The sequence below is a fragment of the Populus euphratica genome, unplaced genomic scaffold (genome assembly GCF_000495115.2).
Source record: "Populus euphratica unplaced genomic scaffold, PopEup_1.0 scaffold10.1, whole genome shotgun sequence".
In the NCBI taxonomy this organism is placed as follows: domain Eukaryota; kingdom Viridiplantae; phylum Streptophyta; class Magnoliopsida; order Malpighiales; family Salicaceae; genus Populus; species Populus euphratica.
The window spans coordinates 18,668-88,029 of record NW_011499856.1 but is presented as its reverse complement, the minus strand read 5'-3'; the positions used below and the strand labels follow the sequence as shown (position 1 = coordinate 88,029).

At 33.4% G+C, this 69,362-nt stretch overlaps 9 protein-coding genes across 14 annotated transcripts; 8 read left to right on the top strand and 1 right to left on the bottom strand.

Moving 5' to 3' along the window:
• The first annotated feature begins 10,040 nt into the window (after positions 1-10,040).
• LOC105123187 (xyloglucan endotransglucosylase/hydrolase protein 9-like) lies at positions 10,041-12,757 on the top strand. The gene is made up of 4 exons (XM_011022697.1): positions 10,041-10,277; positions 10,562-10,662; positions 11,103-11,296; positions 12,133-12,757. The coding sequence occupies exons 1-4, from the start codon at positions 10,112-10,114 to the stop codon at positions 12,554-12,556; spliced, it is 885 nt and encodes a 294-aa protein (XP_011020999.1). The 5' UTR covers positions 10,041-10,111; the 3' UTR covers positions 12,557-12,757.
• A 15,596-nt stretch (positions 12,758-28,353) lies between these two features.
• FLA21 (FASCICLIN-like arabinogalactan protein 21 precursor) lies at positions 28,354-30,769 on the top strand. Its single transcript, XM_011022696.1, has one exon. It carries the CDS (start codon positions 29,307-29,309, stop codon positions 30,366-30,368), a length of 1,062 nt encoding a protein of 353 aa, XP_011020998.1. The 5' UTR covers positions 28,354-29,306; the 3' UTR covers positions 30,369-30,769.
• A 99-nt stretch (positions 30,770-30,868) lies between these two features.
• On the bottom strand, positions 30,869-33,001 carry LOC105123185 (uncharacterized). Its single transcript, XM_011022695.1, has 3 exons — positions 32,168-33,001; positions 31,399-31,548; positions 30,869-31,223 (listed from the first exon to the last, which is right to left on the bottom strand). Exon 1 carries the CDS (start codon positions 32,870-32,872, stop codon positions 32,177-32,179), a length of 696 nt encoding a protein of 231 aa, XP_011020997.1. The 5' UTR covers positions 32,873-33,001; the 3' UTR covers positions 30,869-31,223; positions 31,399-31,548; positions 32,168-32,176.
• A 630-nt stretch (positions 33,002-33,631) lies between these two features.
• MEF22 (mitochondrial editing factor 22) lies at positions 33,632-37,538 on the top strand. 4 transcript variants are annotated; one of them, XR_841805.1, is made up of 3 exons: positions 33,632-35,978; positions 36,731-36,839; positions 36,933-37,538. XR_841805.1 is itself a non-coding variant. In XM_011022694.1 (2 exons), exon 1 carries the CDS (start codon positions 33,700-33,702, stop codon positions 35,938-35,940), a length of 2,241 nt encoding a protein of 746 aa, XP_011020996.1. In that variant the 5' UTR covers positions 33,632-33,699; the 3' UTR covers positions 35,941-35,978; positions 36,731-37,538. The 4 variants fall into 4 exon arrangements, 1 of the variants encoding a protein (XP_011020996.1); XR_841806.1 differs by having other exon boundaries at positions 36,930-37,538; XR_841807.1 differs by having other exon boundaries at positions 33,632-36,006; positions 36,731-37,538.
• Positions 37,539-40,281: 2,743 nt separating this feature from the next.
• On the top strand, positions 40,282-43,213 carry LOC105123182 (F-box/LRR-repeat protein At3g26922-like). Its single transcript, XM_011022693.1, has 3 exons — positions 40,282-41,297; positions 42,415-42,585; positions 42,702-43,213. The coding sequence occupies exons 1-3, from the start codon at positions 40,350-40,352 to the stop codon at positions 42,978-42,980; spliced, it is 1,398 nt and encodes a 465-aa protein (XP_011020995.1). The 5' UTR covers positions 40,282-40,349; the 3' UTR covers positions 42,981-43,213.
• Positions 43,214-43,520: 307 nt separating this feature from the next.
• Positions 43,521-48,677, top strand: LOC105123181 (cell division control protein 48 homolog C-like). Its single transcript, XM_011022692.1, has 10 exons — positions 43,521-44,552; positions 45,287-45,903; positions 46,099-46,251; positions 46,639-46,755; positions 46,918-47,022; positions 47,375-47,440; positions 47,556-47,620; positions 47,712-47,913; positions 48,058-48,222; positions 48,308-48,677. The coding sequence occupies exons 1-10, from the start codon at positions 43,619-43,621 to the stop codon at positions 48,353-48,355; spliced, it is 2,472 nt and encodes an 823-aa protein (XP_011020994.1). The 5' UTR covers positions 43,521-43,618; the 3' UTR covers positions 48,356-48,677.
• A 1,169-nt stretch (positions 48,678-49,846) lies between these two features.
• On the top strand, positions 49,847-51,337 carry LOC105123180 (fasciclin-like arabinogalactan protein 12). The gene has a single exon (XM_011022691.1). It carries the CDS (start codon positions 50,380-50,382, stop codon positions 51,172-51,174), a length of 795 nt encoding a protein of 264 aa, XP_011020993.1. The 5' UTR covers positions 49,847-50,379; the 3' UTR covers positions 51,175-51,337.
• Positions 51,338-54,591: 3,254 nt separating this feature from the next.
• On the top strand, positions 54,592-55,416 carry LOC105123499 (fasciclin-like arabinogalactan protein 12). Its single transcript, XM_011023133.1, has one exon. It carries the CDS (start codon positions 54,658-54,660, stop codon positions 55,414-55,416), a length of 759 nt encoding a protein of 252 aa, XP_011021435.1. The 5' UTR covers positions 54,592-54,657.
• Positions 55,417-60,964: 5,548 nt separating this feature from the next.
• LOC105123179 (fasciclin-like arabinogalactan protein 12) lies at positions 60,965-65,619 on the top strand. 3 transcript variants are annotated; one of them, XM_011022690.1, is made up of 2 exons: positions 60,965-61,737; positions 65,235-65,619. In XM_011022690.1, the coding sequence occupies exons 1-2, from the start codon at positions 61,132-61,134 to the stop codon at positions 65,436-65,438; spliced, it is 810 nt and encodes a 269-aa protein (XP_011020992.1). In that variant the 5' UTR covers positions 60,965-61,131; the 3' UTR covers positions 65,439-65,619. The 3 variants fall into 3 exon arrangements, with proteins under 3 accessions (XP_011020992.1, XP_011020990.1, XP_011020991.1); XM_011022689.1 differs by having other exon boundaries at positions 61,042-61,151; positions 64,649-65,596; XM_011022688.1 differs by lacking the exon at positions 65,235-65,619 and having other exon boundaries at positions 60,966-62,102.
• Positions 65,620-69,362: the final 3,743 nt, after the last annotated feature.

The window sequence follows — 69,362 nt, the reverse complement described above, 5'->3', positions numbered from 1 at the left end:
TAAAGTCAACCAGTATCTATATTCCCCTGTATTTTTTAAAATGTTAAGTTTAAACCTATACTTTGTAATAATAATAATAAAAAAAAACCCTTACGTTGTAGCATGCATGCTAGCTTATTGTTCAAAAACTTCCTGCTAGAATTTGATATGTTGATTATTTTTCCTTCAAATTCACGATTTGCTGTCTAATGTTGGCTGCTTTGTGTACTATTTTCCCCAAGGAAGGATGCATAAAAAAGAAATCTGGGCTTGACGCACACCTCCGCTGCACAAATTCTTTGCGAAAAATAATCAACCACTAGCAAATCAGTGTTTGGCCTAGCAGTGAAAGGGGCTTGTCTCCTTCCACTGCACCTAAGTTCGAACTCTAACGTGTACGCCTGTCATCCCCACGGTGCCTTACATGCCTACTGGATTTGCAGGGTATTCAGTGAGCCGTGAGAATTAATCGTGATGCGTGCAAGCTGACCCGGACACCCCATGTAAATAAATAAAAAAATATATAGACATCAATCTCTTTATCAATAATATTTATTCTTTTCTTTTTTCATTACTTTACGCCAAGACTTATATACAATATCATTCTTTACATTTCATTTCATAATTAGCTAAGTTAATATAATCAAGGTTTATAAATACTAGATAAATCATTCAAGCCAAATCAAACAATTTAGGTTATTCAAGCTCGTTTAAGAGTTTCACATTAGTTCATTTTACAATCATATACTCCCTGTAATTTTCAATTTAAATGTCTTTCCTAATCATTGTTTTTTTATATATATATATATTTACTAAGTATTTAACATTGAAAGTTCTAATGTTTTGTTAATGATTTTTTTTTCAAGAATAACTAAAACTAAGTAAAAACTCTCATTTAAATTGATTATATTCTAGTCATGAAAAACTCAATTCACTATTTCATCATTTATTTTGATGAAACCAATTTAGTGAATTACTGAAATTTTAAAAAGTTATTAGTTTTTGTTTATGAGTAAATCAAAATTATAAATCTTAGATCAAAATGGATAGTTTGAATTTTATGAATATAACATAAATTATTCAAATCCTAAATGAATTCATCTTACTAGTCAATATTATATATTCAGATACAATTTTTTAAGAAAAAAATTTATTTTATAGTATACAGAACTTCCCATATATTGTTTCAAAATGTATATAAGCTATCTAATTTTATTTTTTTAAGAAGGTAATCATAGGAGCAATGATTAAAATGAACACCTCATGTAACCTATTTGGATTTTCCTCCATGGACGGACAAGACGCTACCATCAGCTAGCTTCAAGCCCATCTCAGTCAAAGACCTTATTCTTGCATTATTATGATTCTTGACGGTACTTTGCATGCATATTCTTGGCCTTGGACTTGCCGGTTATCACCATTTCCAAAACCTTTGCCTAAATAACTTACAAGCACAGTCCTCTTGCTGAAATCATGCCACTTAATAACGTTGTATGTATCATTTCATCAATTTTTTATAGTCTTTTCCCTTGTGTTATGGTTTGGATTAACTGGTGTTTTTTTTTCCGGGTGTTATAACTGAAGCTGATAAAAAATATCGTACCAGAACCCTAGAAGAACTAGTTTTAAAGTACCCAAATGGTGTTGAGAAGATCTTCTGATCCTGTATCTACATTGAACTTAACTGATACAATTCAACGGCTAGGTATTTCCCATCGTTTCACAGAAAAAATCGATGAACAGCTTGATATTAATTAATTACAAAATATCTCAAAATGATATTATTTTAATTTTTCTATATATATATATATAAAACATTTAGAATCAACCCTTCAATACATAACTTGGATTTTGCCTTGGATAGACCCCCGCATCGGGTTTTTGAACTATGCTTCATGCTTGGACTCGGAGGATAACTATTACCAACCAAAAACACATGACCCCTCAAAAAAAAACTCTATGTATACTCGTCTCTTAACAGTATTCAAATCAGCTGAAATTTTTTTTAGCTTTATGGTAGCATGAGTCACTTGCAGAGAAAATCAGCTTGCTAAACAAGTGGGATTTGTGGGTTTGTTTTCGACATGTAAGATTTGTTCATGTTCTTGAGAGAAGTTAACAACATAGCGAATCGGCTTCCTAAACAAGGTGTTTTCAGGAGTGAGGATCTAATTGCATGGCTTTGAAAAGCATAGACCTTTTGATTCAAGAGTATATGCGTATGCTTGCGTTGTTGATCCTGCTGATTATCTTACGGTGCTCTTTTTGGGCTGTGGGTTGCAGGACGATGATCGTCCATTCTGTTCGTGTTTTCATTTACTGTCTATCTTCGTTTCAATTGCTGTCTCTCTCTTTTTTCTTCTACTTGGAACTTTTGCTTCTTTTTGGCCCAGTGGTTTATGTCATAGTTGTGAGAACCAATCCGCGGTTGACACGTATCAAAGCTTCGTTTGTCAGTTGAGTGAGTGGCCCGCGAGTCAACCCGAGCTATTATTTTTTAGTAAAACAAGTAGGATTTAAAAAACATAAAAATAATATCATCTTTTTTATTTTTATTACCGGGTTAATTTTGAACCAAGTTTTATATATATTATTTACATATCCACTTTGATGTTGGTTATTTTAACAACTTATATATATAATCACATTTAATTAATTAAACTATCATTATGCACACGATTTAAAGCTTAGCTGACCAATTTGTTTTCTATAAATTATTAGGAGATAACAGTTTGAGGCCTAAACCCAATTCAAAATAAAGCCCTAAATGAGCCAACTGTCAAGGCTAAGTCCACAGACTCAGCAAGAAAACCAAGGCCCAAAGAGGGACACAATGCTAGAAGTCCGGCCTCCCTGGGTTGCTGGTCTCTGACAACTGAACTGCCAAGAAATCCAAGAATTCTGGGATTGGAACTTTGATGAGTTTCACATTGAACACGTCGATTACAAAGGATCGTAACAACAGACGATAATCAGATAACCACCTTTTATCTCCCTTGAACTGCATTGTTTTGGTCTTTACAGTCATGCTGATTCTGGTTTTAGCTGTTTTTGTTTTCTGGGTTTTCCTTACTTTTGCTGTTTAAGCAAATATTTGAATAATCTAGCATAAAAAACTGCACAGATGGAGCTTGGTGTGATGTTTAAAATGATTGTGGATGATTAAAAGTTTGAGAGTTGGAGCAAATTCACCATGCATGCTTAGTTTAATATGGGCGATCTTGTCATACTGATGTGAAAATTGTTTTCTTTTTTTGATGAATGTGACGAAAATTGAAAGAACCCCACTTTCAATTAAGTGGAATTAGGAGAACTAGACTGTTATCTTGATTTTCTGTGTGGTAGATTTCACTTTTTTAGTACATCCAACTGGGAAGACTATGAATTTTATGTGTACAATGATGGCAGATTGGGGAGCTGGCTGTTGATAAACATGTTCAATACTTTGCATCAGTTGAAAAGGTGAGGGTTCTGAAGATTCAGCACTCCTGTGATTCTTTACTCGATCTTTGTTTACATTATAACCTGACTTTGAGGATATTTTTGACTTGCTATGTTACTAAAGAGAAAGGATAGTTTTGAATCTGTTGTGTAGCAGGGGGTTGGCTACTCTTGATCTTCTAGCAAAGCTAGAAATTGTAGGATTCAAATGAAGTGATTCAGTGGATTATGGAGTGCACATTAAGGATTTTCTTTTTATTTTTAATCTGTGTACAAAACAAAGTCGTTTTTGGTTCTTAAGAAAATAATAAAACGATGTTGTTTTGAGATTCATGAGAAGCCATCGATCCTGCTTATGCTTTGCCTGTTAACGTTGTGCATAGGATTTTCTTTAGCAGATGATAGTTTAGCTATTCGAAGTGAAAAGACTTGTTTATTCCTTCCATAAACCGAAGTCCATAGAAGATCCAAACACTACGGCATCTTTGGACCTTCGATGGAACAAGTTTTTTGAGCAATGTTTTTGCAGACTATATACGTAATAAACATGGTAAGAAATTCCCCGTTTTTTGTCTTTTATCCCTCTGTAGATGGGAGCCATCGTGCTTGTAGCGTGAATTATAAACAAAATCGATTATATGAAGTGGGGGCTGCTGGTTCTTGGAAGTTGGTTTTTGTACGAGTTGCTGTCGTTTGTTCTTGTGTTCCTCAAAACTCTTTCTGGGTTCAATCCACAGTTTTATGATTGCTTGGAGTGAATAAAAACATGCCCATTGGCCATTGGAATCAGCTATTTCTTGTGTTTAGCCATACCTGACAATATTGTCTTCAAGATTTACAAGGACTCATAATTTCAGGATTTCTTAGTACTGTTTTTGTTCTATCTTTCTATTTGAAAAACAAAATTAGAAATATAATAATTGTTTTTCTAAGAAATCCACAGTTGATTTTCAAAACGAAACAAAATGGCTTTCAAAAACTCTGATGATGGTGAACTATTTGTCATGTATATACCTCTCTGTTTCAGAAACAATCATGTTTGATCTTGAGAGGTTAAAATAAAATCATATTTTTAAAAGAAATAAAACACGGAAAAGACAATCATGCTCTACAGTAAAAGGCCACGAGAAATGCCAAATCCATTAATTGCTTCCAGGTTGTATCGATACCCAACAAGAATGAACAGAAAAATACAGTAAAATTTACTTTGTCCTCAAGTAAGTGAGTGACTCTTGTAAGAGAAGGGATGTCGGCTCAAATTCCACAACTTGGAAACTGCAAAATTGCTCACAGATGTCTCCTCCTTGCCGTCACCTAATCCCACCACCATATTTTAAACACCTTTTCTCCGCCCAATCGGCCCACCTTTCCACTCGCTCCGCCCTGCTATGCAGCCAATAGCATGAGCTCAAACACGAGTCCCCAATCAAGGAATGGAAAGTGTCCTCATAATCCTTAAGATGTTGACTCGCATGCTATGGATTTGTTTGTTACGCTACCCTTTGATCGTGAACCAGTGATCGTGGGAGGCCGAAAAAAAAAGATTCTTGTAAATGTAATTTTTTCAAGTACGGATATCCTCTTCAAAACTTGATCAAAAGATTAATTTAATGATATTCTGATAGTTAGAAACCGAAGAAAATTAATTTAATTAAATTTTTATACATTTTAAATATATAAATACAATTGAATTCAAACTTAATATTATAATTAAACTGCATTGGAAGATAGCAGCACCGTAGCAATTCTGTAATGATATGTAGCGGATTAAACTCACCAAAGGGATTTTTTATTTACAGACAAAACAAGTCCCAGGCTTTGAGAGTCGAGGGAGAGAGAGAAGATCGAAGGCCATGTTGGATAAGACATGTATACGTCAACATGCGTGCAGTCCACTGCATGCTGTCCGTGCATCTACAGTCTTGCCTGTGTAAGATTCTGACACGTGACAATAGCTAGGCCTAATCAAGAGTGGTATCATTAATTATTAATTTTTCGGGATTTGCTTAATTTCTCTTGGTATTAGCTGGCTTTTGCCCATGACTGCAAGAACCCTATGCAGCCCTCTACACTATAATTACTATTCTATTATGGCCCTTTTTTTTTAATCACTGTAATCGATGCATTTGGCTTTCTCAGGTCATCATCTCCTTGGATTCCCACGAAATCTTTAGTTATTCGTACTAGATTTTGATGGCACGCCGGATACCCAGACAGAAAATAAATAAATTATGAGATGATTGTGTTTTCTAAAACATTAATGGAGATTTAATAATAAGATTAAGTTCTGTTTGTTTTTTATTTTAAAAGAGTTTTGAAAAAGATTTAAATTTATTTATTATTTTACTTTAAATTAATTTTATTTTAGTTTATTGGATTGTTTTTATACCTAATATTCAAAATAATTTTAAAAATAATAATATTTTAATATATTCTCCAGCTATTTTAATAATATAATATAAAAATAACAAGATAACAATAACAAATAAAAAAATATTTAAATTAAATGTTTATCTTGTATTTGTAAGTCATTTTTTATTTTTTATTTTTCTGTTTTTTAAAATATTTTTTTATCTTTATTATATCTGTACTGAAATTTGAATCTCAAACAATGATACAATGAACAAACATATTTATTAGTCAAGTTTATGATTAATGATTAATTTGGCTGATCACGAGATTTGGTGGAGTGGATATTGAGCAACGGCCGCCAGAATAGTTGGTCGATGCTTGAATTAAAATCCGTGCTCACTTTTTCCGGTGAAAAGAGAACAAGTCCTCAGCGTGAACTCAGAGTAGAAAATAAAAATTCAATGCCCAACCAGTATGTCAGATTCATTGAATATGGAGGAAGACGCTGTTTGTTACTGTGTTTTTGAAAGTATTTTAGAAAGAATTTAAAAAGTTTTATTTTAATTTTTTCATATCATTTTAATATATTAATGTAAAAAATAATTTTTTAAAAATAAAAAATATTTTTTAAATTTAAAATCAAACTATATTTTCTTGTGCTTTTATATTTTTTAAATATATTTTTAAAATTTTATTATTTTTAACATCAAAACTATTAAAGAATATAAAAAAAATAATTTGATGTATTTTAAATCAAAACCATTAAATCAAAAGCAATATTAAATCTCAGCTTGGGAAAAAAAAATTGTGCTTAATCAACAGGTGAGAGAAATTTGGTTTAACTCCCAGCATCAATGGCAAGACCTTGTTATTAAGACAACATAACATCATGAATTATTTAAATTAATCTGGTTTTATGGCATTTGATTTGAGATTCCATCACGTGCTTGGAAAATAACACAGATTATTGAATTATTAAGTTATTCTGTAAATTTTTATATTAACTTAAATAAATTATTTTTATTAAAATGAGATCATTTTACTTGAAAAAAAACCATGTCACTGACCAAGAACCGAGACTGATTAACTCAATTGAATCACTAAAATTCTAATTAAATTAGTAAAGTTTTATTGACCAATAACTTGTTTAATCCAATTAAAAATTTAACCTAGTACATGCTGTGGATCTCAAATTCTTAAAATCTTATCATTAACCAATGCTGGTGATTGGGAGAGGAGCATAGCTGGAAATCACAAGAACAACCCATCCCTAATATTATACTTAACGTACTGAGCTGTCACTGCAATTAGTGGTGTGAAGCTGATCCACTAGCTGGATTAAAGCGGTCCATGATTACAACCACTACTAATTATTATTTTTAGGACACCAATTAATAGTCCGTGCCCCTAGTTCATGGATATATACGAGCTCTCGCTGGGTTTTTTTTATGTGTTTTAAAAATATATATTTTTTAATATATAAAATTAAATTTTTATTTTTTATGTAATGTTAATATACTATTATAAAAATTTTAAAAAATATTTTTTTATAAAAATCATGCGGTAGAATAACATCACATTAAAATATATAGTTCATTCAAAGATGTGATGTGGTGTGATTAATAATACTATTTATTTTAATTATAATTTTAAATGTTTTCACTAATTAATATATATCCATGGCAGAAGTTATAATTTCTTTTCTAAAGAAATTGTAATTTTCATTTTCATTTTTGAAACTCTAATTACAAACTTCACTATAATAACAAATTAAAAATGTTTTTAAAAAACGTAAATTTATTTTTTATAATTTTAAATTATTTTGATGTGTTGTTTTTGAAAATAAATTTTTTAAGATAAAAATATTATTTTAATATATTTTTAAAAAATACTGTTACGCACTTGTAAACACCTTATCCACATGGGAAAATCCCCATCTCGTGTGAGAAAACAATCTCGTAATTTATACAGGAACCAATGGCAATCAAGCACCAAAAAATGCCAGCTGGATGCAATAAAGACTGGCTGGCTGGCTGGCTGGGAAGTTTTCACCCACGAAAATAAATTAAACTGCATACGCAGTCGGGTGTACTCCTCTTAGATATTTCTAAGGCAAAGAAATATCTCTTGCCACCTGGGGAAGTTTCATTGGATTGTCAGAGATTCTGCTAACACAGCAGAGTGAAGTGGACATGAATTTCTGGATATGTGTGAAGCTTTCTTTCTTCATGCACGGTAAAGGTGACAGCAGTTCTGTGATGGCCTCCCTGTCATTTTCTTTAACCATTTTGGAATCAAAGCTGCCCGTTAAAAATACTTTCTTTTTTCATTTAAAAATAATATTTTCAAAAATAACATTGTCAACACATTAAAAAATTCATTTAAAATAAAGAAAAAAATAGATTAAAAACAAGAGAATTATGCATGACATTAAAGTGATTAAGAATGTGAATTAAATAATAACTTGATTCGATAAGAAATTAAGAAATGTAGAAAGGAAGGCAATGGAGAATTATTGCTCCATAATCATTGAAACTAAAGCCAAATCCATCATGCTTTTTAGTGGAATAAAGGAATGGAGTGGAAATAAACTACAATATTATACTCCACGTTGAACCTTATTCCATACCATGAAGCTTCCAAATAATGATGGCAAGTACCATTACACGGAATTTCTCCATCTTAATCTTTGATTTACAGTGACAAAACAATATTATATATATATATATATTAAAGACACGACGATAAGGGAGTTGATCATTGCATTATTTTACCCCCCTTAAATCCTGGACCCTCACTTGCCCATCTCATAATATGAACATATAGTGGTACAACTATAGCATAAAAGAAATTCTCCATAATTTCATGGAATTAAAAAAATAATAATAACTATTAGTATTTTCCTTTGGAATTAAATTCCCACCACAAACTTTAATTAAAACAAGATGTGGCTTTGCATAGTGCCCCAGCTGGCTATGTCATCATCAAAGTAAACACAAAAAACAAAGAAGGTAAAGTGACTCACCCCCCTCACCTCCCCACCTTGTCAACTTCACTCCACTCTCCTCTGCAAGCCAAAAGTGTGTGCCTATATATATATATATATATTAAACAAGTAAGATTACAGAAAAACAATTTTCAAACTACAAAATGCTAAGTTTTAAAATCAAATATAGTTATGACGTGTCACTCCAACAGAGCGAGTGGGGTTAGTAACACAACCATGAGAGTGTTCTCAGTTCTTGTCTGCAAGAGAGACATCAAATGCAATGAGAGTAAAAGAGGGAAACTTTTTTTTTAAAACTCAATTGTGGCAGTGACAACTGGACAGGACAGTGAAACAGCTGTATTGCACCACGTGTCATGTGCTTATTGGCTTATACCTGATACTGATCCTTGCGTGACCAGCTTTACCCAGCTAAGCAAAGCAACACAGTAACGGCTACATTTTTTATTTTTCAGATTTCTTGGAAATTTTTGTCACTTTTTTCTTCCGACGTGGCAAATGACATGGCGTGGGGTGCAAGCTTCCCGTCCCGGGAAAACATAAAAAAACAAAAACCCCGAATTTTACCCCATTCAATAATAGACAACATAAAAAAATTTATTTATTTATTTATTATTATTATTTATTAATTCACAAACCTTGATATTATTAAACACCGCCTAACATTGACCTATTAAACTAAAATATCGTCTGAATAAAGTTTTAAGATTGTATAAAGTCTTTTAAATTAAATTTTATTCAACAATTTTATATTTATAACGGTTTGAAGAATCAACAATTGAATTTCAAATTGAATTAAAATTTTAAAAATAATACAAAAAATAAAATTTAATCCATCTGATTTACTTTAATAAAAAGAAAAAATTAATGTTAAAACTAATCCTTTTAAAATATTTATTTACCTACTTTTTAAAAAAATATTTAAACAAATAAAATGAAAATAATGGGGTAATATATAAAATAAAATGGATTTAATTATGTATTTTAAAAATTTTAAATTAAATTTATTGATTAATTAAATTAAATTTAGATAGTATAATTAAATTTAATTAAGTAAAGAAACTGTCCCAAATAGTGTTTTAATGCTGAATTGAGCGGGAGTCGATGCATAAAAGTTGCTGACGTGGTATAACATTTGCTGAAGTGGCTAATGGTACAGTAAAATTAAATCGTTAATTTTAAAAAATCATTTAAACGGGGTCTTATAGAGGAAGCCAATAGAGCGGAGTTTGGGGGCTATAAAAAGGCTCTCTGTTTTGCTTTTATAGCATTACAGAGTAGATAGAGAGCTTCACTCTTCACACTCTCTCTCGACTTCTTTCTCTCATTTCAATGGCTGTTTCAGCATTTAAAATGTTGGGTTTCTTGGTTGGTTTCTCTTTAATGGTGGGTTTGGTTAATTCAGCCAAGTTTGATGAGCTCTTTCAACCAAGTTGGGCTCAAGATCACTTGGCTTATGAAGGAGAGCTTCTTAGGCTCAAACTTGATAGTTATTCTGGTAAATAAGCTTCGTTTTCCCCGCAAATACTGAAACTTTGAACCAATACAGCTAGCTTCATTGCTGGCTAAGTTTTTGTGCTTCTATAGCCCGTTTCTGTATAAAGAGAATGCTTCTGGCTTTAAATGTTCCACTGCTTCTGTTTGTAAACAGCAGCTTTCTTGCAGTCTTTTCATGTGTCTAGCGAATACATTTTAGCGACAGATGTGTGTTCTTGTGTTTGGTTTCTCTGAGCTTTAGTCTTGTTGGTATTGATAGACTAATGGAATTTTTTTTTTCACCAGGCGCTGGATTTCAATCTAAAAGCAAGTATATGTTTGGGAAAGTCACAGTCCAAATTAAGCTTGTAGAGGGTGACTCTGCCGGGACTGTTACTGCTTTCTATGTAAGTATATTCAATTCAATCAAAGCTAAAAAAAAAAAGAAGTTTCTATCCTTCATCTCAGTCACTTGAAATAGAATTGATTGTTGCTTAGCCGGATTATCCCAGGATCCAGACCGTTGTTTGTCTCCATTCAAGAAAAATGTACTGGGTTGCAGGCACTTTTTAATCTTGAATTCATTAGCTTTGATGAGTAGGCTAGTATTGAATCACTAGTGCTAGTATTTACCCACTAGTTTTATGTCTCCTAATTTCTCGTAAGTCCACATTTATCTTGCATTCATTAGCTTAGTCCCCACACAACAATTATTTATTATCACGTCAGTAAAGTCAAAACCATTAATGTTTTTAGTGTGTGCATCTCTTTATTTAATTATGCTTATGTTGATAGTGACATTTTATTTATGGGTTTTGTCTAAAGTTTTGATCTTTTGATGAAACAGATGTCATCCGAAGGTACAAATCACAATGAGTTTGATTTTGAGTTCCTTGGCAACACCACAGGTGAACCTTACTTGGTTCAAACCAATGTGTATGTTAATGGTGTGGGTAATAGAGAACAAAGATTGAGCCTTTGGTTTGACCCTACCAAGGATTTCCACTCTTACTCCATCTTTTGGAACCAGCGGCATGTTGTGTAAGCCCCGTCACTTTCTCACAAAAAGATGCTTCTCTCTACTCGTGTGCAAATATTGTATATTAGATTCATGTTCGCTACACACACACACACACGCATAACTTGCTAATATCAATATGTGCATTATGCATGCATGACATAGACATGGGGATCTGTGCATGAACTCGGGTGGGTTGCTTTGTAATTTCACATGCATGCGAGGCAAAGCCTGTTGCCATGAAACTGGAAAAGGTATATTTCAGTGCTGTTCAGTTCTGTATGTCTTACTCTTAGGTCATGCTCGTGGTGCATGAAAGTCATGTGTGAGTAGTGTATGTCACTGGTCTCTTTATAGAACAAAATTACAAATTAAAACCAAACCCAAAAAAAAGGGGGACCTGATCTTGGAATATATATGCCAAAGGGGCAAATGGGGTCCCATACGATTAACAAGGTTACAGACAGATTTGCATTACGGTGTTTAAATGGTTCTTGGCGTATAGTTGTTTCCGTACGTAAAATACAATTGGTGCTTGTTGGATTCTTCTACCTACCTAGCTGTATGATGATGCCTGCTATTCTGTCATTTGATTGTTAGCTCCTGTATTGTGTGTTTTCTGATAGTGCTCTTCTTGGCTTTATTGCAACTAAATCTATGTTTGGTTGCTTTAAATAATTCACTATGGTTTTGGAGATTTGGAAAGGCATGCGACAAATTTGGGGAAAGTGGATAAGATTACTTAATTGGAAAGAAATTTGATATACTAGGTTAATCTAGCATTTGATGGATGATATGCTACTACTACATATAGTATAAGCTCTAAGATGTGTTGTTCTACATGTTTCTTTGTGCTCAGGTTTCTAGTGGATGATACCCCAATTAGATTGCACACCAATATGGAAAACAAAGGGATTCCCTTTCCAAGGGACCAAGCTATGGGCGTATACAGCTCAATATGGAACGCAGACGATTGGGCTACACAAGGTGGCCGTGTCAAGACTGATTGGAGCCACGCACCCTTTGTTGCCTCCTACAAAGGATTTGAAATCAATGCATGTGAGTGTCCAGCATCAATAGCAGCAGATGATAACTCTAAGAAATGTAGCAGTAGTGGTGAGAAGAGGTATTGGTGGGATGAGCCAACATTGTCTGCGCTCAATGTGCACCAGAGCCATCAGCTTCTGTGGGTTAGGGCTAACCACATGATATATGACTACTGCAGTGACACTGCCAGGTTCCCAGCCACTCCTCTGGAGTGTCTGCACCATCACCACCAGTAATGTTAACAAGGGTTTATGGGCATGGAGGAAAGCGGAGGGCTTGGGGGGGTACTATTGTAAAAAAGGAATGGGAGAAGAATGGATTCAAAGTCGCATCAGCATGTACTCCATGTTTGATATTTTGTTCATGTAGTCCTCTTTCAGGTTGTAAGATAGTGTGAAAGATAAATATGATTTGTATTTTCTTTGTTTCTGTTGTAACAATGGCCTCACTGAGCAAAATGGGTGATAATGCGTCAAGTTGCCGCCATACCCCATGTAATTCAAATGGGTCTAACTATCCAACAACAGGGTACATTTCCATTGGGGCCATGGACATGAAAATTATGGCTGATGGTGGATGAAGAAAAGATAAGGTTGTGCAAGAAATGGTACGAGAGAGCCATGCATCATAGTTTGGAGAGACACAAAAGAAAAGGTTGGCATTGCGGACCCTCTTCCTTGGGGAAGATGAGAGGTCGAATTCAACTTTAGGGCTGTCTTTTAGTGGCCTGTGAGGATTATATCTGCGTGGCCAGGAAGTGAGAATACTGCCATCACCATGGTTTTAGAAGAAGGGCAAAACCATGGGTGTGATTTGATTTATAGAAAGGGACAGAAGGTGGGGTTACAGGGAGCGTTTAGGCAGACAACTAGTCTGAAGTTTCATTCTCAGAAACAAACGGAACTAGACGAAAACGTCTTATGTAATAAGAAATTATAGAATAGCAAAGAACAGAAAAGGAACACAAGCAACGATGGAAAGCCATGACTGGGCCGGTCGTGGAAGTGGTGAAAATTGTGTTTCAAGCCAAAAAGGATTTTTTTAAAAAAAAAAATCACACTATTTGATAAAAGTTTTGAAAAAATAATATATTAAAAAAGTACTTGGAAAACAATATAGCAACATAAAAATCATAAATGTGCATGGTATATTTAAATTAATTAATATATATAAAAATCAATATTAAAATTCATGAAAATCTAACTATGAAGATATAAGTTTCAAGATTTAATAATAAAAAATAAAATCTAATGGTCTAAAAATAAAAGGATAAATAAGGTGATATAACATAAGAGAATATATTAAAATTTATGAAAATCTAATTATGAAGATACAAGTTTCAAGATTTAATAATAAAAAATAAAATCTAATAGTCAAAAAATAAAAGGAGATATAACATAAGAGAAAAAAAAAGAAGTAAAAAAAAAATACCAAGAATACACTGAGACTTTGTTTTTCACACTCTTAATATTATTAAAACATCATTTTAAGTATATCATTAAAGACTATTAAATACAATTATAATTAGCTAACAATTTTATTTGAGATTAATTATACGTTTAAATAATTTAAAATTTAATTATAATCTCATTAAAATAATAATAAAAATATCAATTTAATTATTTTTATGGAGAAATATTCATTAAAAAATGCATCGTTTAACAAAATCATTGCACCTAAAACGGTACGAAATGCAAAACAAAGAATTAGGTTGATGATTGTACCTTGAAATTTTGGAACCATGCAAACTTTCTTGTTTCATGTTTGATTGTTCATCATACACTATCCTGTAGCCATGAGTGTGATGAGACCTTAGCCGAAAGCAACCAAACAGAACCGTGTATCGTCAAGCTCACATCTCAAGATTAATTCGTCTTGACTTTCTGAATTATAGGTTGTTCTGGCCGACATATTTAGACATTTATCTGATTTCAACTCTTAATTTATAATTTCTTCATCGCCACATGTAAGATTAATTTTCACTAGTTTTACGATAAAAACTATCATCAAGAAATTTTTCTAAAGAAATTTTATTTTAATGCCGCGCATTTTTATTATTTCTGTGTTTTTTTATTTTCTTATATATATATATATAAGAAATTACTTCTTAATTGATATGATAATAAAAAAAAGCTATTGTGAAAATAAAAAATACCTTTTGATATTAGTTTAAAATTTCTTGCTTCTAATAATATTTTGATGAATCTAATGTGATTTTAAAATAAAAAAATATTTTTTTTTAATTTTATAGTAATTATTATGCTATATAAAACAATTTTAATATCTAGAATCGTAACATACTCTAATATTTCTTATTTGTTTTTTAGCTTTTATAAAAAATTTACCCGATTATATTTACTATTTCACTAATAAATTACTTAACTCAATGCATAGAGTGAGGGGCCTCCAACTCAAGCATGAAATTAATATTGATTCAACAATCATCAAGAGCCAAGCCAGATTGAGACCCGTCATATAAGTTGGGGGAAAACATTTATTATTATAATTTTTTTATTCAATCAAATGATAATAAAAATATAGATATAAATTAAATTAATTGAATAAAATAAAAGAAGCAAAATACAATTCAAGGTTTAACATATTAGAAATATTATCTAACAATATTTTTTTTTTATTTTTAAAAACAAGGTTCATCTATACAAAAGAAAAAAAATTAAAGATGAATTAGAAAAACTCTTCAAAATTTAAATGCATAACTAAAAAAATATTTTTTTTATCTAAAAGAAGCTCTTTAAATAAAATGAGAGAGAGAATGAGTATTAATCTACTTATAAACAAATAGTAAAAAAAAAATATTAATTAAAAAAATTAAAAATCAAAGGCCAGGAGTTGTTGGGCCTGGAATGCCAAGACAGTCCTTGCTACTAAGCTTTTATTTTTATTTTTTTTGTATTTAGCGTGGATAATATGTTGTTTGTTTTAATATTTTTTTTTTAATATAGATGAAGCATTGTTTGATTCACCTAGATTTTAATCATTATGGTGGCCAGAAAATCAATGCTTAAAGTTTTTTTACTCAAAATCTTGTTTTCAACCCGTTTTTGACTCAAAACAATTTAAGAATTGTGACAAATCCATCTATAATCTAAAAAAAAAAAAAATCCACCACAAGACTAAAATAAACTTGAAATAAAAAATCTACCTGAGTTCAGATGTTGTTTTCACAAACTTTTAAGGTAATAAAACATTTAATATGAAATTCCATCATCAAATTGAATAATTTAACAAAAATATTGATTATTTTGATGGCTTAAATCAATATCTACAACGTTTCTTTCTCTTTATAGTTGATATCCAGTGACTTCTCTCTTTCTTCTCTTAACTAGGGACTTTTGTATAAAAATAAAAAAAAACTTTCATATCAAAATAGAATTAGAAAAAAATTGAGGAACCAAAATTTAAAAATTTATGCAATTTTTTAAAGTTAAAGGATGAAGGTGTATTTTTCCCGAAACTTTTAACACACAACCCATGGTTGTTGTCTTTTTTATTATAGTCCCTTTTCTTTTAATCTCATCAATGACTAAGAAATCAGGAGTAATTGATCTTCAATTAGGATCAAATTGCATAAAATAAAACATGAAGGAACTAAATGAAATTACAAGAAATACACGTCCATAGTGTTTTATACATACAGTAAAATTACCACGCATTTTAGATATCTAGTTAATTAAGTCAATCACGAGAGACACATGCCACCGCAAAATAATTCTGACTCTGAAAAAATATGTGAAAACTATGTGGTAATCAGTTCATAACATTATTAAAATGATGATGATGGAGATAGAAAACACAATTCATCAACCGTGGACCCATAAACTTGATGAACCATAAAGATTTATGGGGCCATAATTTCCTTTTGAGCTTTGAGTTTCCCTTCCTCAATGGGATGGCCACCTGCTTTAAAATGTGCCTTTCTCAGGTCAGTAATGTCAAAGCACCAAGAGAGAGAGGGAGCTAGGAGGCGACGAATATCAACGACTATAGAATGCATCTGGGCCATCTTAAATTGTGGTTGGCAAAAATAATGCCAGAGAGAGAGAGAGAGAGAGAGAGAGAGAGAGAGGTCACTTTTCAGGATCAATGATTCACTAAGGGGCCCTTTGATCTCCAAAGGAATAAAGAGGGCACAGGAAGTTGAACTGTGAAGTCAATGTAAGAGAGGCGAACACCAACAAGCAACAAGCAACAATAGCTTGTTTCTTGGTATCATTTGCCGGCCCGTCAGTCCAATCTTAGTCTACAGAGATCATGTGTGCTGCATCACATAAAATCATCAAGCATGGTTATGGATGCATCCAAAGGCTTGAGGGACACTCTCACCATTCATCATCTTGACATCATGACTCGGCTCAAGACTTGGGTTTCGAGTCGGCCGAGTCATCTTATAAGTAGATAGATTAATTCAATTTTTTTTTGTGACCAAAAACCAATATTATTTGTTTTTTTATGAAATGATATCACTTTATTTAGTTCAAAGAAACTCGATTGAAGTCAAGTCAGGTTTTGTATTATCATGGAAATTTTATAACCATGCTTAAGATAGTTGAAAGAATCGAAGTATTTATACTCCTCCTACAGTTTTTCAAAAATAATTCACTTACAATGAAAAGATGTCGCAATGACTTCACAAGGAGATTTATAAGAAGAGGAGGAGGTATTGTCAAGCTCAATGACGGTAAATTGATGAAATTAGCATGGTTCAGGTCTTATCTATCGATAATTCATGAGTACACAACAAAAAATTGAATCAACCTTCGTCAATCTAAACATTGGCATGACCTGACACGACGAGTTCTTGACAGCATGCATGGCTGTAAGCGTTTGAGATTATAGGTGTGGAATCTCTTTGCACCGATCCTAGTTTTTAGGTCAAAGGGCTCTCTCAACTACACCATGACTACGACAGGAAAAGAATCAAGACACAATGATACAATTTACAATGGTTTTGTCACAATTTAAACACCTTTAGTCAATCAAAGATTAATGTCCAAATAAAACAAGTGATGCATCAACATCTAGATAAAACATGGATTTTTATGAAATAAAGTTGAGTTATCTTTGAGTAAAGAATCTGGCTAAGATGGATGGAAACAATACGAGGGACATGAACAATTTGGAGCCACCTAGAAGAGGCCGCCTTGAACAGTGAAAGACAAGCAATTCCGTAGTGTGTGTGTGATTGATATATGGCTTTGGCAAAGAAAACAAGGGATGTTCTTGCTTATTAGCATGTTTTTTTTTTTTTAATTATTTTAAAATAAAAAATTAATAAAATAACATAAGGGATACATATCGCGAAAACATACGACATTCATAACTTGCTGCGCATTTAAAAATAATTGTGAAATTGCTGCATAATTGGAGAGAGGAAAGAGAGATAAAAAGAGAGTAAATCTCAATAAAACGAATCAAATGATCATATCAAAAAACCAGCAACGATAATCCTTGTACTGTTCCACATTTTTCGTGCAGTCTTCTGTGCAGCTCATAGTGATCATGTTGAAAGCAAGTTTTTATTGATCGTGATCATGTGGAGGAGACAATAACACAATCATCACGAGAAAACCTTTAAAGGGAAAATCTTTAAAGCATAATTCAAGTCTTTTTAACCAGCTTTTCCTGTATACAAGCTTTCGTCCGTAGCCCGTTGGCATTGGTCTCACTTGCACTAATTAAAGCCATTGTGCAAGTGGTTCTAATCTGCTGAAGGGTGAAGAGCGAAGATCAAAAAAAGAAAAATCTTGAATTTCTTTTGTGTTAGCAATGCCCCATTTTATTTTATTTTTTTAGATGCATAACACCATAATGATAAAATAGTCGAGACTTAGATTTCAAATGTTTAAAGATCTTGAATTTAAATCTTTGGATATCTTGTGATTTTTCTTTTTGTAAAACATTAGATATAATGTGATTTTTTTTAAATGAGTTATTTAAATCAGGCCAGGATTATGACTTAACAGTCCCAAATAATGATATATATATATATATATCAAAAAATATTAACAATAGTTGGGACAGAAAGATATATCCATGTCTTAAACAAAAAATATAAATGATAGTTGAGATATAAAAGATATATCATTTATGTCATTGGAAAAAAAGAATATTCACTCAAGAATATTTATTTGTATGCATTCATCTTTATTTTTTCAATTAAGCACATTTCTATCTCTTTTGTGTTTATCTTTACGTGGAGATCTAAAAAACATACAAATACTTCATTACTTATAAATATAAATAAATAAATAAAGGGATTATTAATGTTCAATCTCAAAAAAATTCCTTGTTTTTTAGGCCCCTCAAATTGAATTTTGTTGATGCCAAAATGATTTTTTTTAGCATTTTTTCTCTAAAAATGAAATTCCAAAAGGAAAGTTATATTCTATGATGTGCATAAATGCAAACTGTATATTTTTCTAACTACAGAAGGGCAGGGGTTGCATGGCTTAAGCAACTTCTTTTACTCTCATTTATTATTATTATTATTATTATAGAAGTCAAGCTAACCCAAAGGCAAAGAACATTCGGTTCCCACACTTGCACATATATATGTATATGTGTATAAATTAGACTGGATTCCTTATCTCTAATCAAGGTGGATCGTTGGTTTTACCAGATTCTGTGTAAAAGCAATCAAACATGCGTTGAATTATTGAATTTTGTGAAGGCCAGCCTAAACAGAGGTTTCTCAAAATTCAAAATAATTTTGATTAAAATTTATTTTTTTTATATTTTTAGATAACTTTTGATAGACTGTTATAAAAAATAAATTTTAAAAAATAAAAAATTATTTTAATATATTTAAAGTTAAAAATACCTCAAAAACAACTATTATCATATTTTCAAGCATTCCGTAAACTATATTTATTTTGTTATTATTGAATTGAATTGATTAATTTTATATTTTTTTATTATATAAAAATAATATTTTTATTTATTTATTTAAATTTATTTTTGATCTAATACATCAAAAAAAATTTAAAATATAAAAGAAATTATTTGTTTTTAAAACCACGTTTTCGGCTGCCTTGACGAACACTTTTCTACAGGGGCCTTCGAGCTACTCTATGCTGGCCTTTCTGCAGGGTGCTAAACCTCAACAGAATACGAATGAAAGCCGAAACAAAAATTAGAACCTGGCATAATTTTCTACACGGTCAGTATGGAAGCCCAATATACTATCTGACAAATTACAAATTGCATTGTATATATATGAAAAACAAAACAAAAAAACTAGGCTGTCTTGGTGATTCGCTGTTCATTCTATTGTATTATGTATATGTAGAGGCAAATGCAGTAAGGGTTCGAAGAGTGACAGTTGATCCCTTCTTCTCATCTTCTGCTACGAGATGCCTGTGTTATTGAGAAAATGGGCTGGGGGTTTATGTGTTATTAGACCTGTTTCATGGCGAGGATGCGGAAAGAGAGGCTCGCCGTCGTTGTGGATATCGCCGGGGCATTCTCCGACTGTTTTCGTTTGGGATTTGATTGTTCTCTCCTATGCGGTATAGCAGTAAACAAAGAGCAAGCAAAAGAAACAAGATTTTCCAATTACCTGGGGACGAGACTCCGATGTACCAATGACCAAACAGCAACACATTACATGGTCTTGTTCTCAAGGATCCTGACAAGAGAGACGACAGTACGGTGAGCAAAATATATCAAGACAACATTCAAAAAATGCAGAGCTTCCAGTTTTTTGCTGTAATATATGATGTTGTTTTGGTCACTACCAGCACCAGCAGCAATACAGAAGGCGCCATCATGTTGTTCTGTAGCTTCCCAGTTCTGATATTGTGCTCTTGCATGCAAGTTGTAACTAACACAGGACAGGGAACTTGAAGCTTTTGTTGCCCACTAAACATTATTGGGGGATTGTGTGCCTAACCAGAAACACCATGCTTAATAGATACAGTCATGCCCTAATTCATGCAAATTCACCTTCACTATTATAATAAAATCACCAAATAGACTTTTATTGTCAAATCCTTATATAATTAATTAAGATTATAATTCATGCCATATTACAATATCTACAATGAAAAACCTAAATCTACAAACTACCTTAATAACTTGTAAGTTAATTCAATAAAACACGGATCTTATAAGCACTAAAACATTCATGTTTCAGATGAGATTTAACAATTATTATATATACTAAGCGAAGGTGATGTGAATTAACTAGATCATGAAGGTAAACTTAATTTTGGAACCTCCACACTAATTGTTAAAAAAAGAAGAAGAAAAACTATAACCAAAACCACCTCAAAAATTTTAAAAAGAGAAGTTTTAACCAAAGCGACGCAATAGGTAATTTAGACTCTTGTTTGTTTTTAAATTTTAAAAATATTTTTAAAAAAATTAAATTTTTTATTTTTTATTTCAAATTAATATTTTTTAATATTTTAAATTATTTTGATGTGCTAAAATTAAAAAATATATATATTTTTTTAATATATTTTTAAATAAAAAATAGTTTTTGATCCACTAACATACTTACAAACCCTCTAATGCTGTTGCTTCCCAGATGCTGGACAGCATGGGATCCAAATTATAAATAATTGACAAAATGATAAGCCTTGCTTAGCTGAGAATTGATTGCCATATCCATGGGCTTCATATATTTGATTATCCTATCCATATGTATATGATATCTTTGTGGCCGTTGGCTTAGGAGCTTCACGTGAAGGTTTGCCTAACATGAACTACTCAAAAGATCTTGACTCAAGGCCAGGAAAAGAAGACGGGGAAGGGAACAAAAAAGGAATGAGAAGTTAAGGAAATGCATAAAATGTTTGATGTTAAAATGAAATGAAGTAGCTTTAGCATATAACAATTAGATTATTTTCTGTGTTATGTTCTTGCTTGTACCAAAAAAAAATTAAATGTAAAAAATTAATAATTTCTTATTTAACTCTTTACTTAATCCATATCTTAAATTAAATAGTATGAGAATTTTTTTCAAATTTTATAGACTTTATATATTTAAATATAAAAATTTAAAGAAAAAAATTTTTAAGTAACCGGTCAAACCCGCAATCTAGATCATAAATTTTATTTTTTTATTATATAATAAAAAATATAAAAACCATACAAAAACCAATTTATAATTACTAAAATACTGAAGAATAAAATTAAAAAATTAAAAAAATACAAAAACCAATTAACAATTAACAAAACTCTCAACCCAATTTTTTTTTTTTTGAAACGATCTTTTATCTAATAATACAAAAAAAAGAGAAACTCTTAAAACCATGGCCATAATTAAAAGATAATTTAAAATAAAAAATGATAAAAGTCACCGTATCTTGTATATGATTGAAGAAAAAAGTCTAGATAAATGTGACAAACTTATATAAAAAGATTTTAAAAAATATAAATTTTATGTTAATTAAACATTAATGAGTTTTTGTTTCATATTAGACACGTATTAATTAAAAATAAATTTAGAATTTCCATAAAGACCTATCATATTATTTCCAAGGAATAACAAAATCAAAAATATGTTTTTTCCTTTTCAATTCAAGTGATTATAGTTTTTATGAATATATTTTTTTAATTATTTTTAACTTTTATTCAATAAACTATGATGCTTATAAAAAAATGAAATTGAATAAGAAAATACAATTTTCACTAAAAAAAAAATATATTTGTTTTTACAAAATTGTATCCATTATGTTTTCAACGAACATCTATTTTAATTATTACATAATTGAATAAAAACAAGTTTTGAAAAGTGTCACGCTACTATAACACGTGGTCTCTATACTAATTTATGCTAAATCCAATGAATTTTATCTTTTGCTTTAAAGAAAAAAACAAAAGAAATTGCCACTGAAAAGGGCTGACTAAATGAGAGGCATGAATTATGAACCTCCCAAGAAGGTCACGCATGTTTGTGAATTGGGCTGCTTTGAACTTTTAGCTCCTTTATTAGAGGGCCACTTTGATGGATGGATTTTATGTGTTTTTAAAATATATTAAAATAATATTTTTTTTATTTTTTATTAATACATTAACAATATTAAAAAATATTAAAAAGATACAGGGAATTCATTTATAAAAAATTAAGCATTAGAGCCTTGATATGGTATCGAAAACTTGATGACCAAACAGTCACGAGTTTGAATCTCATCATCCCTATTTATTTAATAAAAACTAAGTATAATATAAAGTGGACTTTTACAAGTTTCAAGCCCGAAAGACTTTTATTTGTAAGGATATGTTAGAGAATAATTTAAATCATATTCTAAGACCTCACCTAACAGTTTAAGCTTTTAAGTGAGATTATCCTTTGATAAATATAACATTTTTTTTATATCAAATGTATTTTTAAAAAGCATACAAAAATAAAAGTTATAATTAAGCATATGAAAATGAATGGATAACTATATACACCTAATATTTTCTGGCTATCAGGACACCTATGTTAATTATCTAAGTAAGTGGCTTAGTACTAAAAGCTTTAGATTAAAGGGTTTATTTTCTCTATGATCTCAAGTTTGAGCCATATAGTTGCTAATATGATAGATATTAAAGACTTATATGATTATTAATTTTAGAATTTGTAGGTTTAGTCGAGATACATATAAACTAATCTAAACATCCATATTAATGATTAAAAAAAATTCAGCTAGGGAATGCCAATTGTTGGCTATCAAGTTTCAACTATAACTTACTGATATGTTTATAAATCACATGAAATTGAAATAATGAATTATGTTATTTTATTTTAGTATATATTTAATAACAATGAGTAATTTTTGTTAGGATGAATAACAAACTTGCAAATTGATTTTCTTTTATGTATTAATTGGTGTGTGTATATATATTATGTTTTGTAGAAACCATATTGATATAGTAGTCAGTTTTTGTAAACACTAACTGTAGATGACTATGTAATAATTTGATTTTTTTTTAATTTTATTTTTTTCATTGTTATTCAACATTTTTTTATTGAGATTATCTAAAATTATTGAAAAAACTGTAAATTCTAGTAAATTTAAAAATCACTTTCATACAAAATCAACATATATCATAAAATAAAACCAAAGGTAAGCCGATGGAGCTTCACAACTTTTTATCTTATATTAGCTATTTTACTTGTGTTTTGTTTATTTTATAAAAAAAATAAATATATAGTCTTTTGTAATGCATTTTTATATCAATTTTTTTTTTAAAAAAAATTGTGTATACATCTAATAAAATAAGTTCAGAATCATTTGTGTTAATAAATAAATAAGAAATCATTAACAATGAAAATTAAAAAATTAAGAGTTACATATAGACTAAAACATTTTATCTCACAACTTGGATCTTTACATGTTACTTTTAATGATTTTTTCTCACAAAAATTAATTTTTTATTTAATTAAATAAAAATAAAAAATAGACATAAATTAAATTGATTAAAGAAATTAAAAAGGTAAAAACATATCATGCAAGACTATGTATATTAAAAATATTATTTGAAAATAAATATTTTCAATTTTTTAACAATAAGTTTCATTTATATAAAACATAAAAAAAATTATAGATAAATTAGAACAATTTCTCAAAAAATTAAATACATACAAAATAACTAAAAAACATCATTGTTTAAAAGAGGCAGGATAAACAAAACAAAAAAGAGGAATAATATTAATTTAAATATAAATTTAAAAATTACATATAAAAAAAATATTTTTAAAAATAGTTTTTTAAAAAAATTCAAGCTTTGATAGACTTGGCAAGCTAAATGAGTGGGCCTATCTAGTAAGGACCTCGCATGGGCTCTAATTTTTTTTGATGGGGGGATTACACCTTAATTTTATTTTAAAAAATAAATTAGACGATACATTATCTAATTGTCCAGTTTTTTCAACCCAAAAATCTACTTTCATTTTATTTTTTATTCAAAATATTTATAAAATATTTTACGCAAGTTGATAAATTAACTTATGTCCTCCAAAAACCTAAAAAATCATCCTAAAATTCAAATTCAACCCGAAACCAAAAGTTTTATTGAGCTCATATATGTTTTTCGAGGTGATTTCAAGGTAAAAAACTCTTAATATGAACTTTGTTATTAAATAAAATAATTTAACATTAATATTAATTATTTTTGTGATTAGAATTGGAGCACTCAAAACTTTTTTTTTTTAATATTGGATTTTAATGTGTTTCTTTTATTTCTTTCAAATCAGAATAAAAAAATACAAAAATAAAATTTTAAACTAAAATGAACTTTGCTTTTAAATTTTTAAATTAAAGGTACATAATATTTATAATTTTGTTTTTAATTTTTTTTTAAAAAGGAATCCATAGGACGCTGTGAGAAGTTCAATTATCCTCGTGTTTTAGACTTATGACTATTTTTTTCCATAGAAAACGGCAACTAAAGTTTGACCGAATTCAAATGCTTTCCATCTGAAAGCAACTTTTGAAATTGTGACGATGCTATCCTCTGCATCATCAAAATCTGTAGCTGTATCTTGTAGCGGTTGGTGAGCCATGCCCTCATGGCCCCTGCGGAATTTTGCTGGATCCCACCATGGCAGCCACCACAGATTGCCACATGATGGTCCTCGTTACCTGCTATCATGCCTGTAATCCATGACCATATTTATATTTATCACCTCTAAATAAAATATAATTAATGAAAATTAACCCAGTTTTTATTCTTTAATTTAGTCAAAATTATATATGCTTATCAACTTTTAAAAAATTAAACTTTATAATTTTGTTCACTAATTAAATACCACAAAATAATTTAATATTCTCTATAAAAAAAATCACAGATTAGCAATACCAATAAAAATAAAAATTTAAAAATTATCTTATAAAAAGATATTAATAAAAAATTAGAAAATAAATAATAGTTCAAGTATTGTGACTTAACATATAATTTAAATTACAAACTAAATCGAATAAAATATTTGTTTATCTTAAATTTACATCTAATATTATATTAAAAAAAACTAAAAAAAAAACTTAGACATGCTGGTTTATAGAATCACGCTTAAGGGAATAGCCTTGAAGCCTAGACTTACATGCATAAACTTTTTTGTTTTATTGATTTTTTAAATGGAAGGATGATATGCTTTATTTATTATGAAAAAAAACTATTAGACGATACATTGCTTGGAAACCTAGATTTTAGCTATTATTATAGTAGTTGAAAAATCGAGTTAGTAATTTTTTTGTTCCTAAAACCTAATTTTCAAATTATTTTAATTAAAAATATTTTATTAATATTTTAAAACACCCACAAACTAAACCGTTAATTCAAAATATATATAAAAAAGTCTAAAAACATGAAATTAAATTGAGCTAGATTTATCTTCCCTAACTTAGATATATTTTTTCAAGTAATATAATAATAATAGCCTTCAAATCTTTCTTATCTCATGCTATTTATAAACATAGGAAAATAAAGTTTATTTTGGTTGTTGTAAATAACTTGAAATGACTTTTTTTTTAATCACTAAAATTCAATAATTTTTTTTTTCTTTATAAATAGGGTTTGAAATAACAATATAAATAAATTTTTATATCAAAACTTATTTTGTTTAAATTTCAAGAAGCTATATCATATAATTTATATTATTTTTAAAGTTTAAAAACGAAAAGTATTTTTCACCTAATTAGAGGCACACTATCCTTTTTAGAAGTCTTTTTAATTTTGATCTGTTTTTTTCAATTTCACTATTATTTAAAAAATAAAAATTAATTAGTTTTCATTTATAATCAGATCATCGAAAGTAAATTATAAAAAAAATACGGTATCTTCCATATTATTTTGTTAATGTAAACAGTGCTGATTGCATATTACACCGCCAACGCGTTTTAGTTTTTTTTATCTAATATTTTTTAATATAAAACCATGCAGGGTTTGACGCAAATCAAATCCTTTTCATTTGAAAGCGACTTTTGAAATTGTGACCACACTACCTTAATAGTAATGGAATCATAATGTTATTTGTTTTTTTTTAAAAAGAACCACCATGTAAAGATATTCAATTTTAAGTAATATTAAAGTATATTTCCTTAAAAAGTAAAAAACTAAAAGTACAGAAACATAAGACACATATAATTATTTGTTAAAATATTTTTTATTTAAAAATATATTAAAATAATATTATTTTATTTTTTAAAAATTATTTTTGATATCAGTATATTAAAATGATTTTAAAAATATTTAAAAAAATAATTTTTTTTTTAAATACTTTTAAAATATAAAGAAAAACAGTCACCGAGAAAAAAATCCCTCCAGAAGACAGTTGTCTTCCCAGTCATCTTCTAGTTAGCTGCGAAGAATATTTGTTTTTTTTTTAAATCAACTTTAATATTATTATATTAAAATAATTTAAAAACATAAAAAAATTAAAATTTAATGAGGGTACAGCTGCCTCCTCTGCATAAATACTTTCCTAGTTTCAACACGCCACCAACAGAACTTTTCAGGCTATCTCTCCTGCCAAAAAGCTTCACGAGTTGAACCTTCTCAGCTGTTTCAAGCCACACACAACCCTACACGCCCACACGCTTACAGTGCCAAACAAAAATCTCTCCTTATATAAAGCCCACAAATCTCCTTCGCTTCCTCCAAGTGCCCAGAACTCACTCAAACAAGTTCCTGTTCTGATCTTACTTCTCTAGCTATCTAACTGTATCACTTAATTGTTTTTGGTGGTGGAGTATGGCTAGATTTGGTTTCTATTTCTTGTTTTTTCTTGGGATCTTGGTACTTCAAGCGATGGCTGATAAATCTGAAGCTCAACATGAAGGAGTGAAGCCAAAAGGGGTTGAAGCGGAAGAGAAGCCTGCATTGAGTCCTCTGCAGGAAGAGACAGAGTCAAGAGAAGCTGAAGCTCCCGAGATCAGAAGGCTTGGAAAGCATCATTCATATGATAAGTCTGTTGCTGCTGGTGGTATTATCATTGGTGGTCTTGCCACTGCCACTTTTGCTGCTGTTTTTTGCTATATTAAAGTTACTAGAAAAAGACATGGTGATCAAGGTGAAAAGTAATGTAATGGGGTTCAAAATCTGGTGATTCCTGTGGTTTTCTTGAGGCATTTTTTGGTTCTGATTGTTAGAGTGTAGGAAGTAAAAGAGTGCTTGATAGGAAGCGGTGATCTTGATAAAAAAACAACACATCATGTAAGGATTAATATACTCTCTTAGTAGCAATCTATTTACTGTGAATATAGATTAAGTTTTTCTAAACATTTTGGTGTTTCTGGTGTGGATCTTTGGCTTGATTTGCCAATTAAAAAAGCTGATAATTAGTTCTCACAGGACAAATCGAAGGAATTGAGAAATCATGTACACTTTTCTTGGAAGAGAGAAATGCAACTTCATCATCAAAAGAATTCTTTGATCACGCCTTTTGTATTTCTCTGAGAGACGAAGGTGATCCTCTGATATATGGCATCTGGAGGGTAGCTTGGCTTATCAAATTTCTTGGGAAACCTCAAAAAGTCCCTCAACTATTTATATCTGTTGATGATTGATGGGGGTCCTTGATTGAAATTTGGGTTATTGATTGGGGACTAATTTGAGGTTTGCCCATTATTCTTTTCACTCTTGATCACTGATGTTGATCCAATATGCAGATCTAAGCGCAAAGATTCTACTTGAGATTAATGTTCTATAAAAAAAACAGTAGGAATGCAGATTTTGTTATAAGATGCATCAGGTGATCCACTTTTTTAATTTGATTAAAAAGCTACAGGACAGTATGAACGTGTGATGTTCCCATGAGGAGGACTGGTTTGGTACTTTGCCAGTTTGGAAGTATTCCAAATGTGTGGGATCAGAACAAAGCTGTGTGAAAGCAACTAGTCCTATGGAATTGTTGAGATTTGTCTTCAAGGACGGTTCATACTGATGAGCTAGCACTGGCATGTCACTGGAGAATGGGTTTGGTGTACTTGGACTTTAATAAATTTACTTGCTTCTTTTTTTTTTTTTAAGGAGAAAACATGTTTGTTGTTTAATTATTTTATTTGAAAATATATTAAAATAATCTTTTTTTATTTTTAAAAAATTATTTACGTAAGTATCGTCGGACATCTTGCTAAACTGTAATCCCTCTTTCTAGAATGTTAAATCTGGGGTGGCAAAGGCAAAAACTACCCGAATAAATGCCTAAAGGAGTTTAGGTCAAGCTATCAAAGACAGTAGAGGCAGGACCAGTTACTGAAAAGCAAGATCTCAACTACTCTTCCACTCTTAATAAATTATAATTAATTAACTAGGCCCTTAAATATTTGCTGGGCACAGAAGGATCACTTTTGTCATGTGCCCTAAACAAGAAAATTTGTTAATGTCCCCACCAATTATTGATTCTCATTAATACAAATTTCCAGAGATACCATTGACTATAGCTGAATCTGAATCCAATTGCTACACACCAAATTCAAGTTTGGAATTTGGTTATGACAGCACATATCAGGTTGCGAGCCTCTAGTTGGGTTGAATCTTAGGTAGCCAGTGCATACCAAGATCTACCTTTTCATGCTAAAAAACTGATCGCCCTCTAAAGTCAAGATGGAGGAATTGACAGTGACTTGGGAGCATAATCCACCGTTAAACTCAAAGCGTGTTTGTTTTGGTTTGAAAATTAATCGTTTTCCATCCTTTCCCCTTATGATATAGTAATCAAATTTTAACTTACTAAATCTTGATTCAAGCAGGTTGGGTAGATGGATTGATCCTAATTATATCAGGTATTCTGATTCAACCACGATGGATTATGTCGGATGTCCTGTGGGTAGGATCTAATTACCAAACAATGAACTGAAAAGGGAGTGGAATCAAATGCAGCAGGTTTAGTCTCTAAGGGCTTACGGTTCAGGCCACAATGACAGGCCCTAGAAATGAAGCACAAATGATAACAAACGCGTCTTTAACCCATATTTGAAAGCCACCACCTTCTCTCCCAGTCTCTTCTTCAACCAAGAACTTCCCTGCAGATCAATGGCTTCTTGCTCCCATTGGTGGCATGCACCAGTCTACTTCATTGCCTCTGCAGTCTTGGCATTCATAGCAATCTCCACCGCACTGAATTCACCATCCAACAATGCAACGAGACCAACCAGACCAACAAGCAATTACCTCTCATTGAATGCATCAAGAACTCTAAGGGAATCCGGGTTCAATATCATGGCTACCCTTCTCTCGATTTCCCCTGAAATGTTCTTTGTATCTCCTAACACAACCATCTTTGCCATTAAAGACTCTTCCCTCGTTAACACCTCTCTCCCTCCCTGGTTCTTGAAAAATCTCCTTCAATACCACACCTCTCCTTTGAAACTATCCATAGAGGATGTCTTCAAGAAACCTCAAGGCAGTTGCTTCCCAACACTTGTTGATCGAAAGAAACTTGCTGTAACCAAGATTGATGCAAAAGAAAGACTGGCAGAGATCAATCATGTATTAGTATCTCACCCTGACATGGTTCTTGAAAGAAGGATTGCAATTCATGGTGTTCTTGCACCATTTTCATCATTGAGGTCTAAAGATGTTTACTTTGGATGGGAGTCTATTCAAGCTCCAATTTGTGATGCCAATTCCAGTTTAGTTTCAGATGCTAATGCCCCCAGGATCATTTTGGAATGGACCAGGATTATCCATTTGCTTAGCTCCCACAGATTCGTGTCATTTGCAATTGGATTGAATTCTGTTCTTGATAGGATTCTTGCCGATCACAAGAACTTGAGTTCTGTAACAATCTTTGCTCCTCCAGAACTTGAGTTTGTGGCATCTTCATCACCAATGCTTGAGAAGATTGTGAGGTTGCACATACTGCCTCAAAGGGCTACGTACATAGAACTTGCTGCATTGCCAGATAAACAACGGCTGAGGACGCTGCTCCCTGGTGAAGATCTTGAGATTAATAAAGGTGTTGATGTTACACAGGGTTTGGCCATTGACGGAGTAGAGATTGCAACACCAGAAATCTTCTCATCCAAGGAGTTCATAGTTCATGGGATTACTCGAGCTTTCAAGATGGCTAAATTTCCTAATGCATCAAGATAGCGGGTTAGCTTCATGGTACTTGTTGATAAGCCTTCTGTTCATCCATGCTTTTGATGCACAGTCCAGATAGGATAGTTCCATTGTTGCTCCACCCCCTAGGTGTAAGAAATACCTTTATGCAGTTTTTGTTAGCTAAGTCAGCTCTAGTGTGTTGAGCTTTGATATGAACACTTCATTGTATTCGTAGCTGTTAATTCGACCATGTTTAGTCAGGTGCTGACAGGTTTACAAACTTCTGAGGCTTCTTAATATAATGGGTTGGAATAAAGTTATCTGACGCCAAACAAAACTTTCAGCTGGTTGTTTCAACTTAACCCAATTGATTTTCATTTCGGAGATCAATTACTGGTTTGGTGCTAATGAAAAAACCTTGGCTCAGTGAAAGGTTTAAAAGGTGCAAAGCGCTGGCGAATAGAGCAGCGAGGATCGTGAAGATGGAGTTCTAGCAGAACAGAACACAGAAACAAAAATACAGGGTAAAGATGGTAAAGACACAGATAAACACAGCAACTTAGTCTTCGAAATACCGTCATTTCAATAATGAAACTATAAAGAAACACGTTAATCTACAATGAATTACAGGAGACTTGCTTTTTCTGTGCAACCTAATATTGAATCTTGAAGAAAATTGGACATGGAAGCAAAACTAAATGCCTGCCTTGTATGTACTACATGAATATATTCAACGACAAACAATATCAGAACTCTGTACGAAAATCTTACTGCACATTTTAGGAACACTTCGAGTGAGTGCGATGTCATAAATCTGACACTTAAGTGCCCCATACCTCCATACCTCTGAAAAATTAGATGTTTAATGGCTAATTGTGACTTCCTCCACTGTCAAACTCATTTCTTTTTTAAATAATTTTTTATATCAAAATATATATTAATAATTTTTTTTTTATTTTTTTAAAATTACTTTTAACATTAACATATCAAAAGATAATGTATAAATCATATTAAATTTTAATAAAAATAAAAAATAAAATTTTTTAAAAACATAAATTTAACCACGTTTCCCAACAGCCCTAAAACAGGTAAACAGCCGAGCTTCATTCAAAACATATTGCTGATCATCAATGGAAATATTGTGTCCCTGCCAACTCTCAATTTGCTCCTTTTCATGGGCAAACAGTAATTATGCCTCTTGCAGCCTTTCTTTGATTGGCACAGAAAACTACAGAAAAGCAATTTGGACAGGACAAAGTTACTTACCAACTAGTAAACCAACAAAATCATATCAATTCATCTATACAATGTTATGATTATATCTAAATTTAGTCATACTAATTATGCACATCCAATTACAAATGTTAATAATTGTTAGTTTCGTTTTCATATATAAAAAACCAGCACAAAAGATGCAAGATAAAGCAGATGGCATAATAAAATCACAGTGCAGTTACTGAACTAAGAAAAGAACCAGCACTGCAGTCTCCTGATTCTCAACTCTGAGGAACAAGGACACAAATACAATTCATGTATAAAGAAGCCCTCTAGTTAGATTCAGAACTGATACCATTTGAGCCACTGCAAGAGTGTGAAGAAACATGAAACATACAGAAACTAACTTCTCCAATCTTAACGTCTACAAAAGTCATGAACATATTCAGAATTTTTCTTCCCAAATGAATTTTCCACATCCATTGCTATTTGCCAAAGATTATTAAGTTTCAGTTTTGGATAAGTATCAACAAAGACTACTAATTTTCATTATCAGAAGAAAACCACAGTAATTGTCAAAATCATCAAACTGATGCAATCAAATCAAATCAATAAACAAGTAGCATAATTACCAAAGAAAATCATGAAGAAGAATAAATGCCAACTCTCATAATAATCCTGGACATCCTCATCCCAATCAATGTAACATTCTCAGCCCCAACAAACATAGACTTCCTAAACAACCTAGCAATTGCATCCACCTCCTCTCCACCACACTCCTTTACAACAACCACACAAACCCCACCATTCCTCACGGTCCTCTCCATCTCCCCAACAATCCTTAATGGAAACAAAGCCTCTTCTAAATGAGCACTAAAAGCCAAATAAAAAACCCCATCAAAAAAGGGCAAGTTATTGGGGTCAGCCCTTTTAACTAATGGCAAAGAATCCACTATCTCAACACCAGTAACATCACTAACACCCATGTTATTCAATGCCATCACTTCATGTCCAGCACCAGCTGAAACACAGAGTGTTTTGGTTTTATTGTTCAAAAGATTCAAACTTTGAAAGAAAATTGAGAAAGAAGAGACTTGTGAAAGCCAAGATTTTGAGGACCAAAGTTTCAGTCTTTTCTTGGTAGGATCAATGTAAGGGTGGTTTAAAGAAGGGTCACATGTAGAAGAAGGAAATTTGAGGTGGGGTTTTGTGATGGGTGTGTTTGGTGGGATACATGTTTCTGGGGTATGAAGGTAAAGGTAAAGAAGGGTGATTGTGGCTATGGTTATAAAAACCAATGAGACTTTGTTTAAGAAGTTTTCTACGTGTTTCTCCATTTGGGTTTGGTTTTCTTAATGGAAGAGAAAAAATGGTAAGATTTGATTTTGATGCATCGTTGACGATGATAGAGAAGAGGAAAGAGGGATCAAGATAAGAGAGCTTCGGACATGACAGTGGAGTTATTGTTTGCTTTGGTACGATGTCGTTTCATGTGACCAAAGTTACCTTTAAAGAATGTTCGGTAATTGAGTTTTGTTTGTCTAAGGATATTAAAGAGTCCGGTATCGGTTATTTATAAAAATATTTATTTTGTTAAAATATATTAAAATAATATTTTTTTAAAATATATTTTTAATATTAATATAAAAAAATTTAAAAACATAAAAAATACTTAAATTTTAACCAACATATGCTTAAAACTACCTATGCCAACTTCAACTAGGTGAAGATGTTAAATATATAACTTAATTATAAAAGTAGATGGAATAAAATCATTAAATTTAATTATTAAATAATTCAATACGATATAACTGAAAAATAAAGAAATTTTTATAAAAAATAATAAAAAAACCTAAAGTCTAACCAAGTTACAATAATCTTATAAAAAATAATTAAAAAAAAACATGGATACATTCCTAATTAATAGTGTGAAATTAAAATAAAAAAATATTTTTTTAAATAAATGCTAAAGTATCTTATTAAGTAACAAATAAAAAATTAAATGAATATTCTAAGCTCAATATTTTTAAAAAACTGTGTATGAAAACTTTGCTTCATCAATACAAATAATATTTGCCTACTTGGTTTGTCACATGAGAAGTCTTTAGCAGGCACTAACACTTTGCTTTGCTAGTTTCTTGAAGCTAATAACAGAGACAAGCATATGGCTAAGTCTCTGCCATTTCTTACAAGGCCTCCAAACAAAGTCTTCTCTTTTATTGCTCTCTGTCCCCAGCCCTTTAAAATTCGACCGTTGGATCCTCCTCGATTTAGATTTCCCGCCTCCACTCTCAAATTCCTCGAAACCCATTATTCTTCATCTCTCAATTTAACAACACACTTCAACAACAAGAAGGATGACTCCAATGAAAATTCCTTCAAACCTGACAAATTCTACGCGTCATTAATCGATGATTCGATACACAAAACCCACTTGAACCAAATCTATGCTAAGTTATTAGTAACGGGGCTGCAATATGGTGGTTTCTTGATAGCAAAATTGGTTAACAAGGCTTCGAATATAGGAGAAGTTAGCTGTGCACGTAAGTTGTTTGATAAATTTCCTGACCCAGACGTGTTTTTGTGGAATGCGATTGTTAGGTGTTATTCTAGGCATGGTTTCTTTGGTCATGCTATTGAAATGTATGCAAGAATGCAAGTTGCGTGTGTTAGTCCTGATGGGTTCAGTTTTCCTTGTGTTCTCAAAGCTTGCAGTGCCTTGCCGGCGCTTGAAATGGGGAGGAGGGTACATGGGCAGATATTTAGACATGGGTTTGAATCGGATGTGTTTGTGCAGAACGGTCTTGTGGCATTGTATGCAAAATGTGGAGAGATTGTGCGAGCTAATGCTGTTTTTGGTAGGCTAGTTGATAGGACTATTGTTTCTTGGACCTCGATTATTTCTGGGTATGCGCAGAATGGACAGCCTATTGAAGCCTTGCGGATTTTTAGTGAAATGAGGAAAACAAATGTGAGACCAGATTGGATAGCGCTTGTGAGCGTTCTTAGAGCATATACAGATGTAGAGGATTTTGAACATGGGAAATCTATTCATGGTTGCGTGATTAAAATGGGACTTGAATGTGAATTTGATTTGCTCATTTCTCTTACCTCTTTGTATGCAAAATGTGGGCACGTTATGGTTGCTAGATTATTTTTTAACCAGGTGGAGAATCCAAGTTTGATATTTTGGAATGCAATGATTTCTGGTTATATGAAAAATGGGTATGCCGAGGAAGCTATTGAACTGTTCCGTCTAATGAAAAGTAAAAATATAAGACCAGATTCTATTACTGTGACTTCTAGCATTGCAGCTTGTGCACAAATAGGTTCTCTTGAATTAGCAAGATGGATGGATGAGTATATCAGCATGAGTGAGTTTAGAAATGATGTGATTGTCAATACTTCCCTCATTGACATGTATGCAAAATGTGGAAGTGTAGATATGGCTCGCTTTGTTTTTGACAGAATACCAGATAAAGATGTTGTTGTGTGGAGTGTGATGATGGTGGGATATGGATTACATGGGCAAGGTCGGGAATCTATCATTCTTTTTCATGCAATGAGGCAAGCTGGGGTGCCCCCAAATGATGTCACCTTTGTTGGGCTCCTCACAGCGTGCAAAAATTCAGGTCTTGTAGAAGAAGGTTGGGACCTCTTCCACCGCATGAGAGATTATGGGATTGAACCAAGGCACCAACACTATGCATGTGTGGTGGATCTTCTTGGGCGTGCAGGCCATTTAGATCGAGCTTATAATTTTGTCATGAACATGCCAATTGAACCAGGTGTAAGTGTGTGGGGAGCCCTTTTGAGTGCATGCAAGATCCATCGCCATGTGACACTAGGGGAGTATGCAGCTGAACGACTTTTCTCATTAGATCCATACAACACGGGGCATTGTGTTCAGCTGTCAAACCTCTATGCTTCTTCTCGCTTATGGGATTGTGTTGCAAAGGTACGGGTGTTAATGAGGGAGAAAGGACTTACTAAGCACCTTGGTTATAGTGTGATTGAGATCAATGGAAAGCTCCATGCATTTCAGGCTGGAGATAAGACGCATCCAAGATCCAAAGAGATTTTTGTGGAAATTGAGGATTTAGAGAGAAGATTAAAGGAAGCTGGATTTGTCCCCCATACAGAATCTGTCCTGCATGATTTGAATTATGAGGAAACAGAGGAGACACTATGTAATCATAGTGAAAGACTAGCGATTGCTTATGGCCTCATCAGTACTCCCCCTGGAACAACCCTTAGGATATCAAAGAATCTTCGGGCATGCGACAACTGTCATGCTGCAATCAAGCTCATCTCAAAGCTGGTAAGTAGGGAGATAGTTGTCAGGGATGCAATTCGTTTCCATCATTTTAAGGATGGAGCTTGTTCCTGTGGAGATTATTGGTGACAAGAATGGCTAAATCTTGAGCTTATCCCAGAAGCTTGGTTAGTGATTTCCCCCTCCTTTCTTCATGTAATTTTTATAATTATTTCTTACTATTTTTCTTGATAATATTGTCGAATGAAAGGAAAACTTTGGAGATTTATTAAAATGCAATCCTTCAAATTTCTCAAGCACTGGTGCATGTTGGTTGATGATCATATTTGATCATTGTTAGTTAACAGAATAGAAAAATCATTAAATCTATTAAACTATTTGTGGGAAAATGGCACATTGCATTGCTTTTAAGGTGATCACTTAGTCAGAGTGTACTGGTAGGGCTAATCAACCTTTTTGGAACACGGGGAAGTGGAGTTATGCAATGCTCTTTGGCCAGTGACTGTTGACTTATTTAGTGCTGTATTAAACATGGAATTTCTGTTGTCTATATGACATTATTGGATGTGATAAAAGTGATTCACTGTGCTGTTTGTTCTTCATGATCATAGACCTGAGTGGAAATGAAATTTTCGTGTCACTGGCATCTATATTCTGATGCATATGAATTGGTCCATTTACCCTTTTTCAGAATGCTAAGTCATTATTTTTATTCCAATCTTCACAAGTCAAATGGCATTTTTTTGGTTGACATAATAACTTGCAGATTTTCTCATTGACATAGTTGCTGCGAGCTTTAAGAACAAATAGAAGGGCTGCTTTTAGCTTTGCATGGAGTTTGCACTCCCAAATAGAAGGGCTGCTTTTAGCTTTTAGCTGTGTGCTTCATCTGAACAATAACAACCTTCTGTATTTGCAGACTGTCTCGGAAGGTGGTTCCCACTTATGCTCCATTTGACCGATATCACAGTATCAAATCCCACCACTCTCTTCCACCTTATGTGGAACTGTGTTTGTCTGATACTATGGTTAGTGTTTTTAACACCTGATATATGGTTACTAATTTACGTGTTTTGTATAACTGCTTGTTCACATTTGTTTTTGTCATACGCTTCAAGTAGCAATAGAAAGGGCGGGAAGAAATCAATTCAACTCTCTGCCAAAAAGAAGTGTTTTCACAAGGTGCAGCTACACGCAGATGAATCGAGCTCCTATATTCATTATTTGCACGTAGGAAATCCAGTATTTAATGCTAATAAGACCTGGAGGGTTGGTAAATTCTCTGGGTTGGGTGCTCATGGTGGGAGGTACTGGTACTTGGAAAAGTGGATGACATGATAACAAGAAATAAGGAGCGGCTGCAGGGAAATAAAGTTCCAAAGAGATATGGTAACTTTGCTTCATTTGGCTTCTATGAGTGTTTCCCTACTCGTATGTTTTAAGTTTTTTGACTTGGATCTCTAAGAAGTTCAGTGGTCGAGGAAAGAGGAGGGAAATTAAGAGTTTACTGAGGGAGTAAAGTGTTGTTTTTCAAACTGTCTCTATGATATGATTCAAAGCTTGTGGTGGTTGTTGCTTAACTTACAAAATAGATATGGGGTCGGCAAAATAGAGAGTGGAGGGCTATTCTTGTTTGCGGCTTGCCTGGGGATGTTACATGCATACAGAGTTCGTTTGATGTGCGGCGGTGTAACATTATTCCATGAATAATAAATATGAAACTTTATCAATATATATGTGTGTGTGTGTGTGTGTAACATTTATGTTTCCAAAATCCATTAATACAGTCATATAAGTATACCATTTATTATTTTATTATTTAATACATGTATGCACATCTTAATTATATATATTACTTAATTATAACCAATATAAAAAAACTATGAGGTAATAAATATCTAAATAGACGCATGAAACTCGATTAATAAAGTATAGATATTTATGATTTTTAATCAATAAATATTAACTAGAATATAAATATATTAAATTACTTGTTTTGAAACACATATGGTCACGTACCCTAATACTCTAATAAGCCTTTAATTTCAATAGAAATCAATTACTATCTTCAACCATTTTCTTTGGTTTATTTTTGGGATTGAGTTACAAAACTCTAACATGCGACTAGTCTAATGCCACTAGCTTCATGATGAAGTGTTTCTCTATTTACTTTTATTTATAAAATTAAAAGCTTATTTGCAGTGCTCCAGGTCTCAGCACAAATTCCACCATGGCATAGAGCAGAAAGATGAAGCAGCAATTTCCCAGAGAAGTACTTTTCAACTTACTTCTCTGGCTCCCCTCACAAATCTCTTGCCCAATGCAAGTGCGTTTGCAGTGAATGGAACTCTATTAATAACAGTAGCTTCTTTGTCAAGAAACACCGAAAACGTCAACAGAAACTCGACATTAGGTAACAACCACAGACCCATCCTTTCATATTGGGATTTCTAACTTTCCATCAAGATTACTGAGAATTTTATCAAGCTACAGAAAGCACCTCCAATCTTTTTGCTGAGAATTTTTCCAGCCTCGTCACTAACTTTCCTTCAAGATTACTGAAGAGTCCGACTATAAAGTAAAACAACTTAATTTCCTCTAAAAACTACTGGTGTTTTCAAGGTTTTCGGCTCTGTAATGGGTTGTTGTTTAGGGTTTCTCGCTCGGAGTGTTAGAGATTGCTTTTTCCACCAAAAGTTATGACTATTTATATCAGTGTTAGAGATTGCTTTTTCCACCAAAAGTTGTGACTTTTGATATAAATAAAGAGCTGTGTTTTCCAACCTTTCCTTTTATAATTTGGTCCTGATCATTCTTCCACTTTCATTCCCAACACCATCAGTGTTATGATTTAACCCTTTAGAACCATTCTTCTCATTTACTTTCCATAGGTTTTCAAGCTTTAACACATACTTTCCAACGGGTTCTCGAGCAAGAATGGAGAGGTCATGGATCGGTCAGAATACACTTGATCTGTGCCTTCTGTCCATGCCCTACCAAACTTAATAGACTGTATCGCAGTAGCATAGTCTTCCAACTCCAACTTGATGATGTCTTAAACTCCGTCAAGGTCTTATAGATTGTAGGATGTACCTGCATTGCGGTGTAGCTAGTAGGTTGTGGGACTCGAATTTGCGGTGGAAGGCCAAAATAAAACCACTGATCTTATTACTTTATCTGTTCGACTGTCATCCTTTCCTTTTTGCAACTGTTTATTTTCCTCAACAGCAAGATGACCAGCAAGCTTAATAGGAGAAGTAATAGCTAGGAAAATAAAAAAGGGTTCGGTGCCGAAACCTAATGAAGTGTTTATTTTTATGCATTATCCAGTATCTTCGTCATTTAAATATCTTTATAATATCTTTATAGTTTATAGTTGATATTATATCTAATATTTATCTATTTATTATTTTTAATTGGAATAACAAGTGGTCAAAATTAAAATATAACTTTGACAATATAACATAATTTAATAATTTTAAATTTAAAAATCATTTATAAAATTATTATGTGAGACTTTTATAAACATAAATAATCTCTTTATATGTAATTATCTTGTTAGTTAATTTAATATACATATCATTTGATATATATATATATATATTAGTTTTAGGGATCTATCCTACCTTAATTTATCAAAATAATTACTTCATTTCAATAAAAAAGAGATATGATATACACCAATTTCAACTATTAATGTATAATCTTAATAGAATATTAACCAGAGTATTTAAAAATAATATATTTGTAATAAAAATTTTATAATTATTGTCGCACCCTCGCGAGCGGAGCGCGGTGTTTATAATTTTTTATATAAAATATTTTTATTTTATTAACATTATTTTTATTCTAAATTCATTAATCAAACATAAATTTATTAATTAAATATAATTGAATATTCAAGATAAAAAAATATTTATTAATAATAAATATATTTTATATGAATAAAATCACTATTAAATATATCTAACTTATTAACTGCATGATATTTTCACCAACAAGATATTACAAGTAAGTAATATTGTTGATAAAATTGTAATATATACTTTTTCATATTTTTTTTAAAATAAGATAGAAATATATAATGAAAGAGATTAGTATAACTCGTGGCTTCTTAAGAATCCTAAAAAAGAGAGAGAAATAAACTAGTGTATTAATAGAAAATACATATAGGATGGGTTACATAAGATCACGATCCAATATTCATTAAGAAATCATATACTCTGAAATTTTTTTAATGTGGTCCTTCTGTCCAATTCACAATTAATTGTTTCCACCTTGTGAAGCCACACATCAAGGATAAATGGTAAATTAAATGGATATTCAATAGAGGGACTACATTAACGAATTTTCATGAGTAGAGGGACTAATTAAAATAGAAAAAGTGTAGTTAGAGCACACTAAACAAATATCAAGACTACAAGGACCAAATAAATACAATTAACCTTTAAAAATAAGAAGACGCGACGTTAGTCACCCAAACTGTTGCGGTTACATGGCCGCTCAAGGAGTCTCTTCGGAATCTTGAAAACAACAAAATGGAAGAAAAGCCAGACGCCGACGCCACCGCCACCGCCACAACAGTCACGAACATTAACGATCTCCCACAAGACGTCCTGATCCACATCCTCTCTTTCATTCCCACACTAGACACAATCACAACAAGCCTTATTTCCACAAAATGGAAAACTCTTTGGTCCTCAGTCCCATATTTAAACTTCTCTTACACTCATTTCCCTCCTTACAACAATTTCTCCACAACCCGGCAATTCTTTTCAGAATTCATTGACCGAACACTAATTCTCAAACCCCAGTTGCCCCTTAAAAAATTCAGGCTTGAATTCATCTATGAGGATAGGTATGGGTACCATGTTGATTCATGGGTACGTTATGCAATCAAGAACCAAGTTTTAGAACTTGATCTTGATTTCTTTATTGATAAAAGTTTTCATATTTTTGAACCAGCAGCAAAACCCAATTATGATTTCCCTTTTTCTGCTCTTAGAAACAGTAAAGTTAGAGTCTTGAAGTTGTGTAGATGTGATTTGACATTGCCTGCTAATATGGAAAGTATGAATCTCTGGTCAATGAATGAGGTTTATTTTGATCAGGTTTATATGACTGATGACATGGTTTTGGATTTGTTCAAAGCTTGTCCTAATATCGAGGTTTTAAAGTTTGAAGATTGTTATGGGATGGAGAATTTGAGGCTTTGTTCAGAGAAGTTGAAAAGGCTGGATCTTTCTAGTTTTTATACTGCTGAGAGGGAATTGCATTTGGAGCTTGATTGTCCTAATCTTGTTTGGTTGAATATTGATTGCTTTGAGATGGGGCAGTTTTGTGTTAAAAATTTGTCTTCTTTGGTCGAGTTTCATACTTTTATTGTGCATGGATTGGAGTACTATGGTCAGTGGTGTAAAGTAGTGAAGCAGCTTCATCGAATTGCACACATCAAGCATCTCGTGGTGCAAAATTGGTGGCTCAAGGTATTGCTCTGCAATTTTTGGGTTTGTGTTCATTTCTGATTTAATTGTGTAATGTTTGCGTCGGTAGCAATGTTGATTTATGTAAAAGGTTAGCGATTCGTTTTTTCTTGTTTTTCGTAAGTTTCAAATGCTTCAGAAGTGAGCCTTTGGTTTTTCTTAGACGTGATTGTGTGGGAAAATGCATTTTCTAAACGTGGAGGGAGGACTAAGAATAAGGTCCCCTAGCTTGTCATGAAAGCTTGAGATAGGTGGGATTGGTAAGGCTTGGTTTCATTTGAGATTTTCACGAAATCTTTTGTTCATCATCACTACTGTGTATACACTCAAGGTTTGTTCTGTGCTGGATAGATATTTTGATTACGTTAAAGGAACTGATTAGGGATGGGTTTGTGAGGTTTCGTCTGTGAATTAATTTCCCAAACAGCTAAATGAACTCTTAAGTTAAAGCTCACCACATGGTTATTAATGCTCAAATATGTCCTTTGAGTAACCAGATGTCAAGGATTAGTGATGTGCAGGCTGTGCATTTAACATTTTAACAACTCTCTTCCATTCTATCATCCTTCTTTGCAAACTACGGATTCACTGTGTGAAGCAAGTGCTTGTTCTTGTGGCCGGTAGTCAAGGAAACTGTATGGAATCTGTTTGTATAACATGTTTGGTTATCAGATTCTTTGCACAAAGTAGTGAAAAGGGCCTCTCTTTACAAATGCTTTGCTAAGCAATTTAAGACTGAAGACTGAAGAATTCAAGAAAAGGATTGCTAGGAAAGCCATGTTTGCATATCAAGATAAGTTTGAGTGCCAGTGGTAGTATTGTCAAAAACTTTTTCGTGTTTAGATAGAAAAAGCACCGTCACAATATACTGAATTTCAAATATTCTTTTCTTGTGATCAATTTGCTTTACCTCTAGTTTGGAGCAGCTAATTTCCTCTTGATTCAAACATCAATCATTATTTCCAAGTGGTTTTCTTGACAGGAAGAAATTCTACTATTAACAACTTTTACTCTTATGTTATGAGCAACTTGAGAGTGGCTGCTCAAAATTGTTTTTAAATTGATCATCTTATGAAATGTTCATATGATTGCTTTCCTTGCATGATGCTGATTCAAAAAGCTTGCACCCAAGGATGTTTTTCCTAAAGATTTTCTGCTGTACAATCTTAAACATTTAGAGCTACAAACTGGGTATACGACATATGATCTTCTTGGCCTGGCTGCATTGCTTGAGCTTTGCCCCAATCTTGAGACAATGAACCTTGATCCCCTCTACAAGATAGTTGAAGATGTAAGTATCCCTACACAACTTTTACTGTTCCAACAGGCAATATGTTCAATACAGACCATGTTTGCTTTCCTTTTTACTATCTAACGAGTAAATAAACCATGTTTCTCATTTTTCAGGAGAGTTTGTCAGAAGAACTCTTAAATAAACCAATTAATCTCTTCATGCCAAACCTCAAGGAAGTCAGGCTGAAAGCATACGTGCCGGGACAAAATCAAAATCAATTTAGTCAATTTGTGTCCCTCCTGAAAAAGCAAGGAGTTGTCCTCGAAAAGATTGTTCTAGTCTCTTTGTGTAATGGGATGTCACTTCCTCCCGTAATTCTGCGTAGAAGGCCTCCAAGGGCTGAAGTTAACGAGGAATCTTCACTGCATGTTGAAGGAAGCCCTGAGCGCTGAGGTTCCCATTTTCGTTTCTTCATCTGGTGCCTAGGAATGGGTAGCGGGCAGCCTTTGTTTCGCTGTAGCACCTTCTCGAATTGGTCCTCCGTTTCTTTGTTATTTGATCATAGCTTCTCTGAATATTTTAGGAATTTTTAGTTGAATTTTGTTGACAGTCATAATTCTTTCTGGACAATCATAATCTTCAATTGATTAAAAGCTAGGAATGCTGTGATTCTTGCTTTCCATTTTATGCTGGTGTGTGAATTTTGAACTTTTCTTTCAAGCACATGATGCTTCCATGCATGGTTAATTAATCTCCAGCCCTGGCCTGGCCTGGAAGGATATTGACTAAAAGATAAAGATATTGCATGGTATATGATTTAAATTTAAAAGGAGATGGTTACCATTATACAAGAGATCAATATTTTTAAGATAATTTTTTTCTTTACATAATTCTTAAGAATTTCTTTTTTGCTTGGTATTCCATTCAGCTTAAGAAATACACTTTGTTGGGCCTTAAGGCCCATGGTTTGATTTGGGCATTTAAGAACTGACCAGACAGATCTCTCTCACAAAAAAGCGGCTCTTCTCCTCTTTTAACTCCACCACCGCTGCCGCTAAACACCTCGAGCATCCACGGTATCACAAAAAAAATGGGCAGTGGAAGAAGAAGAAGCGGCGGTGGTGGCGGGGGAAGCGGAGGAGGAAGAAACCAAAGACTGCTTAAACACCACATAGACATCTGTAACAAAAAATTTACCACAACAGACGACATAGTCCACCACCTCCGCAATAGCTACCCCAATTACCGCCGCATGGAACTCAAAACCCTAACTCGCATCGTCCAGCAAACCCTAAACCAACAAACACCGCCGCCGAAGAAATTCAGAAAACATGAATTGGAAACAGAATCCGATTCCAACGACGAAGAAGCAAACCTTAGCACGACTGTGAGTAAGAAGCAGAAGCGAATTGATGAGAGTGAAGAGAAATTGATGCATATTGAAAATGCGTATTCTAGAAGAAGGAATCGAAATCGGGGCCCGATTTTGGTTTCGAGTTCGGATACGGAGTCCAGTTCGGATTCGGATTCGGGTTCGGATTCTTCGACGTCGTTAGAGCCACCGAAGTTTGATTTGATGAAATCAATGTTAAGGGAAAGTTATGGGGTGGCGGAGAAAAATATGGAAGTTGAGCTTGCTAATGATAGAAAAGAAAGTATTAGTAGTAAAGTTGACATGATTGAGAGAAATAGAGGGGTAGGAAAGCAAAAAGGAGAGGACTTGGAGGGTAGTTTGGGGAAACTGAAAGGTGGGCTTGGTGAGGATGCGAAGGGGAAGGAAGGGGGGCCGAGGTTTAAGGATTTAGGGGGTTTGAGTGGGATTTTAGAGGAGTTGGAAATGGAGGTGTTTTTGCCATTGTATCATCCAAATGTGCCGCTGAGACTTGGGGTTAATCCTATAAGTGGGATTTTGTTGCATGGGCCACCTGGTTGTGGGAAGACTAAGTTGGCCCATGCTATTGCGAATGAGACTGGGGTGCCTTTTTACAAGATTTCTGCTACTGAGGTTGTTTCTGGTGTTTCAGGTACGGAGTTTTATAAGGGAAGTTTTTTGATGTGGGTTTTGAAGGAAATTTGCTGTTTTGGTGTTTGAATGTGCTCTGTTTCTTGAGTCTCGCAGGATGTCATTCAATTTGTTATCATGTTGCAATTATGACGTTGAGGAGTGTGTGAGTACTCTATTTTATAAATGCAAAATCATGATGGTATTTGTTTGTTTTTCTTTACTGGTAGTTCTAATCTTCTAGATTGCCTATGATTTGTAGAAATGTAGGGTTTTAGCGGTCTACAATGTGGTTTCATGCTGTTTGTTGGGATGTCTTCCACTTTATTAACATTAAATTGTGGTGTTATTTGTTCTTTTTAAATGGTTTGTGTAAATAGAGGCCTTTTAGTGATGGAAATTTGATTATAATGTTTTGTGATGCGGTGTTGAGTGTTTGAATTAGTTTTGTGGTTGTTGCTCCTGGATGCCATTCGGTTGTTTATTTTCTTGAACTAAAGAAATCTGGCAGTTCACAGGTGCAGTATCAGAAATGCAAAACCAGAGTGTTTTTTATTCCTCTTTTCCCCTTAATGATCTGTTAAGTGAAGTGATTTTTGGTTTGCAGAAATTAGGCCTTTGTCTGGTTATAATTCCATTATCATGCTGTTTGTTATGATCTTGCCTTTTTTAACTGCCTATGAGTGAGTACCGTGATGGAAAAGCTTCAAGTGAAGCTACTACTGTGACTGACATTGGTTCATTGGGTAATCTCAGGTGCATCGGAAGAAAATATCCGAGATCTTTTCTCTAAAGCATACAGGACTGCACCATCTATCATTTTTATTGATGAGATCGATGCAATTGCTTCAAAGAGAGAGAATTTACAGAGAGAGATGGAGAGAAGGATTGTGACACAATTGATGACTTGCATGGATGAACATCACAGGCTAGGACAACCATCTGATGACAGTTCAAGTTCAGAAAGCTCCAATCGAATACCTGGAAATGTTCTTGTTATTGGAGCTACAAATAGGCCTGATGCTGTTGACCCTGCACTAAGGAGGCCTGGGAGATTTGATCGGGAGATTAATTTAGGTGTTCCGGATGAGAAAGCTAGGGTTCAAATTCTTTCAGTGCTTACTAAAAATTGTACTCTTGAGGGTTCTCTTGATATTTTGCAAATAGCTAGGTCTACACCAGGTTTTGTTGGAGCTGATTTAAATGCTTTGGTTAACACGGCTGGTAATCTTGCAATGAGGAGAGTTGCTTCCCAGAGAAAATCTGAGCTATCAGGATGTTTGACAGAGAAGGAAGACAATGAGGATTGGTGGAAGCAACCTTGGTCGCCTGAGGAGATGGAAAAGCTTGCCATCACAATGGCTGATTTCGAGGTAATCTGGAACTGCATTATCTGCCATTGTCTCAATCTCTTTAACTTCAAGATTGGTGTACTTCAACTTTTGTTTATGCTTTAGCCTATGACTTTCCCGTTGATGAAAAGCTTTTAAAAACTTCATTATGTTTTCTTTATTCCTTGGTTTGTTTGACATAAGGATGAAATTTAATCCCCTTTTTTTCACTTGCAGAAAGCAGCCAAGCTAGTTCAGCCCTCATCAAAAAGAGAAGGATTCTCTACTATCCCTAATGTCAAATGGGAAGACGTTGGTGGCCTTGATGATATAAGGGATGAGTTTGACCTCTATATCATTAGTCGTATAAAGTATCCTGATGATTATCAGGTAACCGTTACACTTTCTCTGTGCCCCTCCCTTCCTTTCCTTTTCTGTTTCAGTTTCAAAGTTGAGCAGATTTATATGTTTTTATTTTCTGTTGAATGTAGTTTCTGCAACATAATTGTATCTTTTCAAAGCACTTTATTCCTCTTGATAAGCGATTGCACATTATTGACGTCTAACAAATAGAGAATATTTCTTTGTCTGGTTAATGCTTGATAATTTTCATTTCCTTTACCTCCTTATTTATTCTAAATAGCAGTTTGCACTAGGTTATAACTTCATATGTATTGTATTTATTATTTTTAAGTTCTGTTAGATTTAGCATGACAACATAGTTGTATTGTTCTGGTTGATTCTCTTACTAATCACGTGCATTATTTGTAAATTCAGAAATTTGGAGTGAATTTAGAGACAGGGATTTTGCTCTACGGACCTCCTGGCTGTGGCAAAACAATGATTGCAAAGGCTGCCGCTAACGAGGCAGGAGCTAACTTCATTCATGTGAAGGTGAGTCCTTCCATTCATTCTCTAACTCAAATCTCTCTCTCTCTCTCTCTCTCTCTTTTTCCATTCTATTCTTTTTTGGTGCCTTATACCACAGTTTTCTTACGGAATCTGTTCTAAATCTGTCGCAAAACATTAATGATTGTGAATTCCATAATTTATCAGGGTCCTGAACTTCTGAATAAGTATGTTGGAGAAAGCGAACTGGCAGTTAGGATGTTATTCAGTCGTGCAAGAACATGCTCGCCATGCATAATCTTCTTTGATGAGGTTTGTGGCTTACCTTTCTTTGTATTTATGAGTATCCAGTTATTTAATTTGACATAATGGAGATCTAGATTGGAAAGATAGATGACTGAAATATTTGGCACTTCCCCTAATCTAATGAACTCCGATATTTTTTTTGTGTATGTTGGAAATTGTGCGATACTCTGTATTTGGATTGTTCTTTCCTCTTAGATCTATTTGACTTCACTTTGTGAGATTTCCATCTAATGACCTGTATAGTAAATAAGTGGTTTTTTCTGGCTGATGAGGCTTTCATTACTTTGTGCACTTCTATGTTATCTGAAGACCATTAAATTTTCTGTCCTTTGCAACAATTTATTTTGTTTTTATACAGGTGGATGCTTTGACAACAATTCGTGGAAAAGAAGGGGGGTGGGTCGTTGAGAGGCTCTTAAATCAGGTCAATAAGATGCAATGACATAAACTGAATTAAAACATCTATTTTTCTCTATGTAATCCATATCATCAATTTGTTCCCAGTATATGTCAATTGAATGCAATGCTTATAATTGCAGTTGCTTATAGAGTTAGACGGTGCAGATCAGCGCCCTGGTATTTTTATCATTGGTGCCACTAACAGGTACTCTAATCTCTCTCTTCTTTCATTTTCCTCTCCTCTCCTCTCCTCTCCTCTCCACTTCTCTCACTGAAGCTGGTGTCTCTGATGGTAGACCTGAGGTGATGGACCCTGCTGTCCTGCGGCCTGGTAGGTTTGGCAAACTTCTTTATGTCCCTCTGCCAAGTTCAGAGGACCGTGGATTGATCTTAAAGGCTCTCGCTAAAGGAAAACCCATCGATCCTAGTGTCGACTTGGCTGCCATTGGTCAAATGGAGGCTTGTAAAAATTTTAGCGGGGCTGATCTTAGGAAGCTGGTTTGTCTATGTTTCTATTAGTCTCGTTTTTTTATTGACATATTTTAGTGCTGGAACACATTCTAATTCTTGTGATACTTTCAAGAGGTCTGACTTTACTTGACCAGCCTTCGCTTGTTAACTTGGATTGGAATTATTTCCTAGATGGAGGAAGCCGCAATGACTGCTTTGAAGGAGGCCAAGAGACAAAGATGTTTGCATGAGACTTCAGGTACAATCATGGCCGCACAAACTGAGCCAGCAGTTAATATCACAGCCACTCATTTTGAGCAAGCCCTTGGTAAAATTTCACCATCCGTGTCAGAGAAGGTATAGCTCTCTCTTACTGGTGTCTAATAACAGAGAACAGAAATCCTCGCTTATACTCGTCTAACCCCTTTTTCTTTGTAAGCAGCAAATACAATATTACAAAGCTTGGTCAGAGAGTTTCAAAGCAACATGAGAAGAGACGTAAACTAGCTTTTGATGATCGATAGAAGATATTGAGCAAGAAATCCTTGAGCATAACTCATTGCTTGCATCGACGATCAGACGGTGAAAATTTTTCAGTCCTTTCACCAGATTGCACCAAGTTATTTGGAGGTGCGGGAAGCTGTCTCCTGTGTGGAAATTTTGTTTTTGTTTTTGTATTTTTGTATTGCCATTTTCTTCTCTTCACATGTTTGTTGAGGCAGATGACAAAAGCCCAATCGTACTTTCACCAATACACTTGCTAAAAAGGTGTGCTCTTGAATGAAATAAAAAGATTTTGTCCTTTCTCTCTCTCTTTTTTTGGGTTAAACTTCAGTTTTATTCCTATAGATTCATCACTGCTCCAGTCCTACTCCAATAGTTTAAACTTCTCAGTGTTACCCCTATAGTTTCCAAAATTGATTATGTTTGAGTTGGGCTTTATATATATATATATAAAGTTTCCAAGTATTTTGAGAGTATTATGATATTTATGGTTTTTTAGTGGAAACAAATGAGAAGATATAAAATAGTAAGGGTAAAATTGAAACATTTGAAAAACTATAGCGGTAACATTGTTGAAATGTTAAACCACGGGGTTGAAGAGGTACATTGATGAATCTATGAGGCTAAAATTATGGCTCACTTCTTTCAGGTCTTGAAAGTATTATTGCTGAGTGTCAGTGCGTCGATGCAAGCGCCAATTGAAGAAGTAGAAGGCTTCTTGTACTCGTTTATCTAAGCAACCTCGGTGAACTTTTAAACCATGAGTATTGTAGCTCAGGTTCAGGGTGTTCTTCTGGTTTCGGAACTTTTGCCGTTGGTAATGGCCTGAAAAACAGAGTGCGAGAGAGCATTCAGATGCACTTGAAGCTGGAAAAAGTGGATTCCTATCAGTAAAATTGTCAAAAAATGAGTTTCTTGGTATGTCTGCCAAAACCGACCCTTCTATGATTTACTCCCGGATTTGTTCTTTGCAAGCGTAATCAAGTAAGTTCAAGAAGATGGCAGCAAAGCCAAGAACACAACCACCAGCACTCAAAGCCTAAACGAAGAGATACTCTACAGTCCACATCCTCTTTTCTTCCTACCAAAACTGCAATCCAAACCTTCTGAACTTTCTACAAATGGCTTGAAATCTGATACAAAGCTCCGTTGCCTTCACTTCTCTTACCCTCCCTCTGAATTTTCAACAAAACCTGCCTCTGCCAGCCCCCTCTTTCCCCTCCTCCTCTCCACAAGTTTACTTCCAACTAGACTTCCAAGACTATCATGATTAATGCATAATGGTATTGACCACCATGTGAAAGACCTCGAGCTCATGCTTTCCTCATGTTGGTCTGTTGATGCAAAAGCTACAAGATTCCCCCTCGTTTTTCTCAGAAACGGGTGTGTTAAAGATTTGAGGCTTGTATATAGCAAAATCTTGTGACTATGGTTTCGAAGGGGCTTGAGCAATTAAGGTTAGTGTTTCTTGTGTTGAGTAATGGTGTGGCGTATGATTTGATTTGTGCGTGTAAATCTCGAAAAATCTGTCTATCGATGCGTGTCATGGACTGCAGGACGTTAAGATCTCTTCATTGAGAGTTATTTACTGAAATGCGAGTGGTGCTCACTATCTTAAGCTACCATGTCTCTGAGGGCTCTAGCAATCATAAAACTATTCTTCCTGTGGATGCCGACAGCTATAATTTTTGACAGCTATAAACATCCTTATTTGGTGTCACACCACTGAAATCTTTTCCTGCTTTTCCAAGCAATCTAGTTGCTGCAGCATTGTAAAATTTCCCTCTCCATTGACACCCTCCACCTTTCGAAGTAAGATAAGGTGCTGGATAATAAACTAGCTTCTAACTAAAATTGTACACTAAACCTAACTTGATCCTCTGCCCACCACTATAAAAACCTCAGTCTATCCCTTCTTTACACATCAAACATTTCAACGATCGATCAGTAGAGCTTAATTTGCTTTGGTGTTTTGGTATCATTTCAAGCTTTATATCAGGGTCTGTAAAGATGAAGCAACAGCACTCACTCTCCTCTTTTTCATTTTTTCTTCTTTTACTCCATTGTGCTAATACCTTTGCTCAGTCACCAGCTGCAACCCCAGCACAGGCACCAGCAGCAGTTGTAGCACAACCTCCAGCTGCAACCCCAACACAGGCAGCTCAGCCACACGGCATCACAAACGTCACCAAAATCCTTGAGAAGGCTGGACATTTCACGATCTTTATCCGCCTTTTGAGATCCACCCAAGAGGAAAACCACTTGTTCTCCGCGCTTAATGATTCAAGCTCTGGTGTAACCATCTTTGCACCAACTGATAGCGCATTCTCGGAACTCAAATCAGGAACTCTCAACACTCTAAGTGATGGAGACAAGTCTGAGTTAGTGAAGTTCCATGTAGTTCCTACTTTCTTATCGACCTCCCAGTTCCAGACCGTAAGCAACCCTCTCGGTACATGGGCTGGAACAGGTAGTAGGTTACCACTAAATGTCACAAGTTATCCAAACTCAGTGAACATAACCACAGGACTTACCAATACAAGTTTATCTGGCACGGTATACACGGACAATCAGCTAGCCATTTATAAGATTGAGAAGGTGCTACTTCCTAAGGACATTTTTGCTTCGAAGGCTCCAGCTCCAGCACCGGTAGCACCGGAACCAGAAAAGCCTACAAAGGCAGTTCCTGCAGCAACCGTAGAGAGTCCCGTGTCTCCTGTGGATATATCTAGTGCGCTTATGTTCGCACATAATAATGTGGTGGGATCTGTTGGCATAGTTGCTGCTGCAATGTTTGCTCTGTAATGTATTAAGGTTTGAATCTTGAGATGAAATTTGTTGGGGTTTGGTCTGGTTTTGATGTTATATTTTTCCTAGCTGTATTGAATCTGTTGAGTAATTTCGATCTTACCTTGAATCCAGTTTGTATGCTTTGAGTTGACGATTAAAATTGAGTTCTGAGATTTTATTTAATTTCTTGGTACTTGATTAGTCAAATTTCAATTTTTTTTAAACCATAATCCGGGTGTCATCTAATCATTACCTAGTTTTCGGGTAGATAATGGTGGTTGGATTGGTGAATCAATTTCTGGGGAAGTATACTTACTGGAGGATGAGTAGTAAGTGGAATTTTTGGAGGAGACGAGAGTTGTCAAGCTGAGAAGTCCTATTCAGGTGGTTGCACAAGCTTGCAAGCTGTTGACATCTTTTTTCGTGGATATTAACTTGCCGAAGGTTCTTAGGGTTATTTCCTCTGGGAATGGTTCTTCTGATCCGATCTTAGGGGGGTGTCGGCTAAGTGGGGTGAATATTGGGCAAACTATCATGATAGCAGAGGAGAGAAAGCTCGCAGGAAATCTGAAGCGAAGGAAAAGTGATTACAAGATTGGTGGAGGAATGAAGGAAGGTGAGTTATGAGATAATGGAGGCCGAAAGAGATTGAAGTAGATCGTCACCACTGACCAGGGAGAAAAACAGTAAGAAGGAAGCAGAAGAGAAATGCCAGAGATGATTCATTTCGATCCAAAGAAGTATGATTCATGAACTTATTGAGTTGTATTCAATCGGCAGCTCCCCCCCACCCAAGGATTTGACGATTAGGAGCATTAGAGTATACATTCATACTGCTCTTTTCTGGACAAATCCCCCAGCATTTCATGCGAAACTTGATTGAGAGATTACAGTTTCTGCATTACAGGTTAGACATATCATGATCCGGTTTTCAAATCCATAACTAGCACATAAATAATATATTTTTTTAAAATTTTATATTAATATAAACTTAGACTTACATACAAACTGAACCTTCGTATAACTTAATATATAACTTAATGTGAGTTCAACGTAGTACTAATAACAAAATTAATTTCATTATATAATTTGATTCTCTGCTATACTAATAATAAAATTAACTTCATTATATAATTTGATTATCTTAATACAAGAGTTAATACAAATTTATAATTGTGGAGCTCCAACTAAATATAAGAGAAAATACAAATTTCAACAAAAAAGAAGGTCATGAAGGTCCAACAAAATAACCCACTAACAAGTTATAAGTCTGAAAACATAAATAATAAGAGGGTGATTTCAACAAATCAATAAATAGATAATATTCAATACACACACATGAGATAATATAATAATAAAATATATATATATAATTATGATTCTAGGTTCTTATAGGAAGGTTTTTCAAATATATCATAACAAGAATATTATTAGGTAGAGCTAGTTAGAAAATCAAAATGCAATGAGCATGGGACTCTGTACTGTGGAACCATTGGTGACTCCCTTGACTAATTAGGGTTTAGATACGATGTGCACAAATACTAATACTATCATGTTAGCATGAATATTTTGATTAGCATATCATAAGTTCATAATTATAATCAAACAGACATATTTATATTTCAAGGCTCAACTCATGACATTAAATCAAATGAGGAGCTATCAATTCAGAAGTTAATTTAAAATATATATTGGTTCATATCAATAATTTAAATTTAACAATTAATCATACTTTATCGTAACAAGGATAATAATCAATATATATATTATTAAGAAGCATGATTCTATTCATATTAAAAAATTAAATATTTATAATATTTCTCATGTATATGAAAAGTTATCCACTCACCTGACTCGAAAATAAATAGAACTCAAAACCAGATACCGAAAAAAATCCTATTAATGTCTCGCCGGTAGAATATCAGGATTATCTGAATACAAATAAGACATATTAAAAAAGACTCGAAAAGAATGTTCAACCTATTTAATACACTTAATTAAGGGTCTATTCCATAACCTCATATGTTTTTAAACTAAACTTGTCGTTTTTTTCCAAAAACTCAAAAGTAAACAGTTTTACCGAAATCCAATTCATAATAAAATAAATAATAAGACTTGATAATAATTCACTAAATAACCCACAATTATTTGTTAAACCACTCTGCAAAAGCTAACATTACAACTAGGGACTAATATGGAATTTATCATGTTTTTAAGGGTCAAATTGTAAATTTACCAAATTGAAGGACTAAACTAAAAATATTATAAATTCATGAATATAGTGAAATTATATCCATAATTCACCCTCAGTTCTGTCCAGAATCTCATACTATGCTCTAGGGAACATTTTGGAATTTTTTCAAATTTTTAGGGTCAAATTGTAATTTTTGTTAAATGGAAGGACCAAATTAAAAGTGTTAAAAATTCATAATTATACTGTAATTCTGCCCATAATTCATCTTCTATTCTATCCAGAATCTTGGAATATGCTCCAGGGATCAATCTGTAATTTTTTCAAAGTTTGGGGACTAAACTGTAATTTTCATAAATAGAGGGACCAAACTGAATTTTCATAATCTTCAACCTCAAATCCAGAGTTCCCACAGATTATCTCCTGTTATATCAATATTTTTAACTCAAATTCACCATTAAAACAAATTCATAACTCAAAATCATCATCTTTACCTAAAATCTTTCAAAATGAACTACACAATTCATTATCCATAATAATTAACCCATAACATTCAAATTAATTCATCAATCAAACCAAAACACAATTTTTAAAACCTTAACATTCAACAAAATAAAAATTTAAAACTTAAATAACACATATTTATACATAATCTTATCTTTAAACTTATTTTCTTCAATTCTCTTTTATTTCTCTTATCTTTTCCTTTTTTATCTTCTTCTTCTTTTTCCCTTCACTCCTGCGGTTCTCTCTCAAAATTTTCAGATCTCTTCCTTTTCTTTTTCTGTTTTTATTTATTATGTTTATTCAATTACTATAATACCTCTCATTCATTTATATTCATTTTTAAGCCTTCAAGCACTTTGATGTATTTTCCCACCCATTTATTTCAAAACATCACAGGACATGTCTTAAGGACCCAATTCCTAGTAGTTTTAGATATAGAGATGGGTCAGTAGAGATTGCTTGTCCAAATCTTCTGTCATTACAGATGATTTGTTTTGATGTTTACATTTATGCTCAAATGTTCTGCCAGTGATAATTCTGAAAGTAGTTGGAGCAGCAACGTTAAATTTCCTTCTCTATTGGTGACCTTCCACCTTATGGAGCAAGATAAGGTATTAGATAGCAACCTAGTAGTAGTATATCTGAAATTGTACATGGCACCTTACTTGATCCTCTGCCTTCTACTATAAAACCTCACTCTGTCTCTTCTTGAGACATCAAACACTTCTAAATAAGATCGAGCTCAATTTACAAAAGCATTTTTTTTATAGTGTCCAGGAGAATAGCCTGGAAAATTAAAGATGAAGCAACAGTACTCAATCTCCTCCATTTCAGTTTTCCTTCTTTTCCTCCACTATACCAATACCTTTGCCCAGTCACCAGCAGCAGCCCCAGCGCAGGCACCAGCAGTAGTCGTAGCACAACCCCCAGCCGCAACTCCAACACAGGCAGCTGCTCCACACGGCATCACCAACGTCACCAAAATCCTTGAGAAGGCTGGCCATTTCACGATCTTTATCCGCCTTTTGAGATCCACCCAAGAGGAAAACCACTTATTCTCCGCGCTTAATGATTCAAGCTCTGGTTTAACCATCTTTGCACCAACAGATAGTGCATTTTCGGAACTCAAATCAGGAACTCTCAATACTCTAAGTGATGGTGACAAGTCTGAGTTGGTGAAGTTCCACGTAGTTCCAACATTCCTATCCACTTCCCAGTTTCAGACTGTAAGTAATCCTCTTGGAACATGGGCTGGAACAGGTAATAGGTTACCACTTAACGTCACAAGTTATCCAAACTCGGTGAACATAACCACAGGACTTACCAATACAAGTTTATCTGGCACGGTATACACGGACAACCAGCTAGCCATTTATAAGATTGAGAAGGTGCTACTTCCTAAGGACATTTTTGGATCCAATGCTCCAGCTCCAGCACCAGTACAGGCACCTGCAGGAGAAAAACCTACTAAGGCGGTTCCTGCTGCTAATGTATTCATTTGTTGTTTTTTCTCTGTGATCACCCTGGTGCCATCGTATAATGCCCTAACTGTTTCTTAAATAATAGTAGTTGTGTTAGTGGTTCTATTTCGTGAAAGTAAATTTTCATGATTTTAATTTTAGGTTCGTGACCGGTCGTAGTGGTGTTAAAAAAACGTCTCATCTGTACTAAATCTCATGACGAACATATAAAAAAAACAAGTTATTTAAAAATATATAGCATTTTATAATCTTCAGAAATAATATATGTTATACAAAACTGATAAAACCAGAAGATAGTTCAAAATTTCTCATCAATAATTAAAATAAAAATAATAATACATAATACTCATTATATTGTCAAAATCTAAACTTAATTAAAATAAGATAACAGTGGAGCATCTAAAAAATTTAATCAAAACTAAAAAGAAAATCTCGCCAAAAAAGCAAAGCATGCCAACCAAAACTAAAGAAGTAGGAACACTCAACAAAATTCACTTGCTATTAAAAACTAAGAACCTAAAATAATATTAAGAATGAAGGGTGAGTTCAACCAACTCAGTGAGAGAATAACATTTAATATATATTTTGGATATTAGTAGTTTGTAAGTTGATTTGTCTTGATATACATATACATATACATACTAAACATATTATCATAAAGTAGTGAAATATATGTCAGAGATCTGATGACACTTGAAGGTGACCAAATGACACCCGAGGGTGACCATTATGGAATTATCAGTCGCCATAGGTTGATGCTTATTTCACTAGCTAGGTATACAAAATACTATGTGCACATAGGCTAACTACTCTCCATTAGCATGGAGTTATTGACAAGTTCTATATCAAGACATAATAAATATTCAAAGAATCATCAATGAAATGTATATCATATCGAATATAATTTAGTTTAATAGAATGCGAGTGCAAATTCAAGAATAAATGAGTACTTAGAAAATAAAGCAATATATATAAATATTGAAGAGATTAACTAATCATACTCTCCATATAATCAACATACATATTTATTTATATTATATGCATATTAAAGATTATTCCACTCACTCGGAAAATATGAAACTAAAAAGAATATTAGATAAAAGACTCGAAAAACTTACTGAGGATCGTTAGGAGAAACTACAATAAATATATAAAATATACTTAAAAGAAACTCAAAGCAATGCAAATAAAAAGATTCCAAAGCATAAAAGAAAACCACATTTAGTCTCCTAGGTTTAGGGACTAAAGCGACAATTATCCAAAACAGGGATCAAAATGTAATTTTATCAAAATTGGACCAAACTGTAAATACATAACCATATTAAAATTTTACCCATAAACCATCCTCAATTCTTTCTAGAATGAACCAGGGACCAAAATATAATTTTTATAAAGTTTAGGGACTTTAATGTAAATTCATGAAATTAAGGGACCAAAATGAAAATATTCCAAATCAATTATCAAATGGAGATTTATCATCCTTAACCTCATAATAAAACTCCATAGAATCTCAAAATACATTTAGGAGTCAAATTATAATTTTTCCAAATTTTAGGGACTAAACTAAAATTTCTATAAGTACCAAAATAAAATTTGGTCATTTTCAACCTTAAGACCATTATGTCCAGATTTCTCAGCGAGGTTAAAATGAATTTCTTAAAGCATAAAAATTAATTTAAACAAATCAACTCACAAATCCTTATTTCTAACAACATATTAATTAATCACTTAAGATTAAACCCTTAATAATCATAAATCAATCTTAACAATATAAACTTCTAATTCTTACAAACCCTAATCTCTCTTACTTTTTTTTTTTGAATCCTTCTATAAAAAATTATAATTAAAAGTAACATGAGAGAGAATCACTTACTACTTACACCTTTCTTAAACCAAAAAACTTAAGATCAATAACTGAAATTCTTAGTTTGATGAGGGGAGGGTCACGACGACTACAAGAATTTGAAGGGAGAAAAGTAATTCTCTTGCAACTTTTCCTTATATATCTAGGTTAACTTAGATTGGGTTTGGACTAATTTGAACTTGGGTTTGAACCAAAAGTTTGGGCCTTACATAAATTGTAATGTTTTGAATTAAAGGGATAGGAAAATGCTAGAAAACCCTTGAAGGCTTAGATGTAAGAATAAATTAAATGAGGGGTATAGTAGCAATTGGATAAATAGTTGATAAATATAAATAAAAAAAAGAAAGAAAGAAGGATCTGAAAATTTAAAGAACAAACTGTGAGAGAGGAGAAGGGAGGAAGAAGAAGAAGAAGAGAAAAGAAGGGAAAAATGAAGAGATTAGAAAGGAAATAGAAAGGAGTTGGAGGAAATAAGTAAAAAGGTAAGATTATGTATAAATATGTGTTAATTAAGATTTAATTTTGGTTTTGATAAATGTTAGGGTTATGAAGTTTGTGTTTTGGATTTAATTGATGAATTAAATTGAATGTTAGAGGTTGATTGTTATGGTTAATTGATTGTTAAGTTGAATTTAAGAAATTGTAGATGAAAATGATGATTTTGAGTTATGATTTTGTTTGAATGGTGAATTTGTATTAGAAATCAGGGGATAACAGTAGGTAATCTGTGAAAATTCTGGGTTTGAGGTTGAAGATGATGAAAATTCAATTTGGTCCCTCAATTTTGAAAAATTACAGTTTAGTCTCCAAACTTTGAAAAATTACAGATCGGTCCCTGGAGTATATTCTGAGATTCTGAACAGAATAACATATGAATTATGGGCAGAATTACTGTATAGTTAGGAAATTTTAACACTTTCAATTTAGTCCAATTTGACAAAAATTATCATTTGACCTTAAAAATTTGGTAAAATTCCAGAATGGTCCCTGGAGTAATATTCTGGACAGAATTGAGGATTAATTATGGTCATAATTTCAGTGTATTCATGGATTTATGACAAATTTTAGTCTGGTCCTCCATTTGATAAAAAAATATAATTTGACCCTAAAAATTTGAAAAATTTCCAAAATGATCCCTGGAGCATAATTTGAGGTTCTGGACAGAAATGAGGATGAATTATAAATATAATTCCACTATAGTTATGAATTTAGGATATGTTTAGTTTGGTCCCCCAATTAGACAAAAATGACAATTTGGCCCTACAAATATGATAAATTCCATATTAGTCCCTAGCTGTGATGTTAGTTTTTTCAGATTGGTTTGATGAATAATTTAGGGTTATTTAGTGAATTATTATCAATTTTATTATTTGTTTTATTATGAATTAGATTTTGTAAAAACCGTTAATTTTTGTGTTTTTAGAGAAATAACCAGTTTAATCTAAAAATATATAGGGTTATGAAATAGACCCTTAGTTAAGTGTATTAAATAGGTTATATGTTCTTTTGAGTCATTATTGAATATGTCTCCTTTATATTCAGATAATCCTGATATTCTACCGGCAGGACGTCAGTAGGATTTTCTTCGGTGTTTGCTTTTGATTTCTGTTTGCTTTCGAGTCAGGTAAGTAAATAATTTTTGATATGCATGAGAAATATTATAAATATTTGATTTGTTAATATGAATTGGATCATGCCTCTTGGTAATATATTTGGTGACTAATATCCTTGTTATGATAAGCATGATCATTCGTTGAATCCGAATTCTTGATATGAACCAGTATGTATTTTGGATTGACTTATGAATTGATAGCTCCTCATTTGATTGATGTCATGAGTTGAGCCTTGAGATATGAATATGTCTGTTTGATTATGATTATGACCCTATGGTATGTCAGTCAGAATACCCATGCTAACAGGGTAATGTTAGTCTTTGTGCACATCGTATCTGAACCCTAGTTGGTCGGGGGAGTCACCAACCTGTGTGGACTGATCATCCCACAGTACGGAGCCTCATGCTCATTGCATTTTGATTTTCTGACGATTTTACCATATGATATTCTTGTTATGGCCTATTTGAGAAACCTTTTTTATAAGAACCGAAATCCATACTTGTATATATATTTCTCATTATTGTATTATCTCGTGTGTGTATATTGAACGTTATCTACTCACAGCCATATTTGTATATATATTTCTCATTGCTGTATTACCTCGTGTGTGTATATTGAATGCTATCTACTCACTGAATTGTTAAACTCACCCTCTTATTATTTATCCTTTTCAGGCTTATAGCTTGATAGCAGGTCATTTTTGTTGGACTTTCAGAACCTGCTCTTTTGATTGTAATTTGTACCTTTCTTTATGTCTAGTTAGTGCTCCAAAACTCTTGTATTAAGACAATTAAGTTATGTTATGAAATTAGTTTGTTGTTACTGCTGTTGAGCTCTGATTGACTTAGTAAATGATAAGTTTGTATGTAAGTTTGGGTTCACATAAGTATGGAACCTTGGAGGGAACCTTGCCTATATGCCGGTCATGGATCCGGGATTCGGGTCGTGCCACAAAATGTTGTTCTCTTTAATCTGTAAGATTATATATGGTTCTGCTGACAACATTTGAATGCGAGGCTAAACATAATGCAAAAGAGTAGAAAATTCTAATTATCAAGAAATCAGGCTTGTGAAACAGAACTACCTTTACTAGGTTATCTCTTGAACTTCTACCGAACTTAATGTGAACAAATCTGCTGCATTGCTCTCACTCAGGAACCTTTTAAGTTTCATCAGAATGAATTTTTCTCTAGTTTAAGCAATCCCACATCAGGTTAAATTCTTTTCTCCTGTTTCAAAACTGATGGTGTTGATAATTAGTGAAAAGAGAGTGTTAGAGAGCATAGGATTTTTACTTTAAGCTTGAGGAAGTGGATTCCAATCAGTAAAATTGTCGAGGTTATATCACAATTTTCATAAACTGAATGTGACAGACGACTGCCAGAAAGACCCTTCTATGATTTGCTGCATTATGGAGGAAAATTATGGTTTTGGTGGAAGCATGATCCAATCATCCTATTACGTTTAACATGAATAAAAGGCTTGAGCTCTAATACAGAATCCCTTGCCTCAACTCCTTCATCCTTCCTCCTCCTCCACCGCCTTTTCTTACATCCTCTCCATGAATAAAAGAATATCATGCCATTCAACGTCATGTAAAAGAACACAATTCCTTTTACTTCGAAATGGCTATCTTGAAGTTTCAAGACTTGCGTTTGCGTACAGCAAAATCACTTTTATCAATAGCATGACCTCTACGGGCTCATGTACATAAGGTAAGTGTTTCTTCATGAAGTTGTGTTAAGTGATGATCTGGTGTGAGATTTGATTTCTGAGCGTGCGAATCTAGAAAATTAGTGATCAATCAATGTCTGTCAAGGATTAAGATGTAAATATTCATTCTTTTAAGCTAAAAGAGCAAAGACTTGGCTATTTACGATACAAAGGTCAGTTTAGTTTGCTTGTCTAAATCTTCTGTCATTATAGATGATTTGTTTTGATGCATGTTAAGAAGCATGCTCAGCTGTTCTGCTAGTGATGATTCACAATCATCAACATCTTTATTTGTTGTCACAGCCACTTGAAATCTACTTTTTAGAACCTTTTTTTTTGGCCTGCTTTTCCAAGGAAAGTAGTTGCTGCAGCATTGTTAAATTTCCCTCTCCATTGATGACCCTACAGCTTTTGGAGTGAGATAAGGTACTAGCAATCTAGTTGTCTAACTAAAATTGTATATTGCACCTAACTTGGTCATCTGTCCACTACTATAAAAACCTCACTCTATCTCATCTTTACACATCTAACACTTTATGATTGAGATCAATTTGCATTAGTATATTTGAATTGTTTCGAGCATTTTATCCCAAAAAAATAAGGATGAAGCAACAGCACTCAATCTTCTCATTTTCCATTCTGCTTCTTTCCCTTTGTTATATCAATACCTTTGCCCAGTCACCAACAGCTGCCCCAGCACAGGCACCAGCAGTAATCGTAGCACAACCTCCAGTCGCAACCCCAACACAGGCTGCTGCACCACTCGGCATCACCAACGTCACCAAAATACTTGAGAAGGCTGGCCACTTCACGATCTTTATCCGCCTTTTGAGATCCACCCAAGAGGAAAACCACTTGTTCTCCGCGCTTAATGATTCAAGCTCTGGTTTAACCATCTTTGCACCAACAGATAGTGCATTTTCGGAACTCAAATCAGGAACTCTCAATACTCTAAGTGATGGCGACAAGTCTGAGTTGGTGAAGTTCCACGTAGTTCCAACATTCCTATCCACTACCCAGTTTCAGACTGTAAGTAATCCTCTTGGAACATGGGCTGGAACAGGTAATAGGTTACCACTTAACGTCACAAGTTATCCAAACTCGGTGAACATAACCACAGGACTTACCAATACAAGTTTATCTGGCACGGTTTACACGGACAACCAGCTAGCCATTTATAAGATTGAGAAGGTGCTACTTCCTAAGGACATTTTTGGATCCAATGCTCCAGCTCCAGCACCAGTACAGGCACCTGCAGGAGAAAAACCTACTAAGGCGGTTCCTGCTGCTAATGTAGAGAGTCCTGTTGCTCCTGTGGATATATCTAGCGCAGTTACGTTTATGCATAATAATGTGGTTGGATCACTCGTTATAGTTGCTGCTGCAATGTTTTCTTGTAATGTAGAAGGGTTTTGAAACTTGAGAGGAGATATGTTGGGCTTGGTTCCGGTTTTGTTTTATGATTTTGTTGACTTTGGATTCCTGTTGAAATTTGAATAATTCTGATTTTACTTTGAATCCAGTTTGTACGATTTGAGCTTGTGGTTAAGATGGAATTTTGAGATTTTATTTAATTTCTTGTTCAAGTTGCAATATATATACTTGATCTGTCAAATTTCATTTTTTTTCCTCACTGTAACCCTGGTGTCGTCTACTTATTTCCTAGCTTTTGGTTAGATAAAACCATTGCCTCTTTGGGGCTTGAGTCCCTGAGGTCAGTGTTTCTTGAATGATGTTTTCTTCAAATTTGTGGGTGATTTGATTTCTGTGTTTGTATATTTGGAAAGATTATCTGTTGAAGGTTGTAAGGAATGAAGAATGTAAAGTTCTGTAAAGTTTCAGGAGCTAAAGCTTGGTTCCTTCACTAAAAAGAATGCATCACTTGAGGTTGAGGTTACTTGTCCAAATCGTGGGCTGCTGGAGATGATTCAATTGAAGGTAGGTACTGGGTAGGTAGTATTTCAAGGATTTATCACGTTTGATTGAAACAAGTATTCATTATTGGACAGAAAAGAGCATATTAAGCATTGGAGATTAGTGTTTTGGGTTACTTGCTCATGCGAAGCACCTTACTGCTCTGCCCTGCAGGATTAAGGTAATCCTTTTCTTTTCGTTCCTTCTTCTTGAAGTATTGATGTTTTGAAGCTAGAGATAAGTTAGTGCTGCACATTAATTCATTCATGTTGTAGGACAACGGTGAAAACAGATATTTCATTGTGAATTTTGTATAACTAGTGAGCTATTGTCTTATTACATGCAGATGTTGCTTGTGTAAAAGTAGGATAATACTTATATTGTTCTTAATGACATCTTTTCATGAAAATTTGTTATTATACGCAGATGCTTGCATTGAGTGGTGTTTATTTTTGGAAGTTCTCTCAGCAATCTCAAGGATTTTGAGTTACAACATGAGTGCTCGAAGTTGGATCTGCATGGTACAGCTAATTTACTTGAAGTTTTGCCAATCTGTATGTGAAATAACCTGCACATTGCGCTTACAATGGAGCCTTTAAAGTTTTATCTGAACTAATCTTTCTCCAGTTTAAGCCAACATCAGTTTCAGGTTCTCTCCAATTTCAAAACTGCTGGTTTTGTGACCAACAAGAACGTTTGCAGCAGAGAAATTATAGATAGCAAGACTGATAGTGCTTTGCTGATTTTGTAAACCGGTTTGTTTTTTCGCACTACCACATCTGACATTATCATTTATATATGCGCAGAAGTACTTGAATACTATAACTTTCTTTCAAGAAAAACTCCACCTAATGCCATCCGAGGATCACAACACCATCCCTTGACTACTGGGACCTGCCCTGACATGATTTTCAGCAGGTTTACTTCAGCAATAATTTTTAAAAAATATCAGTAGATTGCTACAGAACATGCACTAAGTATGTAGCAAAAGTATCAAATTGGTATGACATTCCTCCTTGAGACGAGTTCTTGATAATCCAAGCTTGTTCCTGAGAAATTCAAATCTGGCTTGTGAAAGAGCTTTAACGAATTTATCTTCAAGTTGATTTTCTGCTTCACAGTAGATTAAGGTCGCCTCATTAGCTTTTTATACAACATGAACTAAATGGAACTTCACTTATATATGCTTGGTTTTGACATGACTTGTTGGATTTTTCACAATTGCAATGGCTGAGTTGTTATCAATTTCAATTGTCGTTGCTTCACACTGTTGCTGCTGCAGCTATGTACTCTGCTTCTGCAGTGGTTTGTGCCATTGTTTTGCTTGTTGGTCATCCAATAAAATGCACCTGAACCGAAATTGAACTCATAACATGTTGTGCTCTACATGTCAACTGAACGAGCCAATCACCATCTGTGTACGCTGTCAATTCTGCATCTGCAGGAGCTTCAAACCACACTCCAAAATCAGTGTTCCCCTAACATGTGTTAGGACATATTTGCTGCCCTAAAATGCATTTCCCCTGGAGATTGCATAAAACTTGAAAGAAGGCTTGCCACGAACATCAAATCAAGTAGATAAGGCAGGTGTTTCTTGATTATGTTGTTTTAAGTGATGGTCTAGGTGAGATTTGATTTCTGTGTGTAAATTTGGAAAGTTAGGCTATCGATGTCTGTCATGGATTCAAGGAAGTAAAGATTCATTCTATTAAGCTGAGGGAGGCATAGCTGTTTTAGATATACAAAGATGGTTCCTTTAAGATTGCTTGTCCAAATCTTCTGCCATGACAGGAGAATTTTTTTATGTTAAGAAGTATCCTCAAATGTTCTGACAGTGATGATTCTAAAATATAATTTCGACAATCGTGGACATCTTTATTTACTGTCACACCACTGGAAATCTGCTTTTTAGAAAATTTTTCTTTCTTTTCCAAGCGAAGTAGTTGCTGCAGCATTGTTAAAAAACCCATCCATTGATGACCCTCCACCTTTCAGAGTAAGATAGGTACTAGCAACCTAGTTGTATAACTAAACTAGTACATTGTACCTAGCTTGATCCTCTGTCCACTTCTATAAAAGCTCACCCTGTCTCTTCTTCAGACATCAAACACTTCCAACTAAGATCGAGCTCAATTTGCATTAGCATTTTTGAATTATCTCTAGCATTATAGCGTGGAAATTTAAAGATGAAGCAACAGTACTTAATCTTCTCATTTTCAATGCTCCTTCTTTCCATTTGTTATATCAATACCTTTGCCCAGTCACCAACAGCAGCCCCAGCGCAGGCACCAGCAGTAATCGTAGCACAACCTCCAGTCGCAACCCCAACACAGGCTGCTGCACCACACGGCATCACCAACGTCACCAAAATACTTGAGAAGGCTGGCCACTTCACGATCTTTATCCGCCTTTTGAGATCCACCCAAGAGGAAAACCACTTGTTCTCCGCGCTTAATGATTCAAGCTCTGGTTTAACCATCTTTGCACCGTCAGATAGTGCATTTTCGGAACTCAAATCAGGAACTCTCAATACTCTAAGCGATGGAGACAAGTCTGAGCTGGTGAAGTTCCACGTAGTTCCAACATTTCTATCGACTTCCCAGTTCCAGACCGTAAGTAATCCTCTTGGAACATGGGCTGGAACAGGTAGTAGGTTACCACTTAACGTCACAAGTTATCCAAACTCGGTGAACATAACCACAGGACTTACCAATACAAGTTTATCTGGCACGGTATACACGGACAACCAGCTAGCCATTTATAAGATCGAGAAGGTGCTACTTCCCAAGGACATTTTTGCTTCGAAGGCCCCAGCTCCAGCACCAGTAGCACCCGCGCCAGAAAAGCCTACTAAGGCAGTTCCTGCAGGTAATGTTGAGAGTCCTGTTGCTCCTGTGGATATATCTAGCGCAGTTACGTTTATGCATAATAATGTGGTTGGATCACTCGTTACAGTTGCTGCTGCAATGTTTGCTTTTACTGTAGAAGGGTTTTGAAATTTGAGAGGAGATACGTTGGGCTTGGTTCCGGTTTTGTTTTATGATTTTGTTGACTTTGGATTCCTGTTGACATTTGAATAATTCTGATTTTGCTTTGAATTCAGGTTGTATGATTTGAGCTTGTGGTTAAGATGGAATTTTGAGGTTTTATTTAATTTCTTGTTCAAGTTGCAATATCTATACTTGATATGTGAAATTTCATTTTTTTCCTGACCGAAACAATTCAACTTTATATTTACATTTTGATCTCTAATATTAGAGTTTTAAATTTTTTATGTTATTTTTCTTTTGAGTTATTGTTAAGTATTTTTCATGTAAATTCTGCTAGCATTCTTTCTAACAATTTTCAGTAGTTTTCATTTCCATATTCATTTGTCTTTTGTTTTTGTTTTCGGATGATTGAAATAATCTTTAATATACATGTAATATATATACATATATAAGTTGATTATATGATAAGTACAACTAATAAATTTATTAAATATTTATATATGTTGTTTTATTTTTCAAGTACTCATTAATTATTGAATTTGAATTTGCATTTGCATTCTATTGAATTAAATTTTATTTAATATGATATACATTACTTTGATACTTATGTGAATATCTATTATGTTTTGATATAAGACTTATTAGTAATTTCATACTAATAAATAATAGTTAGTCTATACAAATATAATATTCTATAAATCTAGTTAGTGAGAGATACACCAATCTGTAATGACTGATCCTTATACAGTGATTACCTTCAGATGTCATCTGATCTCTAATATGTATTCTACAACTTTATGTTAATATGCTTAGAATATATATTTATATCAAGATATATTAAATTGCAAACTATTAACATTTATGATATATATTAAATGTTATTTTCTTATTGAGTTGGTTGAACTTATTCTTCCATATTTTTATTAGTATTTAAGATTTTTAATTTTTGTTAGTAAATGGACTTTATTGAATGTTCTTATTTTTTCAGTTTCAGTCGGTATGCCTTACTTGTTTTGTGAGATTTTTCTTTTAGTTTTGATTCGATATTTTAGATTCTCCACAGTTATATTGTTTTAATTAAGTTTGGATTTTGACAGTGTAAAATTTTTTAGATTCTTTGTTTTGCTATAGCTCATGATGAGAGATTTTGAAGTGTCATTTAATTTTTTTGGTTTTGAAAGAATATAATATTTTAAAAGATATCAAAATGCTGCAAAATCTTTATATAATTTATTTTATAACATGTATGTTCTAAGATTTAACTTTGATAAGTTGTTCTTATGACTCCATTTTTATATTGACGCTCGTGGATCATGAATTTGAGTCGTGACACAACTCATCATAATTAATGAGGTTTTTGTATCATTTTATTCTTTTTTGGTATATAAACATTACATTTAAAATTTCCTTCAATTCTCCTAACTATTTCTCTTTTATAGCTCATAATCCGTCTATTTCTCATGGATACCCACAGAATCCGGCTACCCCACGATTAGTCAATTTTGTCCAGCAATTTTAAAGAATGCTAACAATTCTGGTAATCACACCCGATTACCAATTAATTCCGGCAACCCTAACTATTCCTTTATAGAAGTCTATAATTCAGGTATTCTCACTAAATACCAATTAATCTAGCAATCCCATATGAATGCTAAATAATCCACCATTTTTGTTTGAAAGCCAGTCAATCCTGTATTCCCAAAAGAATACCATACACTTCGGCAATCCCTTTGTGGGATGCGATTACTTCATATCTACTTCATTCATTTTTTATTTTATTTTCTTCTTGGATAAGATTCATAAATCTCACCACAGAATTGAGCATGTAAATAAATTGCAATTATCATTAATTAAGAATTTTCTATCATATTGAGGTGAAAATCACCTACATATAATCGTCTGTCGAATAATAGTCCCTGCTGTTTGTGCGCTTCCCGCGACTTCTCCCTCGTTATCATCATTTAAATTCTTTTTAGATTCAAAATTCTCTACACAAAAGCAACTTTTTTTTCTTAATTCCTACTCATCCCATAATCATAGATTAAGAGACTTTCAAATCTTTAAACACTAATATTTTTCTTCATCAATTAAACTTCATTCATTTTTTCCAATTTACTTAACGTCTCTATTAATTTTCATAATTCAAACATCACTATTAACATGTTTACTTTTATTCTCCTAAGCCAAAACTCTTATTAAAATAGTAATTGTCACACTCAACATTGAGATGGTCTTAAAAATTATTATAGAAAAGAACTAATTTCGATATCATATTTTTTTTTATGAAGAATTATATTATTTAAGAAATCATCATCTAGTATTGTGGTTACTAGAAATCCTAACCGGTCAACAGAGATTTTATGGTATGAAACTAGTTACGCAAAAGTGAAGATATTATCACCTCTTGAACGTCCTGTTAGTATTCCTTATTTTGACGTCAGTGAATATTTAACTAAAGATATTTCCAACTCTGACATTGATAAATATTATGTAGTTATGAAAAAAAATAAATTTAAATCAATAACTAAGGATATTTTCAACTCTGACATTGGTAAATATTATGTAGTTATGAAACAAAATAAATTTAAATTAATAATTTTTTATTTCTAACTCTAATTTTTATACATCACACAAAAAGCAAAATAAATTTAAATCAATATTTTTATTCTTATTCTGGTGTCAATGAATAAAAAAAATCATATTTATATTTTATTTACACACACAATTTTTATTATTTTTATTTTTTATTTACATTTTTGGGCTGGGCCCAGCCCACATGGGCTGAGCTGGGCTGGACACAGCCAGCCCGGCCCGGTCACTGGCCCAAACCAGTGACCTGGCTGGGCTAAGCAACACGCGTGCGCTACCGCACGCTTGTTGCTACACTGTGCAAGTGAATTAAACCATCTAGGTGGTGACCAAGTGGTAAGGACTTGAGATCAAGAGGTTTGCTCCCTCTGTGGTCTCAGGTTCGAGTCCTTGGTTGCTCATATGATGGCCACTGGAGGCTTACATGGTCGTTAACTTCAGGGCCCGTGGGATTAGTCGTGGTGCGCGCAAGCTGGCCCGGACACCCATGTTAATCTAAAAAAAAAAAATAAAAAAATTCACTTGCACGTCGCGAGGCACGAACGCCTCTGTTTCCTTGAGAAGAAACAGTGGCAGAAAATTTGCTCTCTACTGTCTTTCTTTTTTTTCGTATGCTCCTCCCAGTTTGTCTTCTTTTCCTCCAGGTCGCTCTCTCTCGCCCCTTTTTTCTCCTTTTTCTCTGGCTTTTATAAAGCCAGAGAACGTGGTAATGAGGGTGAGCCACGTTCGTCCATGCGTCCCACGATCTGCAGTTACATATCTCCTGCTGAAACGGTCTTGAGCGACGAAGAAGGTGGAGCATTTGATTCAGAAACGGCGCCCGTTCACAACTGGAAATGGCAGCTTTCATTTTGGACCTTGAATTTTGGAAAGTTTTTTAACTAAGATCCTAGTTGAATTGTAATTGGACCCCTGCATTTCGGCATATTTTACAATTTAGTCCTTTTACTTTAATCTGTTTGCAATTGTGCCCCCAATTAACCCCAGACTTTGCTATTTCTCCAATTAAGTCCCTGATTTCATTAATTAAATTAAATCCAAGTCCAATTAAGTCCCAAACTTATCAACTCTCCAATTAAGCCCTTTGATTTGATTAATTAAATTAATTCCTAGCTCAATTAAGTCTCAAAACTTATCAATTCTTTAATTAAGCCCTTGATTTAATTAATGAAATTAGTCAAGAGTTTAATTAAATCTTTAAACTTCCAATCATATTATCCTTAACCTAAATTTTAATTCATTCTTCATTTATTTTATTTTTACTTGTTTTTCATCATTTTTTAGTAAATAAAATAATTAAAATAAAAAGATAAAAAATTAGGTTATGCCAGTAATGATTTC

Bases quoted from the DNA above. Each gene is read 5' to 3' on its own strand.
- LOC105123187 (XM_011022697.1), top strand. From the start codon at position 10,112: ATGGCTGTTTCAGCATTTAAAATGTTGGGTTTCTTGGTTGGTTTCTCT. The intron at 10,278-10,561 runs GTAAATAAGCTT...TTTTTTCACCAG, and splicing joins CAAACTTGATAGTTATTCTG to GCGCTGGATTTCAATCTAAA. The intron at 11,297-12,132 runs GTAAGCCCCGTC...CTTTGTGCTCAG, and splicing joins TGGAACCAGCGGCATGTTGT to GTTTCTAGTGGATGATACCC.
- FLA21 (XM_011022696.1), top strand. From the start codon at position 29,307: ATGGCTTCTTGCTCCCATTGGTGGCATGCACCAGTCTACTTCATTGCC.
- LOC105123185 (XM_011022695.1), bottom strand. From the start codon at position 32,872: ATGGAGAAACACGTAGAAAACTTCTTAAACAAAGTCTCATTGGTTTTT.
- MEF22 (XM_011022694.1), top strand. From the start codon at position 33,700: ATGGCTAAGTCTCTGCCATTTCTTACAAGGCCTCCAAACAAAGTCTTC.
- LOC105123182 (XM_011022693.1), top strand. From the start codon at position 40,350: ATGGAAGAAAAGCCAGACGCCGACGCCACCGCCACCGCCACAACAGTC. The intron at 41,298-42,414 runs GTATTGCTCTGC...TGATTCAAAAAG, and splicing joins TGCAAAATTGGTGGCTCAAG to CTTGCACCCAAGGATGTTTT. The intron at 42,586-42,701 runs GTAAGTATCCCT...CTCATTTTTCAG, and splicing joins TCTACAAGATAGTTGAAGAT to GAGAGTTTGTCAGAAGAACT.
- LOC105123181 (XM_011022692.1), top strand. From the start codon at position 43,619: ATGGGCAGTGGAAGAAGAAGAAGCGGCGGTGGTGGCGGGGGAAGCGGA. The intron at 46,252-46,638 runs GTAACCGTTACA...TTGTAAATTCAG, and splicing joins AGTATCCTGATGATTATCAG to AAATTTGGAGTGAATTTAGA. The intron at 46,756-46,917 runs GTGAGTCCTTCC...ATAATTTATCAG, and splicing joins CTAACTTCATTCATGTGAAG to GGTCCTGAACTTCTGAATAA.
- LOC105123180 (XM_011022691.1), top strand. From the start codon at position 50,380: ATGAAGCAACAGCACTCACTCTCCTCTTTTTCATTTTTTCTTCTTTTA.
- LOC105123499 (XM_011023133.1), top strand. From the start codon at position 54,658: ATGAAGCAACAGTACTCAATCTCCTCCATTTCAGTTTTCCTTCTTTTC.
- LOC105123179 (XM_011022688.1), top strand. From the start codon at position 61,132: ATGAAGCAACAGCACTCAATCTTCTCATTTTCCATTCTGCTTCTTTCC.